Here is a 72,089-nt window from a genome sequence, read left to right on the forward strand (position 1 = left end):
GCTAGCCCCTTCAGGGACTCGGTGAAATATATATCTGTAGTGCCATCATAGGGCCTGGTGCCATCATCACCTTATCACATCATATCACATCATATATATATATATACATACATACTCAGTCCTCTAGTGAGGGACTTGGTGAGTTGTTCATGTCATTACATTATCATGTCCTCATATAGCATACCCAGCCCTTTAGTGAGGGACTCGATGGATAATGCAGTGAACTACGTACGATTACGTACCCATCCCAGGACTCTGTGAAAGAGGGGTTACAATATACACGAGTAGAGTAGTGAGTAACCATATGCAATTTAAAACATTGTCAAAGACTCAATGAAGTAATAAAGACGAATTGTCATTTGGAAATCAGGACGATAGTCCTATCAATAATCCCTCAAATATCACTATTGATCATATTAAAAGAGCTTTAGAAATCATAGGCATGAATCAAGATGATACAAAATAACTCATAAAAGTCAAGGACATTAACTATTGGAGAATCTTTAAGAACAGAAATCATGAATCACCCTCGAGACTTATGAATAAAATTACCCCCAAAGCTCATATTAATCCTTACTTAATTGTAATACATGACAAAATAAAGAAGGGAAGGATTTACGTACTCTCTACTTTCTCTCATGTAGTCGTCATATACATATGTGCTGAGGAAAGTACAGCCCGATCCTTAGATAGTAACATATGCCGAGGAACGTTCGGCTCGATCCTTATATAGTTACATATATCATAATCGGCCCATCAAGGGACTCGGTATCATAAAAATTTCATCATAACATCATAACTTATGTCAAAGAGATATCAGGCGACAAGAAGGGTAGCTTTACATACTTATGCCAAAAATATGCCAAGATAAAAAAGGTAGCTTCACATACCTCTTACGGATTACTCTTAAACACGTTCATCTCATCATATTTTGAACCTATTTAACATGAAAGAAATACTAACTTTAATACCCTTTCACTTTACATTTTCCAACTCCACAACCAAGTATCCATAGAAATCGTTTCCTTATCCACTTCCCTCGACTAGTTTATTACTAGTTCCAAGGTTGCCGGAAATCGAGCAGCATCTCCCCTATAACTTGCCCTATCGAACTGATAATCTTAGCATCCATATTACCAAAAACAACCAGCAGCTATATATACAATCATATCACTTCAACATTACACAATACAACTCCAAACAACTAGCTCAAAACTACGATACCAAAATAGAGTTTTTAACCTTTATTTCGTAAATCTTTAACAATATGAAACAGAGGGTAATGTGGCTGCAATAAGAAGTAACCACACCCTATTTAGAACAATTTTCATCCCTGCAACACACAATCAACCCAGCTGCAGCCGTAGCACAACAATCACAACACACTACTCGACTCCGATTTAATAATGACTTCAATTTTGTTTGTTTCTAACGTCAAGCATCCTTATACAATTTTTCCACTTTCAGCCTCATTTAAGACATGTATTATTCATAAAAACATCATAAACTACGATTTGAAAGGGAACACCTTACCTTGCCCGAAATATGCCAAGATAAAAAAGGTAGCTTCACATACCTCTTACGGATTACTCTTAAACACGTTCATCTCATCATATTTTGAACCTATTTAACATGAAAGAAATACTAAGTTTAATACCCTTTCACTTTACATTTTCCAACTCCACAACCAAGTATCCATAGAAATCGTTTCCTTATCCACTTCCCTCGACTAGTTTATTACTAGTTCCAAGGTTGCCGGAAATCGAGCAGCATCTCCCCTATAACTTGCCCTATCCAACTGATAATATTAGCATCCATATTACCAAAAACAACCAGCAGCTATATATACAATCATATCACTTCAACATTACACAATACAACTCCAAACAACTAGCTCAAAACTACGATACCAAAATAGAGTTTTTAACCTTTATTTCGTAAATCTTTAACAATATGAAACGGAGGGTAATGTGGCTGGAATAAGAAGTAACCACACCCTATTTAGAACAATTTTCATCCCTGCAACACACAATCAACCCAGCTGCAGCCGTAGCACAACAATCACAACACACTACTCGACTCCGATTTAATAATGACTTCAATTTTGTTTGTTTCTAACGTCAAGCATCCTTATACAATTTTTCCACTTTCAGCCTCATTTAAGACATGTATTATTCATAAAAACATCATAAACTACGATTTGAAAGGGAACACCTTACCTTGCCCAAAACTCGCCAAAACTTGTCAAAACTCACCTCGGAAGTTCTACTAGCATGGTTGAATCTTTGTGGCTGTTTGTTATCCTTTTGGTGCTTCTCCAAACCATAAATTTACATTAATAACACTTTCATACCCTCTTGGTATACCCTAGATAATTAATTCACAAAACGAAATCAGAGAGCTTACCTTTTTTTCTCCAAATCCGTGGCGCTCTCTCTCTCTAGCTCAAGGTTTCTCTTCTCTTCTCTTTTTTCGAGACTTTTCTTGGATAAGAATGACTAAAGGATAAAGATGAACTAAAAGTCATAGTATATATATATATATATATAGGCTACTTTAGGGGGTGACACATGTCAGCCCTAAGTGGTGACACGTGTCAAGCCCTTATTGGGCCAACGCATCAAGCCTCCACCTATAGGCTGCCACATGGAAGGTGGAGTCCACCCTTTTGATTCAGCCGCTTCCACATGGCACTTCTAGCTACTGCTACATGGCACTCTCTCTTACTTCCATGTGTCACTTTCTTTTCCTCCTCATAGGTTCATAATTTCATCTTGCTTTACGAACTTATGTAATCCTTACTACGTAAGCTTGGTATGAACTCAAGTAGCTTAAGAATATAAGATTTTCAAGTTGGTAGCTTACGTAAGTAAGTTGAGTCCTACGAATCATTACTTGGCCTCTAACTTCTTTCGGATTCTTATAACCATATTTCCAATCTTCTCTAGAATGGGATGGCACATCCTCCCTTCCTTAGAGTTTTTTATTAGCATTATAGATTATCTGGCTCACATGGTAACTTCTAAGAAGCTTAAGAACCTTTCAATAAACTTAAGAGCCTTTTAATAAGCTTAGGAAGCTTAAGAACCTTCCAAGGTACAAATGTACGGGGTATAACATTTCATGGACTTAATAAATAGGGTGTTCAAATAATATCTAGACCTATTTGTGATTGTATTCATTGACAATATTTTGGTTTACTCTCGAAATGAAGAGGAGCATTCTAATCATTTAAGGATTGTGTTGCAATCTCTAAGAGACAAGCAACTATTTGCATAGTTCTACAAATGTGAGTTTTGGTTGAGGGAGGTGGATTTCCTTGGTCACATTGTGTCTGGTGAAGGAACTATGGTTGATCCTAAGAAAACCGAAGTGGTTAAGAATTGGCCTAGACCATTATCTCTTTCGGATATTAGGAGTTTCTTGGGATTAGCCGGATATTATAGGAGATTTGTCAAAGAGTTTTTATCGATCTCGTCAGTTTTGACCAAGTTGACTCAAAAGAAGATGAAATTTTAATATTCGGAAGCATGTGAAAAGAGTTTTCAAGAATTAAAAGATTGTCTCACTACCGCTCCTATCTTGACCTTGCCAGAAGGGTCCGATGGTTTTATATCCTATGCTTTTAGGCAACTCAAGGTGCATGAATGGAATTATCTAACCCATGATGTTAATCTAGCAGAGGTCGTGTTTGCCTTGATGATTTGGAGACACTATCTTTGTCACGACCCAACCCCGTAGGCCGCGACTGGGGTCCGACCTGGACCCCCTGTATATATATCTATTAGTTATGGTCACTTAAAATTGTAAATAAGATAATATCAGGTCATAGAGCCTTACTAGGCGATAACATTTTCATAAACCTATAGCCCTTTTCGTTTGTATCACAACATGACAGGGAACGCAAGCCGACAAGGCTGCCATAACATAATAACATATATCATGTAGACCTAGTTGAATCAAACTGACATACACAACCCACATATACATGTCTGCAGACCTCTAAAAATATAAATGACAACATATGGCAAGACAGGGCCCCCGCCGTGCCCTTGAATAAATAAAACAATTCTATACATCATTGGTCCATATCCAAAAAAACTAGACGGACTCCCAAAACCTGTATCGGTACCTGCGGGCATGAAACACAGCCCCCCGAAGAAAGGGGGTCAGTACGACATATGTACTGAGTATGTAAAATATAATATGATACAACTGGAAGCATATCTAAAATAGAGAAGTAGGGGATAAAATATCAAATCAGAAATCAGTACCTGGAAAAGTAAAATCATGCATGCTCAAATTTTCAATATAGCCAGCCCTACCAGGGATCCAGTGACTCATTTCTGTAGTATCAGTATCAGGCCCTGTGCCATCGGTACCTTATTACAACATATCATCATCATATATATACATACGTACCGGCCTTCTAGTGAAGGGCTCGGTGGACAATACAGTGAATTGAACGAATCTTATAGTCGGCCCGGGACTCGTAGAAGAAGTGTTACAGTATACACGAGTAGAGTAGTGAGAATCAAAACACAATTTAAATCATTATCTGAGACTCAATGAAGTCATCAAGTGAATCATCACTTGGAGGTCAGGGTAGGAAGGTAGTTGTTTCAAGTGCCCTCTAACTCTCACTCGGGGCTATATCAGTTAATATCTCAGGTACCCTAGACGCATACTAAAGTAAGGCCAATTCACTTATGGAATCAGAACATTTTTTATCAAATAGTTTTAAGACTTGGAGTGTGTACATTCATACCTCTTTAACGTATAGGAGTTTCCAGGGGAATAGTTTAACTACCGTAGAGTTCAACATCCAGTAGTAAATAAGAGGTACTTAAGAATGGAATTACCCTGGAGCTCGTATCACATTTAGCTTACAACTAGGACATGCCAAAAAGAAAGTGAGTAAACTCTATGTGGTCTGTACTTTTCTTCTGGTGGTCATGACATACATATCTCGTACCCGGCCCTTCATAGGGCTCGGTGAACCACCATGGCATTGTAATCTCATTTTTGTATCAAATACATTTCAAGGGAAATGAGAGATAGCTTCCCACACATTCCATTCTGACACGTAGAAGCCCTACTAGGCAATGCTTAATCTTCACAGGAACTCTAATACTGAGTAGTGGGTAGGGGTTATGAGGCGTACTTGGAATCCTGGGAATGGAATTATCCCCACAGTTCACACACAGTTCACTTAAGGCCAACACTTGCCAAAAGGAAAGAAAAATAGTTGTACGAACTTATACCAAAACATGCCAAGAGAAATCTTTACATACCTTGTCTGAATTATTCCTTATCCTGCTTGCCTCGCCATCCTTTGAACCTATTCAACATGAAAGTAATATAAATATCAACCCCTCTTAACTTTCCAGCATCTTAGGTTACACCTTAGTATCAATGGAATCTATTTCCTTAGTCGTTTCCCCGACTAGTTTTGTTATTCGCTAAGGCGTCGACGAAAATTGGGTAGCACCTCTCCTGTAATGTGCCCTATCCAAATTTCCAATTAGGTACCTAAGACCTACAGCCAACCAACAACAACAACCTGCAGCAATTCATACCAACAATATACAACATAAACTCCAAACGACTTATTCAAAAATACGATATCAAAATAGGGCGTCTAGCCTTTATTTTGTGACGCCTTTAATTATACGTAATGAGGGGTCATGTGGATTATACCAGAAGCACCCTAACCCACATTAGGACGTATTTAGTCCCTGCAACAACAAGCCACACCCCTGCATCAGCAACTCACAAGAACGACACTTTATTTCGATGACAATTCACCTCTAGCGACTCCAATTTAGTTTATTTCGAACGTCGAGCATTTCTATGACATTATTAAACTTCCAGCAGCATAAAAGGGGTGTAATACACCATATAACAATACTATAAACTCCAATTTAAAAGGAAAGGCCTTACTTTATGCTAAACTTGTCAAACTCGCCAAAACTATCCAAAATGTGAAATCTGGACAGCTTACTGTTTTGCCTTGTCGCTTCATTTCGAAGGGGTAATGGAGGGAAACAAGATTTACGTCCTTCATGAAAGTTATAGAAATGTGTCTTAGGGTATCAAAAAATTTCTAATCATCCCTACATCAATTTTTTACAAAACGATATGACCAAAATAGTCACAGCTGTCCGTGTAGGATTTCCAAAACCAAATCTGAGCAGTACCTCCTCTACACTTCATCACCATTTTTAGAGATGATAAATGTAAAACTAGATTTTGTAGTCTGACTGAAAGTTATAGACCCATAAAATACCTTTCCAAAACATATTAAATCATTCAAAACGAATCTGTACACAAGAAGTTATACCAATATTACTAACAACAGTCCCTTCCAAAAACGGGTTGGTTAATTAGTTCGTAACATTTTCTCCTTCAACTTTCTCTTATTTCTTTCCAAGTGTAAACTGCAACCATGGTTCCGTAGGCATCCTAAGACACATGTATACACCCCCACATGGTTGAAAAACATTGTAGATAATTAATTTACAGAGGAAAATTGAAGAACTCACCTTTAATTCTTCAAAAATGTTGCTGCCTTGTTCCTTTTAGTTCTTCACATTTTTTCCTCTCATTTGGATGATGTTTTTGGATGGAAAATAAGTTAAGAGTTAGACAACATGTATATATAGTAATCCTTAGGAGGTGACACATGGCAGCCCCCAGGGTGACACGTGGCAGACTCCTAGGGTGCCACCTCGTCCAAGCTTCCAACACAAAACTGCCACATGGAAGCGTGGGGTCCATCCCAAGTAGGTGAGTCACCTGCTTGCTTGTCACCTACCTGCTTATCACCTGCTTGCTTCACTTTCGTAAGTTCCGAAACTAGTTTTTGCTCCCTCTCGTAGGTTCGTAATCTCATCTTATTTTAAGAGCCTATGTAACCCATGCCACCCAAGCTTGGTACGTACTCCAATAGCTTAAGTATGTAAGACTTCCAAGTTAGTAGCTAACATAGCTAAATTGAGTTCTACGACTCATTACTTGGCCTCCAATTCCTTCGGGATTCTTATGATTTCATTTCCAACCTTCTCCACTATGGGGTATCACACTCTCCCTTCCTTAGGGTCATTTGATAGTGTCGTAGCGTATCCGGCTCACATGATAATGTCTAAGGAACTTAGGAGACATTCTAAGCTTAAAAAAAGGGTGGGGTGTAACATCCTTCCCCCCTTTAGAACATTCGTCCCCGAATGTTAAACAAAACTACCCTTATAACTTATACAGACCATCGGGGGATTCGTTTCTATTTCCGTAACACATATTTCCATCGAAGTACTTAGTATACGAGTTTCAGGAGTTGGGGTTACCTGTAGACATCGGGAAATAGGTTTTACCTCACAAGATTCCATCTCCGGGACCTTATCTATGGAATATACCCTGGGTGGCTCATCAGTACCTTTGCGAAGCATTCTTATCTGATGGACTGGGCTTATAGTTTCCAAGTGAGGTGGTAAGCTTAACTTACCAGCCACGTTGCCCACCTTATGAGTAACTTGATACCGTCTAACATATTTTGGGTCAAGTTCCTTTTCTAGGTGACCCTATGATAAACATCCAATCATCAACTTGAACTTTGTATGTCGACGTCGATTATCTGTATATCATTCCTGCCCACTCTGGGATTTTAGTCAATAGCTTGCTTAATTATGTCGAGGCCATTAGAATACTGGAGTAGTAATTATTATTGTAGGCAACTTGATAAGTGATGGATAATCATTCCGGCTACCTTCGAAGTTAATCTCCCGGCTTGTGGCATATCTTCTAGTGTCTAATAGTGCGCTCAGTCTGTTTAGTAGCTCAAGGGATAAATGCGGTACTAAGACCTGTCTGTGCTCCTGATCTCTTCTTGGACTGATCTCAAGGCGTTAATTATAATTGAAGTCCCTTTATCTGGGATATTAGATGAGGAAACCTCACGGAACCTTACCATTCTCCATGTTCTATAACTCCCTCTAATTTCAGCAGCATAGGTGATCTTGATTGGAAGCAAATGGGCTGATTCATTAGCCTAATCACAATAATTGATATAGCACCCTACCTTTACCAAGTATAAAATGGGTGCGTAATGACGTGGATAATTTGGGAACTGTTAGCCTCGTATAGTCTTTCTCGACTCCTTTAAGAACTTTAACTGGCATTCGATCTTTTGGGTCCTTCTTCCCCTCTTTTTCCAATCCTTAGGATTGGCTACCGAATAATGTTGCATTCCCCCCATATAACGGCGCTCGTAGTCGTTCTATGCTTTGTCTAACATGATCTGGTGTAATTCCAAAAGAGTTTTGGCATAGAAGCTTGCTATCCTGTAGTAACCAGCTAGTTCAGTCAGTTTTACTTAAACCTTTTCACAATTTCCCTTACCCCCGTTTAAAATCCTCTAGACACATTATCTTGTGTCATTCTTTACCTTTACAAGAATACGAGAGGGTACAAGAAGCATCCTAGCGTTACCTCGCCAGTCCTCATGTCTTACCCTGCCTTTCCTTCTTTCCTACACTCGAGGTCGGGGTAGATCTTTGGTCCAATCGTGGCCATGTCTTACTTCACCCATAGTACTAATTCCATCTCGATAGTTTGGCTTAACTTATCTTTGCACCTCTCGGTATTTAGTTGCAACTTGGGCTCCTTCGCTTGGGATAATAGCTGTGGGGACTCCGTAAGGTCCTACCACTTTTTTTTTTAACTCTACAATTTTACACCTTCTCGGCAGATTAGGTAACCTTTGATCGAAGGAGTAGGGACTAATATCTTTATTCCACAAGTAACATTCCCTCTAGAGTCATCTGGCACTGGAGTGCAAAATGAGTTTTGTAGTCCTGGTCATATTGTGGGATTTTCGACCTTGGGCACTACTTCCTGTCATTTGTAAATTACATCCGCTAGTACCCTTACCTTTGGGTTTTGCTTTTTTTCCCTCAGAGTTGGCTTCCAAGTGGTGTCGAAATTCCCTCGCCCACTGGCCTATATAGCCATTCTGCGGTTTTCCTCTCATTAACTAGTTCTATGTTGAAAAGCTATGGCATTCAAGTGTGTCGTCAGTTAGCAAATAGCTAATCCTTCTTGTTTTTCTTAAGACCTTGTTACAATTTTCTTTACCGTATCTTATAATACTCCGAGTACATAATCTCATCTCGTTTCTCCGTTACTAGTCAGATGCTTCTGTCTCGCGTGATCATACCAACACTAATGTATTAAGTTCCATCTGAATTTCGAAGTTAAGCGTGCTGGGGCAAGAGTAATATTGGGATGGGTGACCTCCCTGGGAAGTCTTCGTGTTGCGTTTCATTGTAATCCTTACCATAATGGGTAGGGCACTCAACTTAGCTCCTGATTTACCTCAGCGTTATCTCGCGAGTCTTTATGCTTTGCCCTGTCCTTTCATTTGTTATCTTACATCCAGTGTCGGCGTAGACCTTTATCTCCACTATCCTCCATTCGCTTTGTGTTCTCCCTATTTACTACCACAGGAGGCTTTCTATTCCTTTTCCTTTAGTTATTTATCTATCGCAACATCATTTGCGACTAACTCGATGACCAACGTTTTGGCTTTTGGTCTAGCATGCTTTCATTCTCCTTCATAGTTTCTCTTGAATTATTTGATATCCTTTCATGGTTACACTATTTTGTTTTTATACGTAGCCGCCTTCTAGGATTATGTTGTTCAGGGTCTCATCACAACTTTTTATCGCTGCTTTATGTAGCATTCTGGCTTCCATCCAACTATTGGTAGCCTCCGAACCTTTTTAACTTGGTTCGGCAAGATACCTTATTGAAGTTAAGACGTTCGTCTCAGATATATTCCCATATCGATTGCCTTCACCTTACTTTTGCCATTTTCTCATTAACTTCCCCCCTTTAGAGGGTACTCGTACTTTCATTTGTTTGTACTTGTAATCGTTCAATTTCAATTAGGCATTACTAGTATTTCGACGATAACTATTCCAAGTTTTCTTGAAGCAGTGGCTTTGTTCCAACCTATATCCTTTGTTTCTTGGGATGAATAGAAGTTGCATCATTTGTTCCTTAAGTTTTCCATCCTCGTCCCTTAAGGATTCCACTATTTTTGGGGCGACGTTGTGTACACGCATAATTTTTTTGTATCGTAAGCCCCATGCTCTTACTGCGTTCTCAACGCAGGCCTTTAACTTAGTCAACGCGTACTATGTGCGTCTGACTAGTGGTTCCACTTTATCCCTATATACTCGTATTACACTGTTCAGTTCATACTTACATATCCCCCTTTTAACTCGTATATATATTTGGTTCCTGACATCTCTTTGAGCTGCTTCTATTAGAAGTTCTTTCCCTAATTAGTCGGTGGCAAATTATAAACTATTATCGTACATCATTTTCCAACCATTGTTGGAAGAAATCAGAACCTCTTAAACATCACAGTACTTCTTTTAGTACTTAACCTACCTGGTCTCCTTCTGAGTTTATCCCCGAGTTATGAACAACTCGTCTAATTTACAATTAGTAGTTGAGGGCTTGGTATTTTTTTTTCCCAAAAGAGTGAAACTCATTCGCGGTACATCCTATCCTTCATTCTGAGCCCTCTGTTTATATTCCTTCAATACAAATACGGCTAGAGATACCGTAATCTGAACTTTACTACTTAATTTAGCTTTTGTTCCTCCGAAATAAAATTCTTCAAGTAAAAGGGTGCCCCTTGTCGGCGACCTGAGGGATACCTCTTACAGTTTTAGTTAAACACAGTAGGGGTATTTGGTATCAATTTCTCGGACATCTCAAAAATCTATGATTCATTTCCTTTTCCTTGTTTTGGGAAAATTTCGGTAGAGTTTCCTCTACATTTCTTACTTATCCCAAAACCTGCATGCAGAAAATACCAACAATGCCTCACAGGGCCAGCATATATATATACATATCATATCACAGCCGCACAGAGCTTTCAATGTCATTTTTTTTATCGCAGCCACACAGGGCTTTCAACGTGAACAATAATATAAAAATACTGGACTTACTTCATATGTCCAACTTCAAACTGCATCTGTTGCACTTTTTGTCTGCTTTCCTTTCAGGTTTCAACTTTATATTTCAATACCTTACCCGACGGATATCTTCCGTGGCTTTACTTTACTTACCTGTATGCTTCGTTACTTTCCATGTCATCAATTACTTCCTTCTGTTGGTGTCGTCCTTCTGTTAAGATCCAAGGTTAGTATAAGGAATTTTCCTATGACTCGGATCTATAACACGATATCAGATGTAGAAGAAAGGTAACATCCTAAATGTCCTGTAGCTTCCTATTTATAGATATAGCGCGCAACACACCGATAAACAAGACTCTACTAGACACGGTCTGCAGACAATCCGAGGATGAACTGCTCTGATACCATTTCTATCATGACTCAACCCCGTAGGCCGCGACTGGGGTCCAACCTGGACCACCCGTACATATATCTATTAGTTGTGGTCACATAAAATCGTAAATAAGATAATATCAGGTCATAGAGCCCCACTGGGCGATAACATTTTCATAAACCTGTAGCCCTTTTCGTTTGTATAACAACACGACAGGGCACGCAAGCCGACAAGGCTGCCATAACATAATAACATATATCATGTAGACCCAGTTGAATCAAACTGACATACATAACCCACATATACATGTCTGCAGACCTCTAAAAATATAAATGACAACATATGGCGGGATAGGGCCCCCGCCGTACCCCTGAATAAACAAAACAATTTTATACATCATTGGTCCGTATCCAAAAAATCTAGGCTCCGACGTAATGGAGCCTCTTCCAACTGAGCTGAACAAAATCCTAAGCTGACGGACTCCTAAAACCTGTATCGATACCTGTGGGCATGAAATGCAGCCCCCCGAAGAAAGGGAGTCAGTACGACATATGTACTGAGTATGTAAAACATAATATGATACAAATGGAAGCATATCTGAAATAGAGAATCAGGGGATAAAATGTCAAATCAGAAATCAGTACCTGGAAAAGTAAAATCATGCATGCTTAAATTTTTAATATAGCTGGCCCTACCAGGGATCCGGTGAATCATATCTGTAGTATCAGTATCAGGCCCCGTGCCATCGCTACCTTATTACAACACATCATCATCATATATATACATACGTACCCGACCTTCTAGTGAAGGGCTCGGTGGACAATGCGGTGAATTGCACGAATCTTATAGATGGCCCGAGACTCTAAGAAGAAGTGTTACAGTATACACGAGTAGAGTAGTGAGAAACAAAACACAATTTAAATCATTATCTGAGACTCAATGAAGTCATCAAGCGAATCATCACTTGGAGGTCAGGGTAGGAAGGTAGTTGTTTCAAGTGCCCTCTAACTCTCACTCGGGGCTATATCAGTTAAGATCTCAGGTACCCTAGACTCATACTAAAGTAAGGCCAATTCACTTATGGAATCAGAACATTTTTTATCAAATAGTTTTAAGACTTGGAGTCTGTACATTCATACCTCTTTAACGTATAGGAGTTTCCCGGGGAATAGTTTAACTACCGTAGAGTTCATCATCCAGTAGTAAATAAGAGGTACTTAAGAATGGAATTACCCTGGAGCTCGTATCACATTTAGCTTACAACTAGGACATGCCAAAAAGAAAGTGAGTAAACTCTATGTGGTGTGTACTTTTCTTCTGGTGGTCATGATATACAATCTCGTACCCGACCCTTCATGGGGCTCAGTGAACCACCCTGGCATTGTAATCTCATTTTTGTATCAAATACATTTCAAGGGAAATGAGAGATAGCTTCCCACACATTCCATTCTGACACGTAGAAGCCCTACTAGGCAATACTTAATCTTCACTGGAACTCTAATACTGAGCAGTAGGTAGGGGTTATGAGGCGTACTTGGAATCCTGGGAATGGAATTATCCCCACAGTTCACACACAGTTCACTTAAGGCCAACACTTGCCAAAAGGAAAGAAAAATAGTTGTACGAACTTATACCAAAACATGCCAAGAGAAAGCTTTACATACCTTGTCTGAATTATTCCTTATCCTGCTTGCCTCGCCGTCCTTTGAACCTATTCAACATGAAAGTAATATAAATATCAACCCCTCTTAACTTTCCAACATCTTAGGCTACACCTTAGTATCAATGAAATCTATTTCCTTAGTCGTTTCCCCGACTAGTTTTGTTATTTGCTAAGGCGTCGACGAAAATTGGGCAGCACCTCCCCTGTAATGTGCCCTATCCAAATTTCTAATTAGGTCCCTAAGACCTATAGCCAACCAACAACAACAACCTGCAGCAATTCATACCAACAATATACAACATAAACTCCAAACGACTTATTCAAAAATACGATATCAAAATAGGTCCTCTAGCCTTTATATTATGACGCCTTTAATTATACGTAATGAGGGGTCATGTGGCTTATACCAGCAGCACCCTAACCCACATTAGGACATATTTAGTCCCTGCAACAACAAGCCACACCCCTGCTGCAGCAACTCACAAGAACGATACTTTATTTCGATGACAATTCACCTCTAGCGACTCCAATTTAGTTTATTTCGAACGTCGAGCATTTCTACGACATTCTTAAACTTACAGAAGCATACAAGGGGTGTAATACTCCATATGACAATACCATAAACTCCAATTTAAAAGGAAAGGCTTACTGTTTAACCTTGTCGCTTCGTTTCGAAGGGGTAATGGAGGGAAACAGGATTTACGTCCTTCATGAAAGTTATATAAATGTGTCTTAGGGTCGCAAAAAATTTTGAATCATCCCTATATAAATTTTGTACAAAAAGATATGACCAAAATACTCATAGCTGTCCGTGTAGGATTTCCAAAACCAAATCTGAGCAGTACCTCCTCTACACTTCATCACCGTTTTTCGAGCTGATACAAGTAAAACTGGATTTTGGAGTCTGAATGAAAGTTATATACCCATGAAATACCTTTCCAAAACATATTAAATCATTCAAAACGAATCTGTACACAAGAAGTTATACCAATATTACTAACAATAGTCCCTTCCAAAAATAGGTTGGTTAATTAGTTCTTAACATTTTCTCCTTCAACTTTCTCTTATTTCTTTCGAAGTGAAAACTGCAAACATGGTTCCGTAGGCATCCTAAGACATATGTATACACCCCCACATGGTTGAAAAACATTGTAGATAAATAATTCACAGAGGAAAATTGAAGAAGTCACCTTTAATTCTTCAAAAATGTTGCTGCCTTGTTCCTTTTGGTTGTTCACGTTTTTTCCTCTCATTTGGCTGATTTTTTTGGATGGAAAATAAGTGAAGAGTCAGCCACCATGTATATCTACACCTCCTTAGGAGGTGACACGTGGCATCCTCCTAGGGTGCCACCTCATCCAAGCTTCCAACACAAAACTGCCACGTGGCAGCGTGGGGTCCATCCCAAGTAGGTGAGTCACCTGCTTGCTTGTCACCTGCTTGCTTGTCACCTGCTTGCTTCACTTTCATATGTTCGGAAACTACTTTTTGCTCCCTCTCGTAGGTTCATAATCTCGTCTTATTTTAAGATCCTATGTAACCCATGCTACCCAAGCTTGGTACGTACTCCAATAGCTTAAGTATGTAAGACTTCCAAGTTAGTAGCTTACGTAGCTAAATCGAGTTCTACGACTCATTACTTGGCCTCCAATTCCTTCGGGATTCTTATGATTCCATTTCCAACCTTCTCCACTATGGGGTATCACACTCTCCCTTCCTTAGGGTCATTTGATAGTATCGTAGCGTATCCGGCTCACATGATAATGTCTAAGGAACTTAGGAGACATTCTGAGCTTAAAAAAAGGGTGGGGTGTAACAATCTTTATGGTATCTATATGGATATGTTCACCGACCACAAGAGTTTACAATATGTGTTTAAGCAAAAAGACTTTAACCTTCGGCAAAGGAGATGGCTTGAGTTGTTGATAGATTATGATATGAGTATGTTTTATCATCCAAGCAAGGAAAATGTTGTTTTCGATGCACTAAGTAGATTGTCCATGAGTAGTGTGGCACATGTTGAAGAAGATAACAAAGAATTGATTAAAGATGTTCATAGATTGACACGTTTAGGTGTGTATTTTGTTGATTCTAATGATGGAGGTGTTTTTGTTCATAATGGTTCGAAATAGTCTCTTGTAGCGGTATGTTCTCGGAGTGGTGAGATCCTTGGGTAAGGTCTGTTCTCGGAAAATAAAATATGTTTTAAATTGCTTTTAAGCTATAATTAAGTTTATTATGATTGGTCGTGTATCCTATGGCATATTGATTATGTTATTTTACTTGTTCATGCATACCTCACATACTTAGTATATTCAAATGGACTAATGCATATTTTGCCTACATTGTCTCATAATGTCAGGACAAATGTCACTCACGACCACCCCATTCGTTGCTAGAGATTTCTTTAGATTTCAAAGAAGTTGGTGAATTCTCAATCTACTAAGGACAAGACTTTTATTCATGTTACTATTGTTTTCACTTTCTTCTATTGATTGGGTGAGCTTGGAGCTTGTCCAATTCCCCATCAAAGATTAGACTAGAGGCATGTTTAGACGATATTCATTGGTGTAGTACGGATTGGAAATTTATGAAGTTGACTTCCCTTAGTCCCATTCTCTACTTAATGATTACTTCCACTCATCTTTATATTGTTCTTTACCTTATATATCCAATGTATTCTAAGATGGCTTATAATTAGGGTCCCTCACATTCCGATCATTGTGTTATGACTAGGATCTAAGTAAGATCGTGACAAACCCTCTCGAGTTCAATGGTTCAAAGGTAGGACTTCATTGATGAGGTGTATAAGATGGTGTACATTATGGGGGTGACTTCGGAAGAGAAAGAGGAGTTGGCGGCCTACCAACTCAAGGATACTGCCCAAGTTTGGTACACTTAGTGGAAGTCCGAGAAAGTTTATAAAAGTCCTATTGGTTGGGAAGTCTTTAAGCTTTATTTTCCCGATTGTTTTTTCCCACTTGAGCTAAGGAAAAAAAATTAATAGAGTTTATTAATCTCAATCAAGGCCACATAAGTGTAAAGGAGTATGCCCTCAAGTTTACCAAACTATCTAAGTATGATCCTTCTTTGGTTGCCCATCCCCATGACCGAATGAGTCAATTTATATCGGGAGTGTCCATCTTGGTTGCTATAGAATGCTGAACCACTATGCTTGTGAAAGAAATAGACATATCTCAGCTCATAACCTATGCCAAACAAATGGAAGGAGAGAAGCTTAAAGAGTGAAAGATGAGGGAGTCCAAGAGGGTTATTTGAAGACACGTTCTCTAATGCTAAGACTAGTGGTGGTAACGACTATTTTCATCAAGGTCAATGTTACTCTTAATCTTTAGGCCAAAGGTTTGACAAAGGTAGGGTGCCCAATCCTAGGGCCCAAGGTGGTGGTATTGGTGAGTCTACTCCTTTTAAATGCACCAAGTGTGGGAGGAAATATGGGGGTAAGTGTTTGGTTGGAACGGGTGCTTGTTTTGGGTGCTGTAAAATAGGGCACAAGATCTTTGAATGCCCTAACAAAGGGAGAGAAGGACGTTCTTAAGGGAAAAATAATCAAGGTGCACAAGCTCAACAAGGTGGTGGTCAACGCAAAATAGGTTCAATGCCCTACATGCTAGGCAATATGTGGATGATCCGGATGTCAACTTGTCTTTTATTACTCCTTATCTTGCTACGATATTTGATGTGTCCCCTGAAATTTTATTAGAGCCTTTTTTTGATTTATACTCCCATTGGTGATTCGGTGTTAGCCAAGAGGGTTTATAGAAATTTTCCTATCTCAGTCTTTTAGAAATTTATTCCATGTGATGTTGTTGAACTTGACATGACCGATTTTGACATTATTCTTGTTTTGGATTATTACATGCCGCTTATGCATCCATTGATTGACTAATTCTCTCGCTATCTTCATGGAATTGATGATTCAAATTTTCATGCCATATTTAGATATATTTGTGGTGGTATTTAATGATGATATCTTGATTACTCCCAAAATGAGGAGACCATGTGGGTCACTTGAGGATTGTGTTGCAAACTTAGAGGGATAAGAAATTATTTGTCAAATTTAGTAAATGCAAATTTTGGTTGAAGTCCATGACATTCCTTAGTCACATTGTTTTTGGTGATGGTATCATGGTTGATCCAAAGAAAATGGAGGCAGTAAATAATTTTTCTAAACCATTGTATCCTTTGGATATAAGAAGTTTTTTTGGCTTAGCCGGATACTATAGAAGGTTTTTTGAAGGATTTTTCTTCTATTGCTTTGCCTTTGACCAATTTGACTCAAAATAAAGTGAAGTTTCAATGATTGGACGAATGTGAGAAGAGTTTTCAAATATTGAAGGATCGTCTTACATCGGCTCCTATTTTGACATTGTTGGAAGGTTTCGATAGGCTTGTTGTATATTGTGATGCCTCACATATTGGTTTGGGTTGTGTTTTTATACAACATGGCAATGGCATAGCATCTGCTTTTAGGAAACTCAAATTGCATGAATGAAACTATCCAACCCATGATCTTACATTTGCGGCGGTTGTTTTTGCATTACAAATTTAGCGTCACTCTCTTTATGGGGTGCATGTGGGTGTGTTCACCGACACCAAAAGCTTGCAATATATGTTTAGCCCAAGGGATTTGAACCTTAGGAGAATGAGGTGGATTGAAATACTAAATTATTATGATATGAGTGTGTTATATAATCTGGGTAAAGCTAATGTCGTAGCCGACGCTCTTAGTTAATTGTCTATGAATAGTGTTTCTCATGTTGTTAAAAGTAAGAAAGAATTGGTTAAGGATGTGCATAGATTGTCTCTGTTAGGTGTTCATTTGGTTGATACTAACGATGGTGGTGTTCTAGTCAAAATGGCTCAAAATCATCTCTTGTGGTGGATGTTATGGCCAAAAAAGACCATGATTAGGTTTTCATTGAATTGAAGAAGTCGGTTGTCGAAAAAGTCATTAAGGCTTTCTCCCAAAGTTGAGATGGGATACTTCGTTACCAAGGTCTCTTGTGTATCCCTAATGTGGATGGTCTAAAGGAATTGATATTGAATGAGGCCCATAGTTCTTGGTATTCGATTCATATAGGATTCAGCCAAAAGAATGATTCAAACTTTAGAGGATATGTTGAGGCATGTGTCATTGATTTTAAAGAAATTTGGGCTGAGCATCTACCATTGGTTGAATTTGTATACAACAATAGTTATCACTCAAGCATTGAAATGGGTCCTTTTGAAACTTTATAGGGGACAAGATGTAAATCCCCGATGGGATGGTTTGAAGTAGGTTAGGTAGCATTGATTGGTCCTGGTTTAGTATTTGATTCTATAGATAAGGTAAGACTTATAAGGTATAGGCTAAAGGCTTCCCAAAGTCGCCAAAAGTCTTACTCGGACAATAGGAAAAGAGATCTTAAGTTTAGTGTGGATGATTGGGTCTATTTTAAGGTTTCACCCATAAAGGGTGTAATGCCTTTTGGTAAGAAGGAAAAGTTGAGCCCTAGATATGTAGGGCCCTACAAAATCTTAAAGTTTATTGGCAAGGTGGTAAGTTAGACTTGATATTTGAGTTGGCTATAGTTCATTCAGTGTTCCATGTATCTATGTTGAGGAAGTTTGTGGGTGATGTAAATACTATTGTGCTATTGGGAAATGTGAGTATTGAAGAATGTTTAATTTATGAAGATTCTGGTAGAAATTCTAGACCGGTAAGTGAAGAGGTTAAGTAACAAAGAGGTTGGATCCATCAAAGTATTATGGAGAAATCAACAAGTAGAGAGTTCTACATGGGAAGCGGAAGTGGACATGATTAAGATATATCCGTATCTCTTTCCTTTTACTCAAGCTTAAGGTATTAGGTTGTTCTTTCTCAAATTACCCAAGTTCCTACGTTTTAGTTTTTCCCATGCCTTTCTGTAAGACCTCAAAAGTCGCAAAGTTGGAACCAAGGAGAAATTATCAAAATTTTGAACTGACTCATGTTTATGAGTCACTCTATAACTCGTAGAGCTTTCTATGACTCATAAAAGTGAGTCATAGAGTGACCCTTTGAGTATTGTATAGTGGTACTTTCAAGAGAGGTTCTACGATTGAACAAGATGAGTGATCATCCTGTTAACGAGTGGTAAGAACTGCTCATTCCAAAACTTCAGAGGCCATGTTTCAGAAGTTCCTTAAGGTCGAGTCTATGACTCGACAGGATGAATTATAAAAACCTATATGACTCATTGAAGTGAGTCGTAACCAAAATTCAAAGACTTCTAAACTTGCATGTTTTCAGGCCTGTACGAGTCCAAATAACGACTCATTTGTAAACTTCAGAGACTTGAATGTAAGCCCTTTTGTCAAACCTGCAATACAAGTCATCTTGACGAGTAGTTATCATTTCTACGACTCATAGAGTCATCTCGTAGGATTAAAATTTTAGTTTTTATGAGGGGTATTTGTGTTATTTTCCATGTTCTTTTCAATGAACCTAGTCACAATTATGACTAAGTTCAAATCTATATCTATCTAATTCTTCCCTCATTATAAATCACTCTCCAAATATTCTCTAAGGCAAGATCAAAATTCTCTCAAGGATTCTTCTCCAAGTTTCAAGCTAGGGTTTAAGATTTCACCAACGTTTCTTCTTCATTTTTGAGTAATTGCAACCAAGATATGTGGGGATTTATCCATGGGTTCCTCTCACCTATCGAGTTCCAAAGTTTTCTCAAAGTTTTTTTTTAATTTTCAATTGATTATGAACCTTAGTTTTGATGAATTGTATTGGGCTAATTTAATTTCATTTTTAGATATTATCAATGATAATTATAAGTGTGTTTTCATATGAACTGCATGATTTTAATTTGAATTATGAATGCCCATGTATAAAGAATTTTAAAGTATGATTATGAAGTTAAGGATGATTTTCATGAGTTGATTATGAGTTTAATAATTTTCAAGGAAAGTTTTATGATTTAAAGTTGAGATTATTATTTAATGATGAAAGTTATGATGATGATCGATTATGACCAAAGAAAGTTATTATGGTGTGATAAGTACAATTCTCATACATTCATGTTTAAAGATAGTGATAAGGACAATTCTCTCTGAAGTTATGGATTCCTATGAATCACAAGTTAATGAGCTACTATAAAGATGGATTGATAGGTAGTTACTATCTTTCCCAATTATATTAGTAGCATGTTTTTATGAGTTCCCATTGGGATATTAACTAAGAACCAGAGGACTTATACGTGGGATTCGGTCTGGTAACGTAGTTAGTTACCCAAGAGAATCCTAGTAGCAACCTAAAGTCCCAAACTATGTTGCCCACGTAGGTTGCCTTAATGGCCTAGCTAGTGGATCCGCATATAGAATAGTTGAGTTTAGTTGAGTTGAGTACCATGAAGGAGTATACCCGGGCAAGGTAGCCTCCCCCTTCTCGATGAGGGTTCCATCGGATTTTATATTATAGCTCACATGGTCTTAAGCCGTCAGTTAAAGGTCTTATCCCACACAAGCTAAATGTAAAGTTATGAGTTTTACTATGAAGTTTAACCATTCATTGAACATAAGTTTTCATATGTTTTAAAATTCTTTTAATCCTTACTCATGTTCATTATAATTGGTCATGCATCCTATGTCATATTGTTCCCGCTCCTATTATTTGTTTATTCATATCACACATACTTTTTACCTTCTATGTACTAACGCATATTTTTCCTATATTGTCTCAAAATATAGGGACGGACGACACTCACGATCATCCTACTCGTGGCTAGAGTTCTTTAGTGCTCCAAGAAGTTGGTGAGTCATATTATCGAGGACATGACTTTCTTTTTATTACTATTATGACTTTGTTTTCAAAATGTTTCATTGACTTTATTCTCTTGTTTTGGGTTAGCTAGGAACTTATCCTTAGCTTTCTCCAAAGACTAGACTAGAGGTATGTTTAGACGATGTGATAATGTTGTCCATTCAGACATTGATTGATTGAGTCTAGCCTTAGTACTATTCCCTTGAGTTGTTACTTCCACTTACTTTACTATGTTTCTTTACCTTCTTTATGCGATATATGCTAATATGGCTTTGTTGGGGTCCCTCACATCCCGATTGCCATGTCATTGCTTTGCTCTAGTTTGGGTCATGACAAATTTGGTATTAGAGCATAAGTTTTAGAAAAGTCTTAGGGAGTCTAACATGCCATGTTAAGCAGAGCCTTATTCATTGGGGTGAAGCATGCCACATCCATGAATAGGAGGCTACGAAATATCTTTGGAAAATTTCACTTCTTTTATAATCTATGTCGTGTGGTAGAGTGGTCTCTAAGTCTTTCTTTCTAATGCTTGTTCTTTGCGATTTTTAGAAAATGCCACCACGAAGATACCCTGCTAGAAGGAATGTGGTTGATGAGGATCAACAAGCTTCGAATGATCCTTTGAATGATCAAGTATCCCATGATGAGTTTTGAGCAGCCTTTCAAGTACTTGCTCATGTCATTACGGCTTAAGCCAATCATGAAGTGGTTACTTCTGTGAACCCAAATGTGGGTGCGACGGCGACAACAGTTTGTGATTTCATTAGAATGAATCCTCTAGAGTTTTGGGGTCCCAAGGTGGAAGCGGATCCAAAAGAATTTGTTGATATTATTCACAAGATTGTGGATATCATGGGGGTTAGCCCTGTGGAGAGGGCAGATCCCATGACTTAGGATGATTCAAAGGGGTGTTTCTTGATTGCTTTTCCCCATTGGAGTTAAGGGAGGTCAAAGTAAACGAGTTCATCAACCGTAAGCAAGGTTATATGAGTGTGAGGGAGTATGCCCTCAAGTTTACTCAATTGTCAAAATATGCTCCATTTGTGGTTGCCGACTCAAAGGCTCGTATGAGGAAGTTTTTATCGAGAGTGTCAGATGTGGTTTCTAAGGAGTGCAAGAAGACTATGTTGATTTGGTAGATGAATATCTCTATACTTATAACCTATGTTGAGCAAATAGAGAGTGAGAAGCTAAAGGAAAAAACTAGGGAGTCCAACAGGACAAGGTTCGATGGTGGGGATTTCTCTTATACTAAGTCCAGAAGTGGGGGACGTTCTAATTTCTGGCAAAGGTACTCCATCCAAGGATTTTCAAATGTCACTACCCTGAGGTTTGAAAAGGATAGGGTGCCCAAAACTAAGCCTCAATGAGGTTCTCCTATTGGCCAAGTTACTCCCACATGCAAGAAGTATGGCAAAAACTACAAGGGTGAGTGTTTAGCGGGTTTGAATGTGTGCTACCGATATGGTAAGCCGATTCATTATCCTAAGGAATGCAAGGTTAAGGTAACATCCCTAAAAAATGCCCACAAAATACCTTAAGAATGCCTTGGAAATAGGCCGCTCATGTAATGAATTATCCTTAATCTTTTTGGAAAATCCGAGTTCGAAATATTGATCAGGGGGTTAAAGACTGCAGGAAAATGGTCTCTGTGGATTTTTAGGACCCATATGTGGGAAGCAGTTTTGACCGAGTTGGTCGCGATGAGATTGCATTGCGGACTTGAGAAGGTTTTCTGGCCGAATTTAGTTTTTTAAGGGCGTTTTAGAGTTTTCCTAAATAATTAGTTAATGAACCTAGACATTTTTAGGACCTAATTCAACTCTATAAATTAACCTAAACCTCTAATTCTAATCATTCTTCTACAATTCATCTATCAACAATTTCGCTCTCTACAAAAAGGCTCTCAAGAGATTCCATTGAAGACTTCAAGCAAATTCACTCAATTTCTCCATCAAAATTATCAAGTTCTTCCAAATTAATTGGTCTTCTCACTTAAGGTATGTGTATATTGATTCATGGATCCTTTCATCCATGAAGCCCAATCAATTTCTCAAGGTTTTCTATCAAATTAAAGTATGGTATTTTATGGGTTTTGTGATCTCTATTCCAATTGCATGAATTTTGAATTAAAATATGATGATGAGTCTATTTTGATATAAATTGATGGTTATTGAATTAAATTGAAGAGTTTTTCCATAAATTCTCCTATTTTGATTTCTATAGTTCATGATGTAAATTATGAGTGTTTTGATTCATACTTCTAAAGGATATTATCTATATGAATTATGTATGGGATGATATAAAGTTTATGATCATGCATATTTTCAAGTAAATTTCATGATTTTCAAGTCAATTGATCATGCATCCATGTCATACCCAAATTTCAAGTACAAGCTATTGTCATGAATTTTCAAAGTATGAATTATGACTATATGTTTCCATGATGATCATAAATTATAAGTATGTTTCAAGGTATGAATTTCATGTAAATTATGAAGTAAGGTGACTTAGGTCCCTTTGAGGTGACCTAAGACCTATTGATATGAATTATGCAAATATGATTGTAATGATGAAAGGACAATTCTCACATTACAAGTATGTTATGAAAATGAGTTACTCTATGATTTCAAGCCTATGAGAAAGACTATGATATATGGTATTATGATCTTATGTTATGTATGTATTCCATGGGATTTGACTTAGCACCGAGTGGACTTGAGGTGGGGGCCCTACCAAAAGCCTTAGTAGCAGCCTCATATCCTATAAACTACGTGCCACCATAGGTTGCCTTTATGGCCTAGCTAGTGGATCTACAAATAGCACATATTCATGATTAGGAGTCTACCTTGGCAAAGTAGCCTCCTCCTTCTCGATGTGGGTATCATCGGATTCCCTGTTATAGCTCACATGGTCTTATTATCGGTTATGGTTCCTATCCCATATATGTATGATTTCTTAAGTATGTTATGACTTGAATTTATGTTTTTAAATTCTTTGGTCAATATAATTTTTGCATGACTTTATGTATTCCAACTTATCATGTGTTTTACTTGACCTTTGAATTCCATGATTTACGTTGCATGTCACGCCCTCATATTAGTACATTCCAACGTACTAATGCATACTTTTTATCTATATTATCTCATAATGTAGGGGTTGAGGTTAAAGATTCTTATCGTCCATGTAACTAGAAGACGCTCCTATCCCAAGGTGTTGTGGTGAGTCCTCATTGATCGGGGACTAGTTTCAAGTTAATTACTGTTTTCTTTTCAAAATACTTTTGATTATTTTGTATATTGAGGGTGAGCTAAGGACATGTCTTAGCCCCCACCCATACTCATGTTTAGAGGCATCTAGTTGACATATGTTTGAGTCTATGTTGTCATAAGATATTTTTAGATTTCTATTCATGTTTTAGACTCTCTTATGATGTTTCCGCTTTTATATTTTACCTTATGTTATGTATGCCTATGATATGTACAAGAGGCTTGGTTAATACCCTTTGGGGTTTCGATTGTCATTTTATGACTAGGCCCTAGGTCGGGTCGTGACAAACTTCATATCATCGCACAAGGTTTTCCAAGTATCCTAGGGTGTCCAACATGCTGCATCAAGTAGAGTCTTATTCATGGGTGTGAAGCGCATCACACTTATGAGTAGGAGGCTATGAGGCATTTAGGAATTCTCACTTCTTTCATGATTTATGTCATACCATAGAGTTTACATTAAGACTTCTTTATCCTAACAGTCCTTCTTTGTGATTTTTAGAAAGATGGTTCCAAGAAGACCACCATTTCCAAGGGGAGAGAATGTTAATGAAGCCCAAGATCCCCAGGCTCCTCAAGACAATGGTCCTCTACTGGACCAAGTGACTAATGTAGAGTTCCAAACCGCTATCACTATGCTAGCCAAAGTGGTGACCAACTAAGGTGTCGTGGCTCCTCATAGTGTTCCTACTCCAGCCTCAAGAGTAAGAGACTTTGCATGAATGAATTCTCTCGAATTTTATTGTTCAAAGGTTGATGAGGATCCTCAAGAGTACATAGATGAGGTCTACAAGATAGTGAGTATTATGGGGGTGACTTCAGAAGAAAAAGTGGAGTTAGTGGCTTAGAAACTCAAAGGTGTTGCTCAACTATGTTACACTTAATGGAAGTTGGAGAGAGTGGATGAAGGTCCTGTCGAATGGGAAGTTTTCAAAATTGCTTTTCTTGATCACTTTTTCCCTCTTGAGTTAAGGGAGGCTAAAGTGTTGGATTTAATAAATCTTCGACAAGGCAATATGGGGATGAGGTACTATGCCCTCAAGTTTAGTAAGCTATCCAAGTATGCTCCTTTAATGGTTCCCGATCCACGTGCCCAAATGAATAAATTCATATCGGGGGTATCTGACTTAGTTGCCAAGGAATGTCGCACTGCTATGCTTGTTAAGTAGATAGACATATCTCGTCTTATGAATTTTTCCAAACAAATTGAAGGAGAAAAGCTCAAAAGAAATGAGAATGAGGGATTCTGAGAGGGCCCGGTATGAAGGTGGGTTCTCCAATACTAGGACCAGTGGAAGCAGTGGCCGCTCTCATCAAGGCCAAAGCTCAGGGAAGAAGTTTTCTAAGAATAGGGTGCCTACCCTAAAGCTCAAGGTGAAGGAGGTGTAAATGCTAGAAACCTTTCTCTTCCAAAATGTGCAAAGTGTGGAAGGAGTTATTAAGGAAAGTGCTTGATCAGAATGGGTGCTTACTATGGATGTGGCTAGATGGGACATAAGAGATCTGAGTTACTTTTTGTAGCTAACAAGGTCGGAGATGGTTGTCCTATAGGAGGCCAAGTGCAACAAGGCGCCCAATCTCAACCTAAGGGTGGCTAATGCGACAATCGATTATGTGCTCTTCATGTTAGGCAAGAGGTTGATGAGTCTCCCGATGTGGTCATGGGTATGTTATGAGTATTTAACTTTGATGTATATGCATTTCTTGATTAGAGCGCGAACTTATCGTTTGTTACTCCTTACATTACTATGAGGTTTGATGTGTGCTCCGAAGTGTTAATAGAACCTTTCTCAGTTTACACTCCCATTGGTATTTCGATATTAGCTAAGAAAGCTTATAGAAATTATCCCATATGGGTCTTGCACACAGTTATTCCATGTGACCTTATTGAACTTGATATGACTAATTTCGATATCATTCTTGGTATGAATTGGTTACATGCCGCTTACATATCTAATGAGCTTATTCTTGAATGGAAGGAAAATGATTTGATGGTTAAGGGTCAATTCATCTCATGTATTAAGGCCCAAAAAATGATTTCCAATGGGTGCATTTATCATATTGTGTGAGTTAGGGACATTTATTCCAAAACTCCTACTCTTGAGTCGGTTCCTATAGTTAATGAGTTCTCCGACATGTTTCCCAATGATTTTCCAGGCATTTCTCTCGAAAGGGAGATTGACTTTGGCATATATCTCCTTCCTGATACCCAACCTATCTTTATTCCTCCTTCTCATAAGGCTCCGGCAGAACTTAAGGAGTTGAAATAACAATTGAAGGACTTGTTGGATAAGGGTTTTATAAGACCAAGTATTTTACCTTGGGGTTCTCCCGTGTTATTTGTTAAGAAAAAATATGGGTCACTCCGAATGTGTATAGACTACTGGCAATTGAATAAGGTCACCATAAAGAAAGAATATCCAATCCCAAGGATAGATGACTTATTTGATCAATTACAAGGATCAAGCTATTTTTCCAAGATTGACCTCCGTTCCAATTATCATCAATTGAGGGTAAGGGAGTGTGATATTCCCAAGATGGCCTTTCGGGTTGACAAATGCTCCCTCTATATTCATGGAATTAATGAATCACATTTTCAAGCCATATTTAGATATGTTTGTAGTGGTGTTTATTGATGACATTTTGATTTACTCTCAAAATGAGGAAGATCATATGGGTCACTTGAGGATTTTGTTGCAAACATTGAGTGAAAGGAAACTATTCACTAAATTTAGTAAGTGCGAATTTTGGCTAAGAGAGGTTGAATTTCTTGGCCATATGGTGTCTGGTGATGGGATTAAAGTAGATCTAAAGAAAATGAAGGCAGTTAAAAATTGGCCTAGATAATTATCTCCTTCAGACATCAGAAGCTTCTTAGGCTTAGCCAGAGACTACAGAAGGTTTGTTGAAGGGTTCTCATCTATTTCTTCACCTTTAACTAAGTTGACACAAAAGAAGGCGAAATTTTAATGGTCTGAAGAATGTGAGAAAAGTTTCCAAATATTAAAAGATCGTCTTACATCAGCTCCTATTTTGATATTGCCCAAAGGTTCAGTTGGGTTTATTGTTTATTGTGATTCTTCACATGTTGGTTTGGGTTGTGTATTGATGCAACATATTAAGGTTATAGTCTATGCCTCTAGGCAACTTAAAGTGCATGAAAGAAACTATCCAACCCATGATCTTGAACTTGCGGTGGTTGTGTTCTCATTGAAAATTTGGCTTCATTATCTTTATGGGGTGCATGTTGATGTGTTTACCAACCATAGAAGATTTCAATGTGTTTAGTCAAAAGGATTTAAACCTTAGGCAAAGGAGGTGGCTTTAACTCCTAAAAGATTATGACATGAGCGTATTGTACTATCCGAATAAGGCAAATATTGTAGCCGATGCCCTTAGTCGGTTGTCTATGGGTAGTGTTGCACATGTTGAGGAAGATAAAAGTGAATTGGTTAAAGAGGTCCATAGATTGGCACGTTTAGGTGTGTGTTTGGTTGATTCCAATGATCTAGGCGTTTTTATACATAATGTTTCGGAATCGTCTCTTATGGCAAAAGTCGAGGCCAAGTAAGACAATGATCCAACTTTGGTTGAATTGAAGAAGTCAGTTGCCGAAAAGTCCGTTGAGGCTTTCTCCCTAGGAGAAGATGGGGTATTACATTACCGAGGTCTGTTGTGTATTCCAAATGTTGATGGAATAAGAAAGTTGATATTGAATGAGGCCTATAGTTCTCGATATTCAATTCATTCGGGATCCATCAAGATATATCATGACTTGAGGGAAGTGTATTGGTGGAGTGGCATGAGGAAGGACATAGAGGAATTTGTGGCTAAGTGTCCTAATTGCCTACAAGTGAAAGTTGAACATCAAAGGCTGGGAGGTCTAGCTCAAGAAATCAAAATTCCTACATGGAAGTGAGAAGATGTGAGTATGGACTTTGTCATGGGTTTTCCTCGTACTAGAAGACAATATGATTCTATTTGGGTCATTGTGGACTGAATGACCAAATCAGCGCATTTTCTACTGGTCAAAACTTCTTATGGTGCCGAAGACTATGCAAAGTTGTACATTTATGAACTCGTGAAACTTCATGGTGTTCCTTTGTCAATTATATCGGATAGAGGTACCCAATTTAGTTCACATTTTTGGAAGCCATTTCAAAAAGTTCTTAGCACTAAAGTCAAGCTAAGTACCTCTTTTTATCCTGAATTCGATGGGCAAGCGAGAGAATAATTCAAACCTTGGAGGATATATTAAGGGAATGTGTGATTGACCTTAGAGGAAGTTGGGATGACCATTAGCCATTGATCGAGTTCTCTTATAAAAATAGTTATCACTCTAGCATCCAAATGGCTCCTTTTTAAGCCTTATATGGGAGAAGATGTAGGTCTTCGATGGAGTGGTTTGAAGTATGTGAGATGGCATTGATTGGTCCATATTTGGTAATTGATGTAATGGAGAAAGTAAGGCTCATGAGAGAAAGATTGAAAATAGCTTAAAGTCGTCAAAAGTCCTATTCGGACACTAGGAGGAGAGAGCTTGAATTTGATGTGGATGACATAGTGTATTTGCAGATTTCACCTAGAAAAGGGGTAATGCAGTTTGGTAAGAAAGGAAAGTTAAGCCCTAGTTATATAGGATCATATAGGATATTGAAGTGCATTGGCAAGGTAGCATATGTGTTAAACTTACCACTTGAGTTGGCTTTGGTTCATCAGGTATTTCATGTGTCAATGTTGAGGAAGTTTGTGGGTGATCTAAATTCTATTGTCCCAATAGAGAACGTGACAATTGAAGAGAATCTGACTTATGAGGAGGTCCCGATTGAGATTTTAGACCGCCAAGTAAAGAGGCGGAGATATAAAGATATTGCATCTGTCAAAGTGTTGTGGAGGAATCAACAAGTGGAGAGTGCTACGTGGGAAGCGGAATCAGACATGATGAAGAGATATCCTTATCTCTTTCCTTTCACTCAAGCCTAAATGTACTAAGTTGCTCATGATCAAATCGATTAAACTACTATGCTTCGGTTCCATATGTCGTTCATATGCATGCATGATTCATGAAAATGATTTCTCTCAAGGACTATGTTTTATTTTAAGTACGAAGTTTACACGTTCTATGCATTTTCAAAGTGTCCTCATATCTATGTCAGGTTTCTAAATTTTTTTCCATGTATTTCCTGTATTAGTTGGATCTCATTCGAGAACGAATGTTTCCAAGGGGGAGATATTATAACATTCCTCAAAATGCCCACAAAATACCTCAAGAATGCCTTGGAAATAGGCCGCTCATGTAACGCATTATGATTAATCTTTTTGGAAAAACCGAGTTCAGAATATTGATCAGGGGATTAAAATCTGTGGGAAAATAGTTTCGGTAGATTTTTAGGACCCGTAGTATGGAAGAAGGATTTTCAAAGAAACCACAAAATAGTGTGGTCCGCGACAGGACCACATTGCGAACCTGGGAAGCAGTTCCGGCCGAGTTGGTCGTGACGAGACCGCATCGCGGACCTGAGAAGGTTTTCTGGCCAAATTTAGTTTTTTTAAGGGCATTTTAGACTTTCCCTAAATTATTAGTTAATGAACCTAGACGTTCTTAGGACCTGATTCAACTCTATAAATTAACCTAAACCTCTAATTCTATTCATTCTTCTACAATTCATCTATCAAATATTTCTCTTTCTACAAAAAGGCTCTCAAGGGATTCCATTGAAGACTTCAAGCAAATTCATTCAATTTCTCCATCAAAATTCTCAAGTTCTTCCAAATTAATTGGTGTTCTCACTCAAGGTATGTGGATATTGATTAATGGATCCTTTCATCCATGAAGTCCAATTAATTTCTATCAAATTGAAGTATGGTATTTTATGGATTTTGTGATCTCTATTCCAATTGCATGAATTTGAATTAAAATATGATCATGAGTCTATTTTGATATAAATTGATGGTTATTGAATTAAATTGAAGAATTTTTCCATAAATTCTCCTATTTTGATTTTTAGGATTCATGATGTAAATTATGAGTATTTTGATTCTTACTTCTAAAGAATATTGTTTATATGAATTATGTATGGGATGATATAAAGTTTATGATCATGCATATTTTCAAGTAAATTTCATAATTTTCAAGTCTATTGATCATGCATCCATGTCATACCCAAATTTAAAGTACAAGCTATGGTCATGAATTTTCAAAGTATGAATTATGACTACGTGTTTCCCTGATGATCATGAATTATAAGTATGTTTCAAGGTATAAATTTCATGCAAGTTATGATGTAAGGTGACTTAGGTCCCTTTGAGGTGACCTAAGGCCTATTGATATGAATTATGCAAATATGATTGTAATGATGAAAGTACAATTCTCACATTACAAGTATGTTATGAAAATGAGCTACTCTATGATTTCAAGCCTATACTTTTATACTTCGGAAAGCCTTCTTAAACTTCTTAAAAGTTGCCACGTGACCCAAATTAGCTACAACACTATCAAGTAACTCTAAGTAAAAGAGGATGAGATACCCTATTACAGGGAAGGTTGGAAATAGGGCTATAAGGCTTTGAGATGAGTTGGGGGCCAAAATAACAAGTCGTGGGACTCGACTTACTTGTGTAAGCTACAAACTTGGACGTCTTACATACTTGAGCTACTGGAGTACATGTTGAGCTTACATAGAAAGGATTACGTAGGTTCTTAAACTGAGACGAGATTATGAACCCATGGAAGAGGCGGAAGGAGGCGTAGCACCTACTCGGAAGCAAGTAGGTGATGAACCTACTTGGACTAAGTACGTGATGCACCTACTTGGACCAAGTGGGGGACACACCTAGTCGGCATGGACCCCATGCTGCCACGTGGCAGCATGTGATTGGGCACATGGTTGAGGTGGAACCCTAGGAGGATGTCACGTATCACCCCTAGGGTATGCCATATGTAACCTCCTAAGGAGGTGTATATATGTACGTTATGCTGAAATATGCTTCATTTTAAGCATATTATCCTTGAAAAAAGAAAGAGGAAAACGTGAGGGAGCAAGGAAAGGAAGCTACGGGTTTGGCCTAGGCAAGGTAAGCCTCCGACTTTCGCTCCATGAATTAATTATTTAAGGTATCCTACGGTGATATAGCGATATTTAATAATGTAAATTGCTTATTTGAGCCAGCGGAGAAGTGATACAAACAGTCCACTACTTTTCACAACCTTAAGGAACTTCCGAGGGGAGTTTTTGTAAGCTTTGGCCAATTTCGGGAAAGGTAAGGGTCTTCCTTTCAAAGTGGAGTTAATAATGTTTTTATGGAGTGTATTACGTGTCTTAAAAGAAGCTGGAAGTACGAAAATTTCATAAGTATACTCGGTGTTAGAAATAAACTAAATTGAAGTTGTTCTAGCCGAGTTAAAGTTGTTAAGATTGTATAGTGTTGTTGTGCTTATGGTGTTGTATTTGGAGATGGTTTTATGTATTGTTTCAGGTCTGGAACGTGGGTCAAACGAGGTGTGGGTGCTTCTGGTTTCAGCCACCTAACCCTCCGTTCCACATAGTTAAAGATATTACGGATTAACGATTGAAAACCCTATTTTGGTATCGTAGTTTTAAGCGAGTTGTTTGGAGTTTGTGTTGCGAAGTGTTGGAGTGTTTTACTTGTATGTAAGATGCTGATTGTTGTTGTTGGTTGCCTGTAGTAATTGAGTATTTAATTGGAAGTTTGGATAGGGCAAGTTATAAAGGAAGTGCTACCCAATTTCCGTTAACTTCTTAACCGATTAACAAACTACTTGAGAAAGGCACATAAGGAAATGATTCCTATGGATGATTGGTTATAGTTTGAGAAGCTGGAAAGTTGAAGGTTATTAATGTTAGTATTACCTTCGTGTCAAATAGGTTTAGAAGGCGATGAAGCAAGAGTGGTTACGATTACTCTATAAAAGGTATGTGAAGCTTTCTCTTGGCATATTTTTGGCATAGGTATGTAAAGCTATCTTTCTCTTATTTTGGCATGCCTTCAAGTTAAGTAGTGAATAATATGAGCTTAAGGGTAAATCTACTCATAAATGTCAAGCGTAATTCATGACCTTTATTTACTTCTTAATAAAAGTACTCTTACAGTAATTGAACTAGGGCTTCTCAAGCCTTCCATACGTTAGGAAGTGAGGAGTATGTAAAGCCTATCTCTCCTTTATTTTGGCATGCCTTAGTCTCAAGTGGATTGTGTATGTAATATGGGAATAATTTCATTCATAGAACCGTGAGTAGGGTTCGTCAATCTTATTCACTTCTCGATATTAGAACTCCTGCGATAGTTGAGTTATACATTTATAAGTCTTCTACATGGCAAAAAGTCATACACGTGAAGCCTATCCCTTCCTTCTCTTGAAATAATTTAAGGTAAGTGAAGGGATATATGCTATGAGTTAAAGGTGATTCCATTTATAGGTTCCAGGTGTAACTCATGACTTGTACTCACTCTCAAATGATGAGGGTCTTAAAGTAGTTGAACTACGACCCTCGAATCTTCTATACACTGAATAGTGATTGGATGCATAAGCTCTTATACCTAGTGGCTATTAGGTATACTTTGTAGTGATAGGTGAGACATGTTTGTTATGTTACCAAGTTTTACGTGCACATATATGCATTGTAATATATATGGATCGGGCCGAACGTACCTCGGCATATTTTATGATATAAGGATACGGACGAATGTACCTCGACATATTTTATGATATAAGGATCGGGCCGAACGTACCTCGGCATATTTTGCTATACAGGGATCAGTCCGTACGTTCCACAGCATATTGCATTATATATAGATTGGGACGTACGTTCCTCGGCATCATTATACTATATATGGATTGGGATGAACGCTCCTCGATACTAACCTGTTATATATATGGATCAGGCTAGACGTTCCACACCGCTAATAGTATGCATATGCCTATGATGATGAAATGATGCATTTGTAACACTGAGTCCCCGAGAGGACCAGATACGATATATGATAATGGTATACATGACCTTATTTTGTAAGGTGCAAGTACAGTACTCTGTTAAATGTTATACTTGTCCTCTGCATCACTATGGCAATTATAATTTCCTTATGATGTTTTGTACTTTACATACTCAGTAGATATATCGTACTGACCCCCCTTTCTTCGGGGGGCTGCATTCATGCCCGCAGGTACAAACACAGGTTTTGGGAGTCTGCCAGCTTAGGATTCTGCTCAGCCAGTTTGGAAGAAGCTCCATTATATCGGAGTCGAGTTTTTGGTACTCAGTATTTGATGTATATACTTGCTTATTCAGGGGTACGGTGGGAGACCTGTACCGCCATATGATACAGTTAATTCTTTTAGAGGTCGGTAGACATGTGTATGTGGGTTATTTGTGAGTATGTCATGTTATATATGTTATTATGCTATGGAATCTTTGTCGGCTTGTGTGCCCTTTCCTGTCATGATATAGGTGAAAGAGGCGACAAGTATATGAAAAAGTTTTTGACCCATTCGGGTTTTTGTGTATAGTGTCACATCACACATTGTTCAACTTGAGTATAGCTGATAGATATGCATAAGAGGGTCCAGGTCGTACCCCAGTCGCGGCCTACAAAGTTGGGTCATGACAGAAGTAGTATTAGAGCAGTTTGTCCTTGGATTATCTACAGACTTTGTCTAGTAGAGACTTGTCTATCGGTGTGTTGTGCACCATATCTATAGATAGGAGGCTACAGGATATTTAAGATGATACTTTTCTTTCATATCTAAGATCGTGAGATAGAACCAAGTCATAGGGAATGAAATTCCTCATACTAACCTATGATTTTAGCAAGAGGACAACATCGATAGAAGAAAGTAACTGACATATTGTTATACCCCGTACCTTTATGCTTCAGAACATCTTCTTAAGCTTCTTGAAAGTTGTCCCGTGACCCAGATTATCTATAACATGATTAAATAACTCTAAGGAAGGGAGGACGTGACGCCCCTTAAGGGTGAAGGTTGGAAATAGGTCTATAAGGATTTGAAACGAATTGGAGGCCAAAATAACAAGTCATAGGACTCGACTTACTTACGTAAGCTACCAACTTGGACGAATTACATAACTAATCCACTGGAGTATATGTTGAGCTTACGTAGCAAGGATTACATAGCCTTCTAAAGTAAGATGAGATTACGAACCCACAGGAGAGGCGGAAGGAGGCATAGCACCTACTCGGACCAAGTAGGTGATGCACCTACTTTGACTAAGTAGGTGATGCACCTACTTGGACCAAGTAGGTGACACACCTACTTGAGATGGGTCCCACATCACCACATGGTAGCATGTAATTGGTTGCATGAGGTGACGTGGCTGCCTAAGGGTGTGACACATGTCACTCTTAGGGACTGCCACGTGTCACTCTCCTAAAAGGCATATATATATGTATCGATGACTAGAAACTTCATTGTTCATCCTTTGCTACACTTAAAAATTGAGAGAAAAGTTAAGAGGGAGAACAGAGGAGCTACGGCAGCACCTAGAATGAGGTAAGTCTCCAATTTTTTTCCATCAATTAATTATCTACGGTATTCCCCAACTAAGTGGAGGCGTATATATGTATGTTACGATGCCTACGGAACCATATTTTCAGTTCTACACTTGGAAAACTAAGAGAAACTTAAAGAGAAAATGCTAGGGAACATACCCATTTTTGGAGGGGACAGTTGTCAGTAATATTAGTATAACTTCTTGTGTATAGCTTCGTTTAGGGTGATTCAATATGTTTTGGAAAGGTATTTCATAGGTATATAACTTTCATTCATACTTTCAAATCCATTTTTGCTTTTAGATTCTCGAAAAATGGTGATGAAGTGTAGAGGAGGTACTGCCCAGATTTTGGTTTTAGAAATTCTACAAGTACTGCTGTTGGTATTTTGGACATATCATTTTGTACAAAATTTCTGTGGGGTTAATTCTAAATTGTATGCAACCCTAAGACACATGTATATAACGATTGAGGACACGAATCCTGTTTCCTTCAATTACCCCTTCAAAACTAAGCGACAATACAAGACAGTAGGCGATCCAGAATTCACGTTTTGATAGCTTTGGCGAGTTTTTGCCAATTTTGGGAAAGGTAAGGTATTTCCTTTCAATTTGAATTTTATGGTGTTGTTATATGATGTATTAAACCCCTTGTATGATGCTGGAAGTTTAAGCCTGAAAGTAGTCAACCTATTATTCTCGAGCCTGCTATATAGTTAATAGTAAGTGGAGATACAAGCTCCTTTTCTTGAAGGCTCTGAAATGATCAATGTCTCTAATTGCATAACTGTGTCTCTGATTGCATAACCGTGTCTCTGATTGCATAAACCATGTTTCTAATTGCATAAGCTATGTAGCATTGTCTTGATGCATGTCTGTGATTCCTGATGCCCCAATTGATGTAACCCCTAATGACATCTAAAGGGCACTTCGGATGAGTACCTTCCTGGTCTTTAGGTGATGGTTCACTTGAGTATTTCATTGAGTCTCAGAGGGTGAATTAGCTGCATATAGTTTCTCATTACTCTACTCGTGCATGCTGTAACCCTTCTTTCTTCGCATCGTATGATGGGCCGGATATTATGTCAAGCACAGCTTTACTACTTCTTTCACCGCATCCCGGGCCGGATGTGTATAGTTCCACGCATGAGGAGACGATGTCGTACGTTAGGTGTGATAAATGTTATATGTTATGACGATACGATTATTCATCGAGTCCCATGCTGGCTGTAATATGATAGTATATATGGCGAAATAAGGAAGGAACATTGAGTCCCTCCTTATAGGGCCGGGTACGGTATGTATATTATGATGGTACGCTATAGACGTACACCACTCCATTCACGGAGTCCCTCACTAAAGGGGCCGGATACTTTATGTAGGCATGCATATAAGATTAGAGTGATACATTTGCGACCCCGAGCCCTGTAGTGAACCGGATGTAATATAATGACATACATGATAAGATTATACCATATACGATGATATGATACCGTATACGATGATATGATACCGTATACAATGCTATGATAAAATAAAATACATGATGATATGATGACATGTGAATATGAGAAAATGCTTAAGTTGCAGGTACAGTAATTCGTTAAGTTGTTATACTTGTCCCCTGCATCCCTATTTCAGTTACGGACTCAGTTACGATGTGTTATGCTTTACATACTCAATACATATATCGTACTGATCCCCTTTTTTTCTCGGGGGGCTGCATTTCATGCCCGTAGGTATAGATGCTCATTTTGGATATCTATTAGCTTAGGAGTTACTCTCAGCTATGTTGAAAGTGTTCCACTATTCTGGAGGCTAATTTTTGATACTGGTCATTTGATGTATATATTTATTTATGCAGGTGTACGGCGGGGGCCCTGTCCCGCCATATTATGCAGTTATTACTTTTAGAGGTCTATAGACATCTGTGTGAGGGTTATTTATAAGTGCGTTACAGTTGTGCTCATATGACATATTGCAAATGTTTTCATGGTATGGCAGCCTCATCGGCTCGCGTGCCCTTTCCTGTTATGATACAGGTGAATGAGGCTATAGGTTTATGAAAAAACGTTTTTGACCCATTGGAGTTTATGTATAGTATCACTTTGTTCATAGTTCAAGTTGACTACAACTGATAGGTAGGTATATGGGGGTCCAGATAGGACCCCAGTTGAGACCTACGGGGTTGGTTCATGACACATATAAAGTTGAAAAATGAAAGGAAAGGTAAACAGAAAAGTGCAATAGGTTCAGTTCAAGTGGACATATGAGGTAAGTCCATTTCCATATTGTTAATTGTGGGCACCCTGTGAGGCTGCGATATGATATGAAGTGAATATATATATATTGTCCCTGTGAGGCATTATTGGCATTTTCTTCGTGCAGGTATTGAGATAGCAAGAAATACAGAGGAAACTCTGCCCAAATTTTCCTAGAAATAAAAGGAGAAGTAGATACAAGGTTGTAGTATGCCTTACCCATAATAAGGATGAGATCTGACTAAACTACGAGTATGGCTGACCTCGAGAAATGAGTTAATTATTGAATTAATGGCAATAGAAATTTGGAGGTCTATACTGGTATGGTAGAACGAAGTCGGAAAAGACTTATAATCCAAAGAAGATGATTTAGAGAAGACTGATAAATTTGGATAGAATGATATATTAAGGCACCAACTGAATTGATACACAGGGATAGACTATGACGAGTTATAGTTAAAAAGAGTAAATGTATAATTAAGACAAGAGTACAAGGGGAAAAATGGTGACGGATTGTCACGACCCAACCCCGTGGGCCGTGACTAGTGCCCAATTTTGAGCACCCAAACGTACCCTTATCCCAAATTAGTCTATTTTTTTTTGAATAAACCAATGTAGTGATTAGTAGAAATTGCTAAATATATCATAAAAGTAGATATACGCACGAGAGTTGAAAGGTTGTCACAAAACACACAAAAATCCAAACCATATATACAAAACCCACAACATAACTCTGTCTACAGACCTCTACAGATGATAGCATAGTCATACGACGGGATAGGGCCCCGTCGTACCCCTGACCAACATATCTAAATATACAGAGATAAAGTCAGTACCAAAATACAAGCTCCGAACAAGGGAGCACTATCAACGACGCAGCAAATATCCTAAACAGGTGGATCAGCAAATCGAACTTCGGTACCTGCGGGCATGTAACGCAGCCCCCCCGAAGAAAGGGGGTCAGTACGAAAAATGTACCGAATATGTAAAGTATGAATTGTAATAAATAAAATCATAATCTGAATAGTATGTGCAGAAAATAAAATAAATGTTCAGAATTTCAAAATACTTTTCATAATCCCAAATCATATATGCAAATACATATGTCGTATCCGGCCCCATTTTATGGGACTCGGTGAACAAAACGTGATCGCCCTCCTGTCATTGGCGCCACAACACATCATAACATCAGAGTAGGGAATATCTCCGTAACAAATCATATCATATCAGATGGCCATATCAAATCATATCATATCACAAACATATATGTACATGGCACAGCATAACTCCGTGGCATAACATTTACCACCCCATGTACATGTCATACCTGCCCCCTCACGTCGGGACACGGCGAATAATGCAGAGAAATACGCACGAAAACATATCCTGGCCCAGGCTCAGTGAAAGAAGCATTGAGGCATCCACGAGTGGAGTAGTGAGAAACTAAATGCAATTTAAATTACAAAACATTTATACAAACTCAATGGCATAATTTCAATAACAAAACATAAAAGGAAACTTGAATAATAATAATAATACAAGTACTTCCAATATCACAATAGTCTACATAAAAATAGTATTTTCCAAATCGCCTCCGTACTTTCAAAATATATTATGGAAATTAACGAAATAATTATTCATATAATATTAGGAAGCATAGCAAAGAGTTTCTTTCAATTCTACCTACCGTAATTCAAACGGAATAACGAAGAAAATTTCGGAATAGTAGGGCCCACCTCGGTCAAATGAGGTGGCGTATACAAATCACGTGCGTTGGACTTCATAATATTATTTAGAAGAGTTTCAAGGTATTCGGAATTTATTTGTGCAAAATCTAGAAGTTTAGACAATTTTTCCAAAATTATTCATAATTACCTAATTCAATTCTATTGAATAGAAAAGGAAAATTTTCGAGCGTCGATTTCGAAGAGTAGATTGATCCCCAAGGTTCGTATTCACTCCTATTATATCTAGGACATGCCAAGAGAAGAAAATGTAAAACTTTACATACCTTTTTGACGTTTTACGGTTGTCCAAATTCAATTCCCGTTTCCTCCAAAATCTACAATTGGTCACATTTACCAATTACTATTCATAAGACTTTAAGAACTCAATTTTTCCAATACTTGTCTACAAAAATTTCGGCAGCATCTCCCCTATATATATGACAACCCCGAGATTACAACTCGGTCACAATATCAACAACCAAGCCAACATCAACACCAATTCCATCAATAATCAACTTAAACACACCATAACATAAATTGATGTAATTTTCCAATTAGTGCAACAACTTTCAACCAAACTTTGCATTTCCAAATAAATATGAATATTTCATGTTTATAATTAATTTCAGCTCATTCCAACATAGGTGAAAAATATTCCAAGTAAACTATTCAATATTCATCAATTCCATATTTCACCCAAAAATTCCATAAATGCAACAAAACTATTACAATTCATTTTCTTCTTTCAACTTCATAATCAAATTCATTTCCTTCTTTCAACTTCATAATCAAATTCATTTCCTTCTTTCAAATTCATAATCAACAACAAGAATCCATACTTTTAATAACTTACCTCCATATTCTTATAATATCATACTAAAATTACATAATTCCTACAACCCATTTTAATACCAACTTACACCATATAAACTTCATTTATATCCCAAAAATCATAACAACAACTAACAAATTATACAAACTTATTTTTTTTTTCCATTTCATCACCTAACCCATATTTCCAACTTCAATTAATTTCATCCAACTTCCATTTTCAACATCAAATATTTATCATACTACTATTCAAATACTACACCAAAAATACTACACAAAAATTCAAGTCTTCTTGCCAACAATCTTACATACACATAACTTATTCATATGTCCAAATCCAACCATATAACTTCCATATTTCCATGGATTCTACACATCTCTACTTACTACAACATAAACAAACTTCATAACACAAAGAAATTGGATTAATTCTTACCTTTTCCTTCCAACTTCTTCACTTTACCAAAGCTTCAAATCAACCAAACAAGCCTCCTATCTTCCAAAAAAACTACACCATGTTGTAGAGCACCCTTGACTTAGTAGGAATACTAGAAAATTATAATTTTTGGGATGAAATTTGAAGGGGTAATTTTTTGGTCTTCTTGTCCGATTTTCTCTCTTGATTTCTCTTCTTTCCTTTGCTCTTCTTCTTTCTCAAATTGTGTAGAGAATTCTAGGATTTTATGACTAAGGCTCCCATGTGAAATTTCCATTTTGCCCCTCACCTTTCCTAATATTTCCAAGTTGAAATTCCACCTTTGCCCTTAACCTTTTATAGTATTTCCACATGTGAAATTCCAATTTTATCCCTAACCTTTTATGGTATTTCCACATGTGAAATTCCAATTTTACCCCTAACCTTTTATGGTATTTCCACATGAGTAATTCCAATTTTGTCCTTAATCTTTTATGGTATTTCCACATGAGAAATTTCAATTTTTACCCTTAATAAATTTCCAATATTTCCACATTTCAATTTAGTCATAAGAATTTTGTATCCAACAAGGTCAACCATAGCCTTGCCCTTGACTTATTACCATTATCCCCAAATTGTCCTAATGTGAAAAATACGGGTCATAACATTCTTCCCCCCTTTAGAACATTCGTCCCCGAATGTTAAACTGATCCTATGGGGGTTTTATGAATATCTTAGGGCGGAGTTTCCCTTCTTTTTTTTTTCCTGCTACTGCACATAGTTTATTGATTAACCAACATAGGTAAATAAGGAAATTAGGTTACCTGTGATCCCATCTGGAGACGCCTCCTGATCCTGCCGGGTGGCCAAAGAATAAAGGCGATTCGAAGGACCGCTAGAACTAGAGACTCCGCCACGGCCTCTACCGCGGCCTGCTGGTGTAGATATACCCTGCCCCGTGGGGCGCATAGCTACCGAAGAGGATGATGACCCAGCAACTGATCCGGTAGGCCGTTCTGTGTTGGCTAACCCACCTTTATACGGACAATCTCTCATCATATGGCTTTGACTTCCACAAGAAAAACAAGCCCCTGTAGCACGATAGCACTCCCCTAGATGGTATTTGCCACAATAAGAACACTGAGGCCTGGGTGGCCTCGTCTGACCAGATCCTCTGTCTAGCTGCGAACTGGAAACCTTGAAACTCGAACCTACTGCAGAATATCCTGTGCCACCTGACCTCCGGTCTACGGACTGTGGAGGCATACTCCATGTTGGTTGGGTGGACTGTCCACTACTCTGTTGCTGGTATGGTCTGCCCCGGAGCTCTCCAGAATACCCGGTTGATCTGGCCTTCTTGGGTTGACTCCCGCTAAAGTATCGGTCAGACTGGTGTCCTCTATGTCTTTCCTCCATGCCCTGAGCATATGCCTGAATACGGGCGATGTCCATTCCTGGCTGAGCAGCCATCACCAAACAACTATCCACCAAGTACCGATCTAGGCCCATCACATATCTGTGCATCCTGTCAGTCATGTCAGCTACCAATACATGTGCGTGTCGGGCCAATGAGTCAAACTCCAGACTATACTCACGAATACTGCGTCCTCGCTGCTTCAATTGTAAAAATCTGTCCACTCTGGCTCTCCGCATCTCAGGAGGAAGGAAATGACTAATAAACGCCTCCGTAAACTCATCCCATATAGCTGGAGAAGCTAGTCTACCCCTGGACAACTCCCAGGACTCATACCAGTTAGCAGCTACCTCATGCAGTCTATACGAAGCCAACTCAACTGACTCTGTCGTGGAAGCTTTAATCAGACGCAAAGTGCGCTGCATCTCCCTAATGAACTCCTGGGGGTCCTCTTCGGGCTTTGTCCCGAAGAACTCTGGAGGGTTACAAGTCAGAAACTCACGAGCCCTCGAACTATCAGGCCTCTGTACCTGATCTCCGCCCAAACCGCGTCTGTGTTCCTGGCCTGCCACTAACCTAGTCAACAGCTGGACCGCATCCCGCATAGCCCTTTCCTCAGCTCTTGGCTGTGGAGCTAGAGGCTCGGGTGCTGGGGCTCCGAAAACAGGTGAATCCGCCCTCTGATTTTCACCTGGGGCCACCATAATTTCTGGCGGTGTAGCAGAGCTGGCTGTCGGGGGCACAGTCTCCCTCTCAGGCATCGATCGGGCCCTGGTAACTCTGTGCGCCCGACCAATCTCACCGGGTGCTACTGATTTTCCCTTTTGGTTAGCCGTCGTTTTCCTCGGAGGCATTACTGAAAATAATGACAATCATTTCGTTAGGAAAGAATCATCCTAATAATATAGCTCTATCGCACGATCTAAGACAAGAAGAAAAAGTAATATCCTAAATGTCCTGTAGCCTCCTGCTTATAGATGTGGTGCACAACACACCGATAAACAAGACTCTACTAGACACGGTCTGTAGACATTCCGAGGACCCAACCGCTCTGATACCACTTTTGTCACGACCCAACCCCGTGGGCCGTGACTAGTGCCCAATTTTGAGCACCCAAACGTACCCTTATCCCAAATTAGTCTATTTTTTTTTGAATAAACCAATGTAGTGATTAGTAGAAATTGCTAAATATATCATAAAAGTAGATATACGCACGAGAGTTGAAAGGTTGTCACAAAACACACAAAAATCCAAACCATATATACAAAACCCACAACATAACTCTGTCTACAGACCTCTACAGATGATAGCATAGTCATACGACGGGATAGGGCCCCGTCGTACCCCTGACCAACATATCTAAATATACAGAGATAAAGTCAGTACCAAAATACAAGCTCCGAACAAGGGAGCACTATCAACGACGCAGCAAATATCCTAAACAGGTGGATCAGCAAATCGAACTTCGGTACCTGCGGGCATGTAACGCAGCCCCCCCGAAGAAAGGGGGTCAGTACGAAAAATGTACCGAATATGTAAAGTATGAATTGTAATAAATAAAATCATAATCTGAATAGTATGTGCAGAAAATAAAATAAATGTTCAGAATTTCAAAATACTTTTCATAATCCCAAATCATATATGCAAATACATATGCCGTATCCGGCCCCATTTTATGGGACTCGGTGAACAAAACGTGATCGCCCTCCTGTCATTGGCGCCACAACACATCATAACATCAGAGTAGGGAATATCTCCGTAACAAATCATATCATATCAGATGGCCATATCAAATCATATCATATCACAAACATATATGTACATGGCACAGCATAACTCCGTGGCATAACATTTACCACCCCATGTACATGTCATACCTGCCCCCTCACGTCGGGACACGGCGAATAATGCAGAGAAATACGCACGAAAACATATCCTGGCCCAGGCTCAGTGAAAGAAGCATTGAGGCATCCACGAGTGGAGTAGTGAGAAACTAAATGCAATTTAAATTACAAAACATTTATACAAACTCAATGGCATAATTTCAATAACAAAACATAAAAGGAAACTTGAATAATAATAATAATACAAGTACTTCCAATATCACAATAGTCTACATAAAAATAGTATTTTCCAAATCGCCTCCGTACTTTCAAAATATATTATGGAAATTAACGAAATAATTATTCATATAATATTAGGAAGCATAGCAAAGAGTTTCTTTCAATTCTACCTACCGTAATTCAAACGGAATAACGAAGAAAATTTCGGAATAGTAGGGCCCACCTCGGTCAAATGAGGTGGCGTATACAAATCACGTGCGTTGGACTTCATAATATTATTTAGAAGAGTTTCAAGGTATTCGGAATTTATTTGTGCAAAATCTAGAAGTTTAGACAATTTTTCCAAAATTATTCATAATTACCTAATTCAATTCTATTGAATAGAAAAGGAAAATTTTCGAGCGTCGATTTCGAAGAGTAGATTGATCCCCAAGGTTCGTATTCACTCCTATTATATCTAGGACATGCCAAGAGAAGAAAATGTAAAACTTTACATACCTTTTTGACGTTTTACGGTTGTCCAAATTCAATTCCCGTTTCCTCCAAAATCTACAATTGGTCACATTTACCAATTACTATTCATAAGACTTTAAGAACTCAATTTTTCCAATACTTGTCTACAAAAATTTCGGCAGCATCTCCCCTATATATATGACAACCCCGAGATTACAACTCGGTCACAATATCAACAACCAAGCCAACATCAACACCAATTCCATCAATAATCAACTTAAACACACCATAACATAAATTGATGTAATTTTCCAATTAGTGCAACAACTTTCAACCAAACTTTGCATTTCCAAATAAATATGAATATTTCATGTTTATAATTAATTTCAGCTCATTCCAACATAGGTGAAAAATATTCCAAGTAAACTATTCAATATTCATCAATTCCATATTTCACCCAAAAATTCCATAAATGCAACAAAACTATTACAATTCATTTTCTTCTTTCAACTTCATAATCAAATTCATTTCCTTCTTTCAACTTCATAATCAAATTCATTTCCTTCTTTCAAATTCATAATCAACAACAAGAATCCATACTTTTAATAACTTACCTCCATATTCTTATAATATCATACTAAAATTACATAATTCCTACAACCCATTTTAATACCAACTTACACCATATAAACTTCATTTATATCCCAAAAATCATAACAACAACTAACAAATTATACAAACTTATTTTTTTTTTCCATTTCATCACCTAACCCATATTTCCAACTTCAATTAATTTCATCCAACTTCCATTTTCAACATCAAATATTTATCATACTACTATTCAAATACTACACCAAAAATACTACACAAAAATTCAAGTCTTCTTGCCAACAATCTTACATACACATAACTTATTCATATGTCCAAATCCAACCATATAACTTCCATATTTCCATGGATTCTACACATCTCTACTTACTACAACATAAACAAACTTCATAACACAAAGAAATTGGATTAATTCTTACCTTTTCCTTCCAACTTCTTCACTTTACCAAAGCTTCAAATCAACCAAACAAGCCTCCTATCTTCCAAAAAAACTACACCATGTTGTAGAGCACCCTTGACTTAGTAGGAATACTAGAAAATTATAATTTTTGGGATGAAATTTGAAGGGGTAATTTTTTGGTCTTCTTGTCCGATTTTCTCTCTTGATTTCTCTTCTTTCCTTTGCTCTTCTTCTTTCTCAAATTGTGTAGAGAATTCTAGGATTTTATGACTAAGGCTCCCATGTGAAATTTCCATTTTGCCCCTCACCTTTCCTAATATTTCCAAGTTGAAATTCCACCTTTGCCCTTAACCTTTTATAGTATTTCCACATGTGAAATTCCAATTTTATCCCTAACCTTTTATGGTATTTCCACATGTGAAATTCCAATTTTACCCCTAACCTTTTATGGTATTTCCACATGAGTAATTCCAATTTTGTCCTTAATCTTTTATGGTATTTCCACATGAGAAATTTCAATTTTTACCCTTAATAAATTTCCAATATTTCCACATTTCAATTTAGTCATAAGAATTTTGTATCCAACAAGGTCAACCATAGCCTTGCCCTTGACTTATTACCATTATCCCCAAATTGTCCTAATGTGAAAAATACGGGTCATAACACGGATATGAAGTGTTAATAAGATAGCTTGTGAGACATTAAGGATAAGATTAACTAAGAAGGGTAAGTAACCCATAATAGGAATTGTGAAAAAAGTTAAGAAATGTTATATTATGGGGTTGAATATGAACAGGGTATCATGTGAATATAATGGGGATCATTATGAGAATAAGTAAAGCCTGGGAAGGAAGCAACTAAAGGATACAATGTTTTTAGTGGAAAACAGGAGAGCAAATAGAGAATGCGTAAGAAAGACTTACACAGATTTATAGGGGATGTTTAGAATAAAAGGTCAAGTAGTAGCGAAAGTAGAGTGAATAACAGGACATGATGAATACCAGAGATGACTGGTATGCTAAGAATAAATTAAGGTGAACAAAAGATGTTTGAAGACGAGGAAGAAAGGTTATATAAAACTAGTGTTTTCCCAAGGCATATAGGAATAACATGGAATTTCTTGTGCACAACAAACAAATGGATAAAAGCCATGATACCTAAGACAGTGCTGAGAATGATTAATAAGGATCTTGAATAGTATGACATCAAAGAATGAGTGCATACAGAGGGGATGAATACGACAAGAGAATAACAAAGAGAAGTTAAAGATATGGTAAGGGATGGCCAGGCTATACTTAGTTAAACATTAAGGATATTGATAGTAGAGTTACTGGCTACTGATATTGTGATGTATACTTCAAAAGAGGAAGGATAAGAAACCCCTCCTATGATAGAATATGAGGGAGCTTTAAGGGTACGCAAAGGAAGCAAAACAAGTTTGACCCAAAAGAGACTGTAAGCGCATGTTAGTACAATGACACATGTAGAGCAGAGTAAGCCAAGAGCAGGAAAGGGTATGACTAACATTGAACGCACTTTGTGTAGGTGGTACAAGAATAGTTGTGCCACCTATAAGCATTGGTATACTAAGAGTAAGATCAAATGGTCACTTGATAAAAAGAAGACGGTAATAGCAATATGATTGCCATATTTAGAATCTATTAAAGAAAAGTGTAAGATGGTTTGAGGCAGAACTATTACGATAGGGTCAGTATTAAGGAAAAAAGCCATAGTAGAGCCCGGACATCAACTGAATAAGGTAAGAGACTAATATAGCGGCGCTAAGGCATTTTGTTAGACTGTTCTAAAAACCTACACACCTTTGTGTAAAGATTATAATATGATGTGTGACAAGAGAACTGGAGAGAAGATCTGAGTAAAAGCGCAGTATAACGTGCCCAAAATGTTACAAGTTGGATTAAGAGGAATTGTATAACAGCTTAAACAAAATTGAGCATTAGAAGCTTGATAGCCTATTACAGAAGATGGAAATCCTGACTCAGAAATGGAAAGCAGTTAATGTGGGTTATGGTACAGGCTGTCCTTGTATTCTGCAAAAACATGAGTTTATATGGGTTATGGTAGATAGGCTGACCGAATCAACCCATTTTCTTCCGGTTAGAAGATATATTTAGCTGAGGATTATGTGAGAGGATATATTAAGAAAACAGTAAAATTTCACGAAGTTCCCATATTTATGATTTCAGATAGGGAAATATGATTGACATGCCCAGACATGCCTCAACAGATTTTAGCGTCGACATAAGTCATACGCTGATAATCAACATCGATATCTAAGGTCTAAAATCGAGCATTGAGCATGCTTGAAAGAGTCACTGATGGAAGGTGTAATAAAATTTAATAAGAAAGAGAAACTTGGCCTGGGATATATGGTTCCTTAGTAGATCAATAGTAGGATAGGCAGAGCTGCCTATGAGTTAGACCAACCATCAGATTTGGAAGTGGTACACGTAGTCCCTCATGTGTTAAGGTTTCGCAAAGGTATAAGTGACCCTTCCAGAATAGCTTCTATGGAGGAGATCCATGTAAAAAGAGTTATCCTACAAGAATCAAACTAGTTCCATCATACATCGGCAGATTATAAGGTGGCGAATTAGGGATGTGGATCCCATTAAAGTCTTGTGATGAAAAAAAATAAAGAAGAGTTGACCTGAGAGGCCGAAGAAGAGATGGAAAAGAAATATATGTACGTACTTCCTATGTCTATAGGAAGTGTAAACTCCTGGGTTAGTGGAGTTGATAAATAAAAGGACTTTGGATGACAACTATTATGGAGAATTCCTAAAGTCCTCTCAAGACCTTATGAGACTAGTTAACATTCGAGGACGAATGTTCTAAAGGGGGGAAGAATGTTATGCCCTGTACTTTTATACTTTGGAAAGACTTCTTAAACTTCTTAAAAGTTTCCATGTGACCCATATTAGCTACAATAGTATCAAGTAACTCTAAGGAAAAGAGGATGAGATACCCCATAATAGGGAAGGTTAGAAATAGGGCTATAAGGCTTTGAGATGAGTTGGGGGACAAAATAACAAGTCGTGGGAATCGACTTACTTGCGTATGCTACAAACTTGGACGTCTTACATACTTGAGCTACTAGAGTACATGTTGAGCTTATGTAGAAAGGATTATGTAGGTTCTTAAACTAAGACGAGATTACGAACCCACGAAAGAGGCGGAAGGAGGCGTAGCACCTACTCAGAAGCAAGTAAGTGATTCACCTACTTGGACTAAGTAGGTGATGCACCTAATTGGACCAAGTAGGTGACACACCTACTTAGGGTGGACCCCACGCTGCCACATAGCAGTATGTGTTTGGACGTACTATTGAGGTGATACCCTAGGGAGCTGCCACGTGTCACCCCTAGGGGCTTCCTCATGTCACCTCCTAAGGAGGTGTATATATGAATGTTATACTGAAATATGCTTCATTTTCATAACATTATCCTTCAAAAAAAAGAGGAAAACATGAGGGAGCAAGGAAAGGAAGCTACGGGTTTGGCCTAAGCAAGGTAAGCCTCCGACTTTCGCTCTGTGAATTAATTATTTAAGGTATACTATGGTGATATAGTGGTGTTTAATAATGTAAATTACCTATTTGGGGCAGAGGAGAAGTGATACAAACAGTCCACTACCTTTTAGCACGTTAAGGAACTTCCGAGGGAAGTTTTGGCAAGCTTTGGCCAATTTTGGGAAAGGTAAGAGTTTTCCTTTCAAAGTTGAGTTATAATGTTGTTATGGAGTGTGTTAAGTGTATTAAAAGAATCTTTAAGTACGAAAATTGCATAAGTATACTCGGCGTTAGAAACAAACTAAATTGAAGTTGTTCAAGCCGAGTTAAAGTTGTTAAGATTGTATAGTGTTGTTGCGCTTGTGGCATTGTCTTTGAAGATGGTTTTATGGATTGTTGCAGGGATGGAACGCGGGAAAAAATAGTTATGGGTGCTGCTGGTTGCAGCCACCTAACCCTCCGTTCTATGTAGTTAAAGATTTTACAGATTAACGATTGAAAACCCTATTTTGGTATCGTAGTTTTAAGCGAGTTGTTTGGAGTTTGTGTTGTGAAGTGTTGGAGTGGTTTACTTGTATGTAAGATGCTGATTGTTGTTGTTGGTTGGATGTATTAATTGAGTATGTAATTGGAAGTTTGGATAGGGCAAGTTATAAAGGAAGTGCTGCCCGATTTCCGTTAACTTCTTAACCGATTAACAAACTACTTGAGAAAGGCACATAAGGAAATAATTCCTATGGATGCTTTGTTATAGTTTGAGAAGCTGGAAAGTTAAAGGTTATTAATGTTAGTATTACCTTTGTTTCAAATAGGTTCAGAAGGCGATGAAGCAAGAGTGGTTACGATTACTCTATAAAAGGTATGTGAAGCTTTCTCTTGGCATATTTTTGGCATAAGTATGTAAAGCTATCTTTCTCTTCTTTTGGCATATCTTCAAGTTAAGTAGTGAATGATATTAGCTTCAGGGTAAATCTACTCATAAATGCCAAGCGTAATTCATGACCCTTATTTACTTCTTAATGAAAGCACTCTTACAGTACTTGAAATAGGGCTTCTCAAGCCTTCCATACGTTAGGAAGTGAGGAGTATGTAAAGCCTATCTCTCCTTTCTTTTGGCATGCCTTAGTCTCAAGTGGATTGTGTATGTAATATGGGATTAATTCCATTCATAGAACCCTGAGTAGGGTTCATCAATCTTATTCACTTCTCGATATTAGAACTCCTGCGATAGTTGGGTTATGCATTTGTAAGACTTTTACATGGTGAAAAGTCATACACGTGAAGCCTATCCTTTCCTTCTCTTGAAATAGTTTAAGGTAAGTGAAGCGATATATGCTAAGAGTTAGAGGTGATTCCATTTATAAGTTCCGGGTGAAACTCATGACTTGTACTCACTCTCAAGTGGTGAGGGTCTTAAAGTAGTTAGACTACGACCCTCGAACCTTCTATATGCTGAATAGTGATTGGATGCATAAGCTCCTATACCTAGTGGCTCTTGGGCATACTTTGTGATGATAGGTGAGACATGTTTGTTATGTTACTAAGTTTTACGTGCACGCATACGCATTATAATATATATGGATCAGGCCAAACGTACCTCGGTATATTTTATGATATAAGGATCAGGACGAACGTACCTCGGCATATTTTATGATATAAGGATTGGGCCAAATGTACCTTGGCATATTTTTCTATATAGGGATCGGTCCGTACATTCCATGTCATATTGCATTATATATAGATCTAGTCATACGTTCCTCGGTATTATTATACTATATATAGATGGGGCCGAATGCTCCTCAGCACTAACTTGTTATATATATGGATCGGGCTGTACGTTCCACACCGCTAATAGTATGCATATGCCTATGATGATGAAATGATGCATTTGTAATACTGAGTCTCCGAGAAGACCAGATACGGTATGTGATAATGGTATACATGACCTTATTTTGTAAGGTGCAGGTACAGTACTCTGTTAAATGTTATACTTGTCCTCTGCATCCCTATGGCAACTGTAATTTCCTTATGATGTTTTGTACTTTACATACTCAGTACATATATCGTACTGACCCCCCCTTTCTTTGGGGGGCTACGTTCATGCCCACAGGTACAAACACAAGTTTTGGGAGTCTGCGAGCTTAGGATTCTGCTCAGCCAGTTTGGAAGAAGCTCCATTGTATCGGAGCTGAGTTTTTGCTACTCAGTATTTGATTCATATACTTGCTTATTCAGGGGTACGGTGGGGGACCTGTCCCACCATATGATACAGTTAATTCTTTTAGAGGTCTATTGACATGTGTAGGTAGGTTATTTGTGAGTATGTCATGTTATGTATGTTATTACGCTATCACAGCCTTATCGACTTGCATGCCCTTTCTTATCTTGATACAAGTGAAAGAGGCGACAAGTATATGAAATTTGTTTTGACCTATTCGGGTTTTTGTGTATAGTATCACATCACACATGGTTCAACTTGAGAATAGCTGATAGCTACGCATAAGGGGGTCCAGGTTGGACCCCAGTCGTGGCATACGGAGTTGGGTCATGAGAGATTATGACAAGATATATGATATTTTTATCTGATGTTATGTATGTATTCCGTGGGATTTGACTTAGAACCGAGTGGACTTGAGGTGGGGGCCGTACCAAAAGCCATAGTTGCAGCCTCATGTCCCATAAACTATGTGCCACCATAGATTACCTTTATGGCCTAGCTAGTGGATCCACAAATAGCACATGTTCATGATTAGGAGTATACCTTGGCAAAGTAGCCTCCTCCTTCTTGATGTGGGTATCATCGGATTCCATGTTAAAGCTCACATGGTCTTATTATCGGTTATGGTTCCTATCCCACACATGTATGATTTCTTAGGTATGTTATGACTTGAATTTATGTTTTTAAATGCTTTGGTCAATATGATTTTTTCATCACTTTACGTATTCTAACTTATCATGTATTTTACTTGACCTTTGCATTCCATAATTTACATTGCATGTCACGCCCTCATACTTAGTACATTCCAATATACTAATGCATATTTTTTGCCTACATTATCTCATAATGTAGGGGTTGAAGTTGAAGATCCTTATCGTTCACGTAACTAGTAGGCATTCCTATCCCAAGGTGTTGTAGTGAGTTCTTATTGACCGGGGACTAGTTTCAAGTTACTTACTGCTTTCTTGTCAAAAGACTTTTTCTTATGTTGTATATTGAGGGTGAGCTAATTACATATCTTATCCCCCACCCATACTCATGTTTAGAGGCATCTAGTTGGATATATGTTTGAGTCTATGTTGTCAAAAGACATTTTCAGATTTGTATTCATGTTTTAGACTCTTTTATGATGTTTCCGCTTTTATATTTCACCTTATGTATTCTTATGATATATACAAGAGGCTTGGTTGAAGTCCTTTAGGGTTTTGATCGTCGTATTATGAATAGGCCCTAGGTCAGATCATGACAGTTAAATATGTCATCCTTAAGGCCAAGTTTCTCATGGAGGCCAAGTTGCTCAAGGTGCTCAAGTCCAAACAAAGGGTGGTCAACGCAACAATCCATTTTATGCTCTCATGGTAAGCAAGAGGTGGAGGAGACTCCCTATGTTGTTACCGGTATGTTACGGGTCTTTCACTATGATGTTGATGCCTTACTTGATCCGAGTGTAAATTTGTCTTTTATTTCCCTTATGTGGCCATGAGATTTGATGTTAGCCCCGAAACTATCATAGCCCAAGCTTAGGGTCCTAGACACGTCACCATGAATAAAGCACCCGGAGATACCTTACACAAGCCTCTTAGCATTCATTAAGCTTTTCATCAGTAATGATAAACAAAACAAGCAAAAAATGTAAGGGATAATGGGACTAAGGGATTCCACATAGAATAAGAGTGAAGTCATTTGAACATCATACACTTTTTTCCAATAATACCTTCTATATTAAAGACTTGGCGGGGGCTAATACATGTCCCTAGATCACCCTCAAGATATAAGTCAAAGTACCAAAAGTAACTCAATAGTCTATACATAACAAGCTAGAAAGGTAGGGGTGTTGTTCCCCGATCATGGGAACTCACCAATGGTAGTAGCCTTCAACAATCAAAATTAGCCATGGGGAGGAGAGTGTGTAGCAACGCCGGTTCTTACATAGTGAAATCATGTAGGCAAAAGTAAGCGTTAGTACTTTGAATGTACTAAGTATTTGAGCATGCTATAGAATAAAGAACATTAAGGCATTTATAAGCAATATGCATAAGTGAATGCATGCATGAGAAAAAATCATATGAAACATTAAGACATTTATTTTGTGGGAAGATGACCATAACTGACATTTAAGACCATGCTAGTTATTACATGGAATCTAACATAACTCCCTACATTGGCACAGAGAGACTACTTGCCGGGTAGAAGTCCTTCAACTTTAATCATCTCTTTAACTTTAACTTTAATGGGTAATCGTGGATCCACTAGCCTATATAACCTACAAGGGCTCCCATGTTGGTGCATAGTCAATGCAATATAATACTTTACTTAAGGAGCCCTTAGATCAAGTTTCCATCTACATGCTACATTCGTGTTAGGTCAATCCCACAGAATAACATTTAAACATCATAATAACATAAGCATTTATACAAGTTTAAATATCAAATCATCATCAGATGGAATAGCTCATTAAAATATTTTATTTGATTCAGATATGTGAGAATTGTCCTTTCACATTGAATCCTTTCTTTGGCTAAAAAGCCCTTTCATAATTATTGAATCATTACATAAGACTCCCTTAACATAAGCATTTGCTTCATAAACTTTCATTTGGAGTCAAATCTTTCATTCAACTTTACTTTAACATAAGAAAACTAGGTTGGTTCCTTTCATAAGCCTTTAAATACATTTAAACAATACTTGTATGCATGAGAGTGATGGAAATGATTCAAATTATACATCTTAAAAAAACCCACCATATACACTTAAAACCACATTCAATCCTTCATATAGGAACTTTAACAAATCAATCATTTCATGCAATTGAGAGTCAATTGTCACGACCCAAGCCTAGGGCCTAGACGTAACATGGCGAATGAGGAACCCGAAAGTACCTCAAACAAGCCTCTTAGCATTCTTTTAGCCTTTCATAGGTAATGACGATAAATGAACAAGTTGAAATCATAATAGTAAATATTCAACTTACATATGTCCAACAATACCTCTAACTTTTAGATTTAAAGGGTCTAAGAGAAGTCCCTACCTCACCCTCAATCATAATAGAAGAAATGTCATAGTAAAAGATCTCAACATATCATAAGCTAGAAATATAAAGGATTATTGTTCCCGGAACATGGAAACTCACCAAAAGTAGTCTTCAAATGAAATTTCAACTAGCCGCGTAGAGGAGAACGATGAGGAGCACCGGTCCCTACATGGTGATATCATTTAGGCAAAAGAGTATGCGTTAGTACTTTGAATATACTAAGTATGTAAGGATGCATAAAAATTGAGGAAACATTAAAACATTTATTTAATATGGAACATAATGTAATGCATGGATAATAAATTATATAGATATCCTTTAAAACATTCATTTTGTGGGAAAATGACCATAACCAATATTTAAGACCATGCGAGCTATTACATGGAATTGAACATAACCCCCTACATTGGCCGGGGAGACTACTTGCTGGGTAGAACTCCATCAACTTCATTCATTTCTTTAACTTTAACTTTAAGGGATTTCATGGATCTATTAGCCTAAGCCTACAAGGGCTCCTACGTTGGCACATAGTTAATGAGACAAGGGGTTGCTACTAGGATTCCCCTACTGAATCCCACCTCAATGACCCATTTGGTGCAAAGTCAATCCCATGGAATACTTTAATACTTCAAAATAGTCATAGCATATAACTTGAGAATTCAAAACATCATATTCAGTAGAATAGCTCATTAAAACATTTGGTAATTTAAATATGCCAGAATTGTCCTTATTGCATAAAGAATACATTATTCATATCATTTCGTCATTCTTTTTTTTTTCATAAGACTCCCTTTTTATTATAGACATTGCTTTCATAAATATTCATTTGGAGTCAAAGCTTCAAGTCAAAATTTATTGAAAATATAGTAAAACTAGGTGGGTTCAAATCACTTCAACTTGCAAACATGTATGTAAATAAATATGCATAAATACATTAAAATTCATTAATAAAAAATCATGATTTAACCAATCCACCATGAATTTCAAGAACCTTTAAAGAGATAAATAGATAAATTACTTGCAGTTCATCAATTCATACATATGAAATCATGTTGCATCAAAATAAACCAATAATAATTAGTTTAACCATGATTCATGCTATTAAGAATAAATAAGAATTACCCATAAGAAAATATTACTTGAAATCAAAATATTTAATTGAAAGAGTTTTTGGACTACATGAGTAGAAGAACGCATGGATAAACACCCACATAACTTAGAGTAAGTCTTAAAAAAAATAAACATAATTTATCATATAATTAAAATACTTTAGGCATGAGAGTGGAAGGAATACTCTCATTGAAGCCTTACATACCTGGAATCTGAAGTGTTACTTAGAATCGAAGGACTTAATGAATGCACTTGAATCCTAGTCTTTTCTCCTTGTCGGAGCATTTTGTGTACTATTCAGAGTATATCAATTACCAAAATGGTATTTCTACACTACTAAGAACTAAAACTATATTTTGAGAATGAGTAAAGAAGTGTATAGAGAGAAGAGTTGCTTGAGAAAGCTTGATGAACAAAATAATGAATTAAGGTGGGTATTTATAGGTGTGAAAGAGGGACCTAACAATAATTAAAATAATTATAAAAAAATCTGAAAATTTAATGAAAGATTGTGATGTCATGGGTGATGTCAAATGGAGGACTATTGATGTCGTGAATGATGTCAAATGTATCTAGATCTTTCCATGGTTGGTGAGATAAACTTTTTTTAACGGAATACCATTTTTCGGAGCTGCATTTGGAAAAGATAACTTCCTCATTAGGATTGGATGTCTCACATGAATTATTGCTCTAGAAGTCTACTTTCATTCCATTCAAGAATTAACTGATTTGGAGAATCCTACAGTGATATATGATTTTTGTTTTACAAACACTCCATTTCATCATAGCACCCTATCTTACAATAATTAATTTATTTGACCTACTTAACCTCTGAAAATTAATATATTGTCTCACAAAAGTTGTAGGTAATGATATTGGGGTTATTCAGAAATTTGGACCATCCTACAAAAAGTTATGTCCAAAATACAGAAGTTGTATTATTTTCATCGAGAAAGTGAACATCATATACAACATTTTTAGGGGATGTTACATTATCTCCCCCTTGGGAACATTCTTCCTCGAATGAGGAAAGACTTAGGTTGAGTAGAGAAAAGTGTAAACCAACAACCCATTATTAATGCAATAGTGTAATTTAAAACATCATTCGAAACATATTTCACAATTTTGCAAGAATATGATAAGAAAAGTTGAAATGCAAGGATTTCAAGTGTTTGAGCAAGGAAAACTTAATACCTTATTTTTAGGTAGAGAGAAAAAGATGAGGGTATTGCTTAATCATATACGCTTTCGCTTCCCATGTTGCACTTTCTATTTGTTGATTCCTCCAAGGGAAATTAACAGATGCAACTTCTTTGTTCCTCAATCTCTTAACTTGCCAGTCCAAAATTTCAACATGAACTTCTTCATAGGTCATGTTTTCTTCAATATTCACTACTCCCACAGGTACAATGGAACTAGGATCACCCACACTTTTTTTCAACATAGACACATGAAACATCAGATGAACCATGGCCATTTCCAAAGGTAATTCCAACTCATATGCAACCTTGCCAACACGTCTCACGATTCTATAAGGCCCTATATACCTAGGGCTCAATTTCCCTTTCTTACCAAACCGAACCACACCCTTCATGGGTGAAACCTTCAGATACACCCAATCGTCCATATTAAACTCAAGATCCCTTCTTCTAGTGTCGGAATAGGACTTTTGACGACTTTGAGCCATCTTCAACCTTTCTCTAATGATCTTCACCTTCTCTAAAGCATCAAGTACCAAATCGGGGCACAACAAGGTCATCTCACCTACTTCTAACCAACCAACCGGTGATCTACATCTTCTCCCATATAAAGCCTCAAATGACTCCATCTCAATATTATTATGGCAAACTCGATGAGTGAACACACAAGACCTTAACATATCCTCTAGTATTTGAGTAGTCCTTTCGTCTTGCCCATCCATTTGAGGATGGAATACGGTGCTCAATTTTACCTTAGTACCGAGGCCCTTTTGAAATGATCTCCAAAAATGAGAAGTGAATTGGGTACCATGATCTGAAATAATAGATAATGGCACACCATGCAACCTCACCAACTCCCGTATATACAACTTGGCATAGTCTTCTGCACTATAGGAAGTCTTAACCTATAGAAAGTGAGCTGACTTAGTCATTTTATCAATAATTACCCAAATCGAATCATGACATTTTTAGGTATGAGGCAAAATCACTACAAAATCCATATTCACATCTTCCCACTTCCAAGTAGGTATTTCAATATCTTGGTCTAGGCCACCTGACCTTTGATGTTTGGCCTTCACCTGTTGGCAATTTGGACATCCGGACATGAACCTTGCTATGTCCTTCTTCATGCCACCCCACCAATAGAACTTTTTTAAGTCTCGATACATTTTCGTTAAACCTGGATGAATGGAGTATGTAGAATTATGAGCCTCCATCTAGATCAAACTCCTTAGGCCATCAACATCCGGAACACATAGCCGACCTTGGCAGTTTAGCACCCCATCTTCTTCTTGGGAAAAGACCTCTATATTCATTTCCTTTACCAACTTCTTTAACTCGATAAACATCGGGTCAAGATCTTTCTTTGATTTAACATCTACCACCAAAGAGAATTCAGACCTATTTTGAACAACCATACCACTATCATTAGTACCACACAACTTCACCCCTAATCTAGCCAACTAGTGAACATCTTTGACCAACTCCCTCTTTCCTTCATCCACTTGGGCCACACTCCCCATAGACACTCTACTAAGTGCATCGGCAACCATATGGGCTTTATCCGGATGATAGTGCACACTCATGTCATAGTTTTTAAGGAGTTCTAGCCACCTCTTTTGTCTTAGATTAAGGTCCTTTTGTGTGAACACATATTGAAGACTTTTATGATCAGTATACACATCCACATGCACTTAATAGAGGTAGTGCCTCCAAATCTTCAGAGCAAAAACAACAGCCACCAATTCAAGGTCATGGGTAGGGTAGTTATGCTCATGCACCTGTAATTGTCTAGAAGCATAGGCTATGAACTTGCCATTTTGCATTAAGACACAACATAAATCAATCTTTGAACCATCACAATAAACTACAAACCCTTCTACTCCTTTTGAAGAGTCAAAATAGGAGTAGAGGTAAGTGGATCTTTCAAGGTCTGGAAACTCTTCTCACACTCATCCGTCCATATGAATTTAGCTTTCTTTTGGGTCAATTTTGTCATAGGAGATGATATGGAAGAAAAATCTTCGACGAACCTTCTATAGTACACGGCTAGACCCAAGAAGCTCCTAATGTTTGAAGGAGACAATAGCCTAGGCCAATTCTTGACTGCCTCTATTTTTTTAGGATCAACTTTGATCCCATCAACGGATACTATGTGACCAAGAAATGTCACCTCCTTCAACCAAAATTCACACTTACTAAATTTTGCAAAAAATTGCCTGTCCCTCAATGTTTGAAGTATAACTCTCAAGTGATTCTTGTGTTCTTCCTCACCCCAAGAGGAAATCAAAATATCATCAATGAAGACCACCACAAAAGTATCAACGTAAGGTTTGAACACCCTATTCATCAAGTCCATGAATGTCGTCGGTGCATTCGTCAACCCAAAACTCATCACCACAAACTCAAAATGACCATACCTTGTTCGGAAGGCTGTTTTGGGAATATCACACTCCCTCACCCGTAGTTGGTGATAGCCAGACCGAAGTTTGATCTTAGAGAAATGACTTGCCCCTTGCAATTGATCAAATAAGTTATCTATTCTAGGGAGTGGGTACTTATTCTTAATGGTCATCTTATTTAATTGCCGGTAGTCTATGAACATTCCAAGCGACCCATCCTTCTTTCTCACAAATAACATGGGAGCACCCCATGGCGAAATACTTGGTCTTATGAACCCCTTTTCTAACAAGTCCTTTAATTGTTCCTTCAACTCTTTCAACTCTTCTAGGGCCATTTGGTAAGGAGGAATAGAGATAGGTTGGGTATCGGGGAGGAGATCAATACCAAAATCAACTTCCCTTTCAGGAAAGACACTAGTAAGGTCATTGGGAAAGACATCGGGGAACTCATTGACTATGGGAACTGACTCAAGAAGAGGACTTTCAGAGTCGACATCACTAACCCTCACAATGTGGTAAATACAACCCTTAGAAATTATTTTTTGGGCCTTAAGATAAGAAATGAACTTACCCTTCACCACTAAATCATGACCCTCCCATTCAATAATGGACTTATTTGGAAATTGGAACTTGACTCGACGAGTCCTACAATCTATAAAAGCATAAGATGCATGTAACCAATTCATTCCAAGAATGACATCGAAGTCTACCATGTCAAGCTCAATGAGATCATACGAAATAACTTTATGTAAGATAAACATGGGACAACCTCTATAGACCTTTCTAGCAATAACTGATTCACCCACGGGGGTAGACACAAAATAGGGCTCTAATAATATTTCGAGTGACACATCAAACCTATTAGCAAGGAATAGAGTAAAAAATGTTAAATTTTTACCTGGATCTAATAGTGCATACACATCAAAAGAAAAGACCTTTAACATACCGATGATGATATTAGGTGCATCCTCAACCTCTCATCTCCCATGCAAGGCATAAAAGCGGTTGTTGCATTGGACACCTCCTTGGGCTTGTTGACCATGAGCAAATTGTCCTTGAGGCCTACCATTACCATCTCTACAATCCTTAGTATGGTGGCCTAGCTTGCCACACTTAAAGCATGCATTGGAGCCGGCTAAGCATTCCTCTTTGTGAGCCTTTCTACACTTCTTGCATGCGGGGAAAGTTTGAGCAGTAACATTCTCTCTTGGAACCATTGGTTTACCCCTCTTGTCTTTTTTGAACCTTGGAGGAGGAGTATTGGTGGAACTTTGTCCCACAAACCGCTGCCTACCTTGGACTTTGCCATAGTTACCATAACTGGACCTTTGAGGGTTAAACTCTCCACCATCCACTCTATCCTTTTTGAACCCCCTTGATCTCTCTCTCAACTTCTCTTCTTTAATTTGTTCTGTGTAAGTCATTAGTCGAGAGATGTCCATATCCTTGATCAACATGGTCATTTTTCACTCCTTGGAAACCAAGTTTGAGACACCAGAAATAAACTTGCTTATCCTAGCTCTTGGGTCGAAGACCATGAAGGGAGCATACTTTGACAACTTAGTGAATTTGAGAGCATACTCCCTCACACTCATACTCCCTTGATGGAGGTTGATGAAATCTTGGATTTTGTCCTACCTTAGCTCCAATGGGAAGAAGCGGTCTAGGAAGGCATATTTGAACTCTTCCCATCCTATTGGCCTTATTTTCTCATCCTTTTCAACAACCCATTATTCGTACCACACCCGAGCCATTCCTTTGAGTTGATAGGCCTTTAGCTTAGCCTTCTCATTCTGTGGCACACCCATGATATCCACAATCTAGTATACCTCATCAATGAACTCCATAGGGTCCTTATCAAATTAAGAACTATCAAACTCAGGTGGATTCATCCTTTGGAAATCCAGAATCCTAAAGGCCGAATTTGGCAGTTACGAATGAGGAACACCATGATGCGCTTGGTTAGCTACGACTTGAGTCAACAACATAATAATATTGCGAAACTCGGCATGGGTTACCCCTTCCTCATGATGTGGGGCATTAGGAATCAGAGGAGTTTGGTCCTCATCGTCAACCCTTGCTCTAGGAGTTGCTTTTCCACGAGTCATTATCTAAAGAACACGAAATGGGTCATTAGTTAAAGGAAATCTTAGGACACTCTAAGGCACGACATGAATTTGAAAGAAGTGAAAACTTTCCTAAATGCCTCATAGTCTCCTATTCATAATTGTGGCGCGCTTCACAACCATGAACAAGACCCTATTCGACATGGTATGTTGGACTCTAAGGACCATTCAAAACCTCGGGCTCTGATACCAAGTTTGTCACGACCCAAGCCTAGGGCCTAGATGTGACATGGCAAATAAGGACCTGAAAGTACCTCAAACAAGCCTCTTAGCATTCTTTTAGCCTTTCATAGGTAATGACGATAAATGAACAAGCGAAAATCATAATAGTAAATATTCAACTTACATATGTCCAATAATACCTCTAACTTGTAGATTTAATGGGGCTAAGACAAGTCTCTAGCTCACCCTCAATCATAATAGAAGAAATGCTATAGTAAAAGATCTCAATATATCATAAGCTAGAAATATAAAGGAGTATTGTTCCCGGAACATGGGAACTCACCAAAAGTAGTCTTCAAATATAATTTCAACTAGCCACGTAGAGTAGAACGAGGAGGAGCACCGGTCCTTACATGGTAATATCATTTAGGCAAAAGAGTATGCGTTAGTACTTTGAATATACTAAGTATGTAAGGATGCATGAACATTGAGGAAACATTAAAATATTTTTGTAATATGGAACATAATGTAATGCATGCATAATAAATCATATAGATATCCTTAAAAATATTTATTTTGGGGGAAAATGATCATAACCGACATTTAACACCATGCGAGCTATTACATGGAATCCAACATAACCCATATATTGGCCGGAGAGACTACTTACCGGGTAGAACTCCATCAACTTCATTCATTTCTTTAACTTTAACTTTAAGGAATTTCATGGATCTATTAGCCTAAGCCTACAAGGGCTCCTACGTTGGCACATAGTTAATGAGACAAGGGGTTGCTACTAGGATTCCCCTACTGAATCCCACCTCAATGACCCATTTTGGTGCAAAGTCAATCCCACAAAATACTTTAATACTTCAAAATAGTCATAACTTATAGCTTGAGAATTCAAAATATCATATTCGGTAGAATAGCTCATTAAAACATTTGGTAATTTAAATATGCCAGAATTGTCCTTATTGCATAAAGAATACAATATTCATATCATTTCATCATTCTTTTTTTCGTAAGACTTCCTTTTTATTATAGATATTGCTTTCATAAATATTCATTTGGAGTCAAAGCTTTCAAGTCAAACTTCATTGAAAATATAGTAAAACTAGGTGGGTTCAAATGACTTCAACTTGCAAATATGTATGTAAATAAATATGCATAAATACATTGAAATCCATTAATTAAAAATCATGCTTTAACCAACCCACCATGAATTTCAAGAACCTTTAAAGATAAATATAGATAAATTACTTGTTGTCCACCAATTAATACATATGAAATCATGTTGCATCAAAATAGACTAATAATAATTAGTTTAACCATGACTCATGCTATTAAGAATAAATAAGAATTACCCATAAGAAAATATTACTTGAAATCAAGAGATTTAATTAAAAGAGTTTTTGGACTACATGAGTGGAAGAACCCATGGATAAACACCCACATAACTTAGAGTAAGGTTTAAAGAAAATAAACATAATTTATTATATAATTAAAATACTTTAGGCATGAGAGTGGAAGGAATACTCTCATTGAAGCCTTACATACCTGGAATCTGAAGCGTTACTTAGAATCGAAGGACTTAATGAATACACTTGAATACTAGTCTTTTCTCCTTGCCGGAGCATTGTATGTACTATCCGGAGTATATCAATTACCAAAATGGTATTTCTACACTACTAAGAACTAAAACTATATTTTGAGAATGAGTAAAGAAGTGTATAGAGAGAAGAGTTGCTTGAGAAAGCTTGATGAACAAAATAATGAATTAAGGTGGGTATTTATAGGTGTGAAAGAGGGATCTAACAATAATTAAAATAATTATAAAAAAAATCTAAAAATTTTATGAAAGATTGTGATGTCATGGGTGATGTCAAATGGAGGACTATTGATATCGTGAATGATGTCAAATGTATCTAGATCTTTCCATGGTTGGTGAGATAAACTTTTTTTTAACGAAATACCCTTTTTCGGAGCTGAGTTTCGAAAAGACAACTTCCTCATTAGGATTGGATGTCATCATATGAATTATTACTCTAGAAGTCTACTTTCATGCCATTCAAGAATTAACTGATTTGGAGAATCCTACTGTGATATATAATTTTTCTTTTACAAACACTCCATTTCATCATAGCACCCTATCTTACAATAATTAATTTATTTGACATACTTAACCTCTGAAAATTAATATATTGTCTCACAAAAGTTGTAGGTAATGATGTTGGGATTATTCAGAAATTTTAATCATCTAATTTGGACCAACTTATAAAACGTTATGCCCAAAATACAGAAGTTGTATCATTTTCATCGAGAATTGGAACATAATATATAACATTTTTAGGGGATGTTACATCAATATACATTAATATATGTAAATAAACTTAAAATATATCATAATATATGCTTTTAGAGTCATCATGTAAAAGCCCAGAAGATTTCATCATTTAAAATTAAAATACTAAGTTGAGAAAACACATTTGGGCTCCATCGGTAGAAGAACCCATGGATTAAAACCCATATACTTTTGAGAAACAAAATCCATAGTGAAGACTTGAGAAGGAAGGGAGACTTGAGATGCCTAGTTTAACTTGAAGTTCTTTGGAGAGTTTGAGAAGAGAGAATTTAAGAGTCTTGAGTCTAAGTGTGAAAACTGAGGTTTTGGAAGGGTTTAGGGTCTTTAGATGGGTGAATTTATCTCTCAAAATGACATCATTTTGATTTAAAATATAGGAAAAGACCAAAATGTCCCTCTTAAAATCTAATCGGAACTGGCTTCAAGGGAATAGTTCAATGTTTGTGGTGCTCATCACAGCCCGTGGTGGAGTCCCATGGTAAGGGACTTGTAAAATATTTTGGTAAAGCCTGCAGGGGCAGTCTCTGAAGTTTTATCACAGAACACCTTCATGATCTATGAAAGGCACGATGGGCCATGAAAGGTGGTTGTGGTGCAGGTCCTGCAAGTAGACTTGCAGAGTATCCACCCTAAGGACACACCATGGTCCGTAGAGGGTTCCATGATCTATGGTGGTCTTCTGTGGACCTTGTATTGGGAAATTTCCTGAAGGTCTTGGGTAGGGGTCACCATGGAAGACTTCACGACCTATGGTGGTCACCATAGTCCATGGTCCTCCATCGTGGTTCATCCCTACAAGTCTAAGTCTCTGAATTTCTACCACGGTTGTTCACATTCCTGGGGTCTAACAGAAATGTTGTTAGATCCTTTTTCCATTTATACTCAAGTGGGTGAGTCAGTTATGGATAAAGTTACTTTATGTGATTTAGTTGAGCTTGAGATGACCAATTTTTATGTTATTATTGGTATAGATTGGCTATATGCATTTTATACTTCTATTGATTGTAGAACCCGAGTGGTTAAGTTCCAATTTCCAAATAAGCCGATCCTAGAATGGAAGGGTAGAAATTACATGTTCAAAGGAAAATTTATTTCGTGCCTTATAGCTCAAAAAAAAGATTTTTAATGGTTGTATCTACCATCTTGTGAGGGTTAGGGATGAAAATTCTAAATTCCGTACTCTAGAGGTGGTCCCCATTATTGATGAGTTTTCGAATATGTTTTTCGATGATCTACCCAGTGTTTCTCCCGAAAGGGAGATTGACTTTTGCATAGACATCCTTTCGAGTACTCAACCATTTTTATTCCTCCTTACCAAATGGCTCAGGAGGAGTTAAAAGAGTTAAAGGACCAATTGAAAGACTTGTTAGACAAAGGTTTCATTAGACCAAGTATGTCCCCATAGGGTGCTCTCGTGTTGTTTGTTAGAAAGAAGAATGGTTCACTACGTATGTGCATTAAATACTGGCAATTAAACAAAATAACCATCAAGAATAAATATCTAATTCCGAGGATAGATGACTTGTTTGACCAATTGCAAAGGGAAAGTTATTTTTCTAAGATTGATCCCCCTTTCGGTTATCACAAATTAAGGGTGAGGGAGTGTGATATTCCCAAGATGGCATTTCGAATGAGGTATGACCATTATGAGTTCTTACTTATGTTATTTGGTTTGACCAATCCCCCCGCGACATTTATGGACTTGATGAATAGGGTGTTCAAACAATATTTGGACATATTTGTAATTGTGTTTATTGATGATATTTTGGTTTACACTCGGAATGAGGAGGAGCATGCTAATCACTTGAGGATTGTGTTGCAAACTCTAAGAGATAAGCAATTATTTACGAACTTTAATAAATATGAGTTTTGGTTAAGGGAGGTGGCTTTTCTTTGTCATATTTTGTCCGGTGAAGGGATTATGGTTGATCCTAAGAAAACCGAGGTGGTGAAGAATTGGCGTAGACCATTGTCCCGGTCAGATATTAGAAGTTTCTTGGTCCTAGCCGAATATTATAGAAGATTTGTAGAAGGGATTTATCAATTTCGTCATCTTTGACTAAGTTGACTTAAAAGAAGGTGAAGTTTTAATGGCCGAAAGCTAGTGAAAGGAGTTTTCAAGTGTTTTCAAGATCATCTCATTGACTCTACCAGAATGGTTTGATGGTTTTGTGGTATATTGTGATACTTCAAGAATTGTTCTTGTTTGTGTTTTTATGCAATATGATAAGGTGGTAACCTATGCTTTGAGGCAACTTAAGATGCATGAATGGAATTATCCCATGATCTTGAACTAGCGGCGGTTGTGTTTGCTTTGAAGATTTGGAGACACTCTCTTTATAATGACCATGTGGATGTGTTCACCGACCATAAGAGTTTATAATATGTGTTTAAGAAAAAAGACTTGAACCTTTGGCAAAGGAGATGGCTTGAATTGTTGAAAGACTATGACATGAGTGTGTTGTACCATTCGAGCAAAGCTAATGTGGTTGCCGATGCACTAAATAGATTGTCCATGAGTAGTGTGGTATATGTTGAGGAAGTTAAGAAAGAATTGATCAAACATGTTCTTAGATTGGCACATTTAGGTGTGTGGTTGGTTGACTTCGATGATGGAGGTATTCTTGTTTATAATGGTTCAGAATTGTCTCTTATAGAGGATGTTAAGGCCAAACAAGACCATGATCCTGTATTAGTTGAACTAAAGGAGTTGGTTGTCGAAAAAACCATCGAGGCTTTCTCCTAAGGGGGAGATGGTGTGTTTTTTTATCAAGGTCGGTTGTGTGTACCTAATGTTGATGAGTTAAGAGAGTTTATATTGAATGAGGCCTATAGTTCTCAATATTCGATCCATCCGAGTTCAACCAAGATGTATCGTGATTTGACGAAAGTGTATTGGTGGAATGGCATGAAGAAGGACATAGATAAATTTATGGCTAAGTTTCTAATTACCAATAAGTTAAAGTTGAGCATCAAAGGCCAGAAGGTTTAGACCAAGACATTGAAATTCCTACATGGAGGTGGAAAAATGTGAATATGGACTTTGTAACGTGTGTGCCTCATACTAATAAACAATATGACTTTATTTGGGCTGTTGTAGATTCGATGACTAAGTCGGCTCATTTTCTATCGTTTAAGACTTCTTATGGTGCCGAAGATTATGCCAAGTTATATGTTCGTGAGTTGGTAAGAATTCATAGTGTTCCCTTGTCCATTATATCCGATCAAGGTACTTAATTCACTTCACACTTTTGGAAGTCATTTCAAAAGGGTCTCAATACAAAGGTCAAGTTAAGCACCGCTTTCCATCCTCAAACCAATGGTCAAGATGAAAGAATGATCCAAACTTTAGGGATATGTTGAGGGCGTGTGTGATTGATTTTAAAGAAAGTTGGGATGAACATTTGCCATTGATTGAGTTTTCCTACAATAATAGTTATTACTCTAGTATCCAAATTACTCCTTTTGAAGCATTGTATGGGAGAAGATGTAGATCCCTGGTGGGATGGTTTGAAGTAGGTGAGATGGCCTAATTTGGCCCCGATTTGGTAATAGATTCTATGGAAAAGGTGAGGCTCATGAGGGAGAGATTGAAGATGGCTCAAAGTTATCAAAAGTCCTATTCCAGTGTTAGGAAAAGAGACCTTGAATTTGAGGTGGGTGATTGGGTCTATTTTAAGGTTTCACCCATGAAGGGTGTAAATGAGATTTCCTAAGAAAGGGAAATTGAGTCCAAGGTACATTGGAAATTATAAGATATTGAGACGTGTTGTTAAAGTGGCTTATCAGTTAGAGTTGTCATTTGAATTAGTTATGGTTCATCTGGTGTTTTATGTATCTATGTTGAGAAAGATCATGGGTGATCCAAATTACATTGTACCATTGGAAGATAAAGGATTGAAAAGAAGTTAACTTATGAGTAGGCTCTGGTAGAAATGTTAGACTGGCAAGTTAAGAATCTAAGAAACAAAGAAGTTCCCTCCGTCAAAGTATTATGGAGAAATGAACAAGTAGAAAGTGCTACTTGGAAAACTGAGGCGGATATGATGAAATGATACCCGTATCTCTTTCCCTCTACTCGAGTCCAAAGTAGTAAGTTATTCTTATTCAAGTTAATTAAACTCTTATGTATTCAGTTCCTCCTATGTCATTCATATACATGCATGTTCATGAAAGTTGATTTTAAATTCATGATTTATGTTGAGTTTGAAATTTTCATGTTCCATGCATTTTGAGTGTCATTATATTCATGTTGGGTTTCTTGTCCTCTTTTCGTGTCTTTCCTAAGATACCTTTATCTCATTCGAGGACTTATGTTCCCAAGGGGGAGATATTGTAAGACCCTAAAAGTCGAAAAGTTGGAACTAAGGGAAATATTCTCAAAATTTTGAACTGACTCATGTTTATGAGTCACTCTGTGACTCGTAGAGCTTCTATGACTCGTAAGAGTGAATCGTAGAGTGAACCCTTGTATATTGTATAGTGTTATCCTCAGGAGAGGTTCTATGATTCAATAGGATGAATCGTTGTCCTATTGATGAGTTGTAAGAACTGTTCGTTCTAATACTTCATAGGCCATATTTCAGAAGTTCCTCAAGATTGAGTTTACGACTAGACAGGACGAATCTAGAAACCATTTCGACTCGTAGAAGCGAGTCGTAACCAAACTTCATAGACTTCTAAACTTAAAGGATTTTAGGCCTGCAAGACAAGTCCAAATGACAACTCGTAGTCACAAGACAAGTCGTAGAAATGACTCATTTGTAAACCATCAGGGACTTGAATTTAAGCCCTTTTCTCATACCTTTAAGATAATTCTTCTTGATGACTCGTTATCATTTTTACGACTCATAAAGTCATCTCGTAGGATCAAAATTTTAGTTTTAATGAGGGTTATTGGAGTCATTTACCAAGTTTGGTTCAATGAACCTAGACACAATTATGGCTAAGTTCAAATCTATATCTACCCAATTCTGTAAAATTTCCCTTATTCTAAGTCACTCTCCCAAAATTCTCTGAATGATTCTTCTCTAAGTTTCAAGCTAGGGTTTCATATTTCACCAAGGCTTCTTCTTCAATTTTGAGTAATCGCAACCAAGGTATGTGGGGATTGATCTATGGTTTTCTTTCATCCTTCGAGTCCCAAAGTTTTCTCAAAGTTTCTTTTAATTTTTAATTAATTATAAACCCAAGTTTTGATGAATTGCATTGGGCCGATTTTGTCACGACCCAACCCCAAAGGCCGTGACTGGGGTCTGACCTGGACCCCTGTATACATATCTATCAGCTGTGGTCATATTGAACTGTAAATAAAACAATATCATGTAACAGAGACCCACTGGGCGATAATATTTTCATAAACCTGTAGCCCTTTTCGTTTGTACCACAACATGACAGGGCACGCAAGCTGATAAGGCTGCTATAACATATTAACATATATCATATATAATGTAGACCCAGCTGAATCAAACTGACATACACAACCCAAATATACATGTTTGCAGACCTCTAAAAATATAAATGACAACATATGGAGGGACAGGGCCCCCGCAGTACCCCCGAATGGACAAAAATATTTTGTACATCAGTGGACAGTATGAAAAACTAGGCCCCGATACAATGAGGCCTCTTCCAGATGAGCTGTATGGAATCCTAAGCTGACGGACTCCCAAAACCTGTATCTGTACCTGCAGGTATGAACGCAGCCCCCCGAGAAAGGAGGTAAGTACGACATATGTACTGAGTATGTAAAACGTAACATAATACACTGGAGGTATATTCGAAATAGAGAAGCAGGGGAATAAATTATCAAATCAAAGACATGTACCTGTACTCTGTGAATCACAAAAGCATGCATGCTCAATTTATACAATATAGCCGGCTCTTTCAGGGGTTTGGTGAATCACATCTGTAGGACCATCATAGGCCCATCGCCATCACCACCTTATTACAACACATCATCATATATATACATACGTACCCAGCCCTCTAGTTAGGGGCTCGGTGAACAATGCAGTGAATTATGCATGATAACATACCCGGCCCGAGACTCGGTGAAAGAAGGGTTACAGTATACACGAGTAGATTCGTGAGTAACTATATGCAATTTAAATCATTATCAGAGACTCGACAAAATAAGAAAGTTAAGCTTTTGTTTAACGACCCGAGTAATGGTGTAGTCATCTCGAGTGTCTTATAAATGCCATTATGGGCTGTCTCAAAAGTAATCTCGGGGACCCTAGACATGTATTGACATAGGGCCAAATCATTTATGGAATCAAAAACACTTAATCTCGTATAGTCTTTAAGACTTGGAGCCTGTACATTTGGTGCCTCTTTAACATATAAAACTTTCCAGGGAAATAGTTCGACAACTGTAGGAGTTCAATATTCAAAAGTAAATAAGAGATGTTTAAGAATGGAGTTACCCCGGAGTTCAGACCATTTTCAACCTACAACTAAGACAAACACATGCCCAAAAGAAGAAAGAGAATAAGCTTTATGTAGTCTGTACTTCCCTTCAGGTGATCTTCATATACATATTTCGTACCCGGCCCATCATGGGGCTCGGTGAACCACTATGGCATCATAATCTCATTTTCATACCAAATACATATCAAGGGAAATGAGAGATAGTTGTACGTACTTATATCAAAACATGCTAAGAGAAAGCTTTACATACCTCTTATGAGTTACTCTTTATCCCATTCGCCTCGTCGTCCTTTGAACCTATTCAACATGAAAGTAATATGAATATCAACCACTCTTAGCTTTCCAGCATCGTAGGTTGCACCTTGAAATTCCTGGAATCTATTTCCTTGTCCGTCTCTTCGAATAGTTCTTTAATTAGGTAAGGCGTTAACGAAAATTAGGCAGCACCTCCCCTATAATGTGCCCTATCCGAATTTCCAATCACACCCTTAATAACTACAGACAACCAACAAAAACAACCTACAACATATATACAAGCAATTCACACCAACCTTACACAATACAAACCCCAAACAACTCACTCAAAACTATCAAAATGTGAATTTTGGACAACTTACTGTTTTACCTTGTTGCTTCGTTTTGAAGGGGTAATTGAAGGAAACAGGATTTACGTCCTTCATCAAAGTTAAATACATGTGTCTTAGGGTCGCATACAATTTCAAATCACCCCTATATCTATTCGGTACAAAATGATATGCCCAAAACACCAACAGCAGTCCGTGTAAGATTTCCAAAACCAAAATTTGGGCAGTACCTCCTTTACACTTCATCACCCTTTTTCGAGAAGATCAATTCAAAACTGGATTTTAAAGGCTAAATTAAAGTTATACACCTATGAAATACCTTTCCAAAACATATTGAATCACCCGAAAATGAAGCTGTACACAAGAAGTTATACCAATATTACTAACAACTGTCCCTTTCAGAAATGGGTTTGTTAACTAGTTTTTAACATTTTCCCTCTTTGTTCTTTCAACTTTCTCTCAAGTTCCAAGATGAAGAATTGATTCTGTATACATCGTAAGATATATATATACACCTCTACATTCTTAGGGAACACCGTAGATAATTAATTCACAGAGGAAAAGTGAAGAACTCACCTTTAATTCTTCTAAACCATGGCTGCCTTGTTGTTTTGTTCTTCACGTTTTTGTTCCTCTCTTTGGCTGAAGTTTTGGACAACAAATGAAGTCCTTAGTCACAATACATGTAGATATATGTTTCCTTAGGGGGTGACACATGTCATCCCCTAAGGGTGACACGTGTTCGGCCCCCATTAGGCCAACACATACATGCTGCCAATAAGGGGCTGCTACGTGGCATGTGGTCCACCTCCCCCAAGAAGGTGGGTCACCTACTTGACCCCAAGCAGGTGGTTCATCTGCTTGCTTGAGGTGATGCCACGTGTCTCCTTCCTAGGCTGCCATGTGTCGTTGTATCCTCTTCCTCGTGGGTTCGTAATCTCGTCTTATTTTAAGAGCCTATGTAATTCGTGCTACGCAAGCTTGGTTTCTCCTCAAGTATATTAGGTATGTAAGACTTGTAAGTTAGTATCTTACGTAGGTAATTCGAGACCTACGACTCATTTCTTGGCCTCCAACTCTTTCTAAATTCTCATGACTCTATTTCCAACCTTCTCTACTATGGGTTATCACATTTTCCCTTCCTTAGAGTCGTTTGATAGGGTCGTAGCGTATCCGGCTCACATGATAATGTCTAAGGAACTTATGAGACATTCTAAGTTTAAAAGTGTGGGGTGTAACATTATTCCCCCCTTTATAACATTCGTCCCCGAATGTTAAACAAAACTTCCCTTAGCACCTTATACAAATCGTAGGGAAATTCTTTACTGTTGCCATAACACATACTTCCACCCAAGTACTTAATATACCTGTTCCGGGAGGTGCGGTTACCTATAAACATCGGGAACAAGTGCAAATGTTCTTTTCAGTTTCCCCAGTCATCCTCTTTCTGGTTTTGGTTTTTACCACAGTATCTTGACGCAAGGCACGTCTTTAGTCTATGATTTTCTGGTTTGCCGATCTAAGATGGCGATAGGTTGTTCCTCGCAGGATTCCATTTTTTGGACATCATCTATGGAACATACTCTAGATGGCTCACCAATACCTTTGCGAAACATCCTTATCTAATAGACTGGGCGTATAGTTTTTCAATTAGGTGGTAAGCTCAACTTACCAGCAACTTTTCCCCACCTTATGAGCAACTTGACAAGATCCAATGTGTTTTGGGTTAAGTTTCCCTTTTTTTTGTTGACCCTTTTATAAACATCCAATCATCAATTTGAACTTTGTGTGTCGATGTCGATTGTCTATATATCATTTCTGCCGACTCTGGGCTTTTAGTCAATAGCTTGCTTAATCATGTCAAGGCCTTTCTAGCTTAGTCCTTCTAATATCGACCCATCCAATAGGGGACTTACACGTCTTGCTCTACCAGTCTTGTACGGGGCCATTAGGATACTAAAGTAGTAATTATTATTGTAGGCAACTTGATAAGTGATAGATAATCATCCCAGCTACCTTTGAAGTTAACAACACCATCTCATGACATTTCTTCTAGCATTTAAGTGGTACGCTTTAGTTTGTTAATCAGGTTTGAGGGTAAAGTAGTGTACGAAGACTTATATGTC

At 37.8% G+C, this 72,089-nt stretch overlaps 1 protein-coding gene and 1 long non-coding RNA gene across 3 annotated transcripts; both read right to left on the reverse strand.

Moving 5' to 3' along the window:
* Positions 1–37,514: 37,514 nt before the first annotated feature.
* Positions 37,515–41,984, reverse strand: LOC129884247 (uncharacterized). The gene is made up of 3 exons (XM_055958576.1): positions 39,888–41,984; positions 38,905–39,049; positions 37,515–37,815 (listed from the first exon to the last, which is right to left on the reverse strand). The coding sequence occupies exon 1, from the start codon at positions 41,982–41,984 to the stop codon at positions 40,656–40,658; it is 1,329 nt and encodes a 442-aa protein (XP_055814551.1). The 3' UTR covers positions 37,515–37,815; positions 38,905–39,049; positions 39,888–40,655.
* An 11-nt stretch (positions 41,985–41,995) lies between these two features.
* Positions 41,996–45,451, reverse strand: LOC129887422 (uncharacterized). 2 transcript variants are annotated; one of them, XR_008766358.1, is made up of 4 exons: positions 44,825–45,451; positions 43,842–43,986; positions 42,667–42,752; positions 41,996–42,136 (listed from the first exon to the last, which is right to left on the reverse strand). It is a non-coding gene; the product is annotated as an uncharacterized LOC129887422 (long non-coding RNA). The 2 variants fall into 2 exon arrangements; XR_008766357.1 differs by lacking the exon at positions 41,996–42,136 and having other exon boundaries at positions 42,452–42,752; positions 44,825–45,450.
* Positions 45,452–72,089: the final 26,638 nt, after the last annotated feature.

This window comes from Solanum dulcamara, chromosome 4, assembly GCF_947179165.1.
Source record: "Solanum dulcamara chromosome 4, daSolDulc1.2, whole genome shotgun sequence".
In the NCBI taxonomy this organism is placed as follows: domain Eukaryota; kingdom Viridiplantae; phylum Streptophyta; class Magnoliopsida; order Solanales; family Solanaceae; genus Solanum; species Solanum dulcamara.

Coding starts and splice junctions, on each gene's coding strand:
- LOC129884247 (XM_055958576.1), bottom strand. CDS start 41,984: ATGGTGGCCCCAGGTGAAAATCAGAGGGCGGATTCACCTGTTTTCGGA.